Here is a 60,948-nt window from a genome sequence, read left to right on the forward strand (position 1 = left end):
AGTTTTTAGTTCAATTAGAATTTTTGTCAGTTATATGTACCTAATAATTCTGGGTTGTATAGAAAGGAAAAGGAACTTGAAAGAGTGGAAGTATTTAAGAACTTTCTTAGTGAAAGATAATTATGGACATTTGTCTAATAAACCTTTGTTTTTCTGCTAAAATGAAGTAAAAACGAAGTGGCTAACTAAATATTTATAAGCTTTTGAGATGGAAGTGACTCAGGGTATGTCTACATTGGAATATGTTTCTGAGTTGTGACTCATGTATTTGTGGGTGGATTTTATCTGAACCTTCCTTGACAGTATGTGATGCTGTACAGTACAAAGCCCATATTCTTTATATTCTGAGCCCATTCAGTGTTGAAGCTGACTGGATGAAAAGGGAGGTCACTCCAGAGCCTGCAGCATGCTACCATCTGTAGATAATCGAGGAAATGGCTCCTAACAGATTGCTGGGGAATTTCCTTCCTTCCTTCCTTTCCTTCCTTTCCTTCCTTTCCTTCCTTTCCTTCCCTTCCCTCCTTTCCAATGTGCATTCTCCCCTCCCTCCCCCAAATCCTTAAGGATTATCTGTGTGTTCAGAGGAGAAGCTTCATGCAAATTTGTTAGTTCAGAACTGACGCTTGTTTTGCCTTTGAATGTCTCTCCAGTCTGTTTTGCAGAAAGCCCTGTAATTAGTGACATGCTTACCAGTAATTCCATTGCCAGCACATGGCCTTGTCTTTCTGGTGTAGCTGTAGCTGTGGTAACCCCACATCATTTTCTGGATCCAGGATGATTGAACCCAAAGCAATCAGACATAGCACCAAGGCCAAAAAATTGAGAGAAGTCAATATAAGGGTATAAGAAAATATGTACCACAAAGATTAAAACACCACCTAACTCAGTGTCCTGCCCCAGGGGCCAAGAGAAGATACCTAAATCAGAGCACAGGAATAAAGCAATAATGAATTCAGGATAATTCCTTTATTTCCAGGGTTCTGTCTCTCAGACAAACAGAGGTGATCTCTATATTTAATGGTAGCTCATTAGGTATTTTTGTTCCATCAGTGTATCCAGCTGGTTTTTGAGCCAAGCCTCCAGCATCCATAGATGCTGTATTAGATCACACAGCTGGGGTAAAGAAGAGGGAAAAGAAATTAATGAAATTCTGTTGGTTTGGCTTCAGTTGAAAGAGGAAACCACTCCACTTGTATGCAACATCCTTCTCAACAGTAATTCTGAATCTATGACCATCACAATGGCAGTTGGCCTTTTATGGGCTGTGTCTTCACTGCCTAGTTCTGCAATGCTTCTTTTTGCATCCTGCCCCACAGCTGACAGACACACTAACCTTAAACACAAGCTGTATGAACTTCACTTCCACTCCATGGCTTTCTTGGAATTCAGCCACTTGCTGCTCTCCTGCTCTGCCATTCTGATGACTGAGAATAAACTTGTTCCACGTGTGACTCAGTCATGATCTGCTCTGTACTCCAGAGTGGTAAGAATTCACCATACAGAGCCTTACACATTGCCTTATTCCCTTGCCCGTTTTCCATCCCTCAGTCCTTTCTTAGAGATCTGCTTGAAGTGATGGATTTGCTCCCTGTGCTGCTCCATGCCCAGCTGCCCTGGGAAGATCTCCTGCAATTTAGTGTTTCACAAAGATGAATTAAAATTTCTATAGAAAAAAAAAAAAAAAAGAGACATTAACCAGATATCCAAGGTGCTTTTCTGGCAGCAAATAGCTTGATGTACTGCAGATAACATACCATGCCAAAAAAACCCCTGCAAAATGAAGAGCTGAGCATTAAAGGTGGGTTTGTGAATCAGCAATAGATTCAAAGAGACAGAGGGCATAGGGGAGTAAGACCTAAGACCTTAAAAGAGCCCAAGAGTAGAAGTATGAGGGATGATGACCCATCAGGTGATTGCACCCTTCAGGAGGAGGCCAGAGTGCATCTCCCACGGAGCAGGGAGAGTTTCACAGCTGAGGCTCTGCTTGTGCCTGTGCAGGGAGAGCAGAGGGGTCAGAGCTGTGCCATGCCAAAGCCCTTACTGCAGCCATCGTGTATTATTAGCATCTGTAAGTTACAGATGGCTGAAACTTCTTCTGCAAGAAAGCCTCCATGTCAGATGTGCTTTTATATTACTGTAAGTCAAGCACATGAAATCACTGTTAAAATTATTGCCAACTTAAAGCATGTATTTTTTAATAAATGCAGTCTGCCTGCTTTTTACGAGGCATTGTTTTATTGTAATCATAAAAACTTCAATTCCCTCTGCCTAGAAGTTCATCTTTTGAATTACACTTTTCTAGTTCACTTACTCTGCAGTCAGTCAGCTTAATTTGTAACTTGTATAGATTTTCTGCCCAGCAACAGCAAAAGGAAAACATTCAACAGAAAAAGATGTCGTACCAGAAAGAGCACAAAACCTGGCACTGAAACTGAGGGGCAAATATGCTGCTGGAAGCTTTTTTAGGTTCTTAGTTGCCCAGTTTCCAATCTGAGAGTTCCAAATCACAGAAACAGAAAGGGGCAACAAGATTTGAGGGGACTGGACAAGACAATGCAGCACTGCACATACTTTTCCATCCCAAAGTGCCAGGGTGTGGTTTGGAAACACAGAGCCAGGATAAATGATTATACGCTTTGCTAACTCCAGTGACCTCATAGCACAAGTATGTGGGACAACCTCTGGCAAAAGGCCCTTCTGCTTTATATAGGTTACTTTCTGAATCTAATTCTGTAAGTAGATGGGGTCTGAGTAATGAGTTTGTTTAAATAAGTACCAGTTAACAAAGGTGCTATATTGAGCCTTTTTAAGGCCTTACATCCTATTACAGTGTATCAAAACTTAAACAGACTTTTACAATCAGAGCTGGAGAAAGGTCAAGGGCTGAGGGGGAGAGGGGCTGAGGGGCTCTCAGTTGTGCCCTGTGACAGGACAAGGAGCAACGGACATAAAATAAAACACAAGAAGTTTCACCTCAACATGAGGATTAATTTCTTCACATTGAAGGTGGCAGAGCACTCGCACAGGCTGTCCGGGCAGTTTGTGGAATCTCCCTACGCAGAGACATTCCAAATTCACCTGGACACGTTCCTGTGTCACCTGCTCTGGGTGACCGTGCCTTGGCAGGGGAGTTGGACTGGATGATCTCAAGAGTCCCTTTCGGCTCTAACAATCCTGTGATTGTGGGAGGGGGTCGGTGAGGGGCTGAGGAACCGAGGCGAGGTGGTGAGGGCTGAGGGGCTGCGGCGCGCTGAGGGAGGTGGTGGAGGCTGAGGCGGCATGAAGAGAATGAGGGACCGAGGCGTGATGGAGGGGACTGAGGGACAGAGTCGAGGCGCTGCGGGGCGGAGATGGACCGAGGCGGAATGAGGCTTTGAGGGGACCGAGGGGAGCCAAGATGGGTCGGTGAGGGACCGACGCGGGTCGCTGAGGAGCTGAGGGACAGAGAGGGCATTATGAGGGACCGAGGCGGGTCTCTGAGGCACGCAGACGGTTCGGTGAGGGACTGAGGCAGGTCGCTGAGGGAAGGAGACGGGTCGGTGAGGGAGCGAGGCGGATCGCTGAGGCGCTGAGGGACGACGGAGAGGGCACTGTGAGGGACAGCGCGGCGAGGGACCGAGGCGGGTGGCCGAGGGGCGGGGGGCGGTGACGGGCGGAGGCGCTGCGGGCGCGCCCCCTTCCCGCCCCTCCGCTCGCTCCCGCCGCCTCTCGCGAGGCCGCCGCCCCCCGCGCGCGTCACCGGCGGAGCGGACGGGGACAACATGGCGGAGCGGCGGAGGCACAGGAAGCGCGTCCAGGTACCCGAGACTCCCCGTCCTCACTATCTCTCCCTCCCGCCCGGTGGCTCCCCCTCTCCGTGCTTAGAGCGGCTTCCCCTCCGGCCTTTCCGCCCGACGCTGTTGCGAGGTGGCGGCTGCGGGCGGCCCGCGGTGAGAGCGCCCCAGTCTCGGGGCGCCGGGAGCCCCTCAGGCCGGGGCCGGAGCCCGGGCGGGCAGGTTCTCCTAAGAATTTTCTAGCAGATGAGTAAACGCTGTGAAAACAGAATGGTGGAGCTCAAGTAGGAGCGTTTCGGGGCTGCGGGGCAGCCAGCGGGGGCCCCCGGCACATCAGAGGCGTCCCCGCTCCATCCCCATGGGCTCTGCGCCCTCAGAAGTTCTTCGTCTCTCCATGACCAAAAAATTACATATGGAGCTGTTCCCATTTTTTAATCGCCGTGTTATATTCAGGATCTTCCCGGTTATCAGTGTCGAACAATAGCTTAGTGCGGGTAACACCAAAACACCCGGGAGCTGCGCCTTCACCCAGCGTGTCCGGCCCAGGGATCGTAAGCAGAAGACGTGGGACAGATGGTAAAAGCATCTTAAAAGCAAACGTGCCCCAAGCAGGAAATTATGCAGGAAGGAAAGGAAATTTGTGTCTGGAAAACATAAACAAACAGGCACGCCTATAAATAGACCTAATCAGCTTTGAGATCGTGTTAAAATGTAGTGATAATTGTGTGGTGGCACTGAGAGACAAACTGAGGGCTGCTTTGGTGTTTTCACTTACCTGGGAGCCTGGTGTGTCGAGGTGTAATTTTTACATGGAGTTTTACAGAGTTTTTAATGCCTGTTTTGGGCGTACTTACAGTATCAGTGACCACAACGCCCGTTACTGTTATGTGTTATCAACACTGGGCTAAATAATGTTTGTTTGGGGTTTATTGCTCTGTTGTTAGAGCAGATAATATTCACGGGAGAGATCACAGAGCCATTCAACAATGCATGCTTCCTATGTCACGCTTCTGCTTGGCTTCCCCCTCTCCTTTCTCAGCCTTCCCTTTCCCAGCCCACTTTCCATTCCCCCAGGAAAATGGAGATCTGCCTATACCTGTAAAGGTTCCTTTTTTCCCTTCAATTCCAATTAGCAAGGCAGGGGGAGAAATGCAAGGAGTCATTAATCAAAATCTTGTTGAACGAGCCCTATCCATCACAGCGTTCAATGAATTATTGCAAAATATCACATAATTATTCTGCTTTTAAGATTTTTATAGGTTGTCCCTTTCCAAGAATGACAAAGCACCCATCAAACCAAATCTAAACGTAATTTAATGTTTGTATTAACACTCGAAGTTGTGATCTTGCAGGCAGTTAAGCGCATACTTAATTTCCAGCCTGTTAGCAGTAAAAGTATTTCCCAGATTGTTAGTAATTAAATCGATGTCTGGGTTTTAAAACTTAAGGTCATGGCCTAAATTTGTGATATAATTATGCAAATAAATGTGTATCATCACAAGTTCCTAGTCTAGGTCAACAACAATGAGAAGACAAGACAGTGGACAAAGAATACTGCTGAATGCCCAAGGGATGTTCTTAGTTGGTCAGTGAATAAAGGAACTCATATTTTTCTTGGTAGTGGGTTTTGGATTTCATTTTTCTTAAGCTTTTTGAACTTTACTGGCATATTTGCAGTATGATTATCACGTTTTTCAGGCTCATGCTGCAAGTGTCTTCTTTTAAAATCAAGTGTGGGATTTTTAGTCGTAGGTGCTTCAAGTGTTCTAGCAGTGTGTACTTAATTTAAGGTGATGTTGCCCCCTAAAGAGATTATTTATTGTACTGCACACAAGTCTGACATCAGAATACCCTGTATTTCTTGACAGGGGTGAGGCTCTTGGGAAAAATTGGTGGTTTTAGCTGTGGATGAAGCTGATGTAATGGAGTTCAGTTAGAAAAAAACATGGGCGCAGAACCTGGGTTCAGAACGAATTTTTGTAGGGTTTTATGCCTGCCATCAAGATTAGAATCATGGTAGTTATGTCAGATAGCTAGACTTGAAAAAAGGCTCAAAAATAGTTCAAAGTTCTGTCTAGCCTGCTCCACGTTTCCCATCGGAAGCAGTCACAGGAAGGATGTGTTTTATGGAATGCACTTTCATCAAAAGACACATTGCCCAATGTGTGCTGCATAGCTTAGACTCTTCCTCTGAAAGTTACAAAAGTTGCAAAACTTTTAACTTCAGAAGTTTGAACAAGGATATTTCGGAGGTAAAATTCTCCAAGTGTCATTCCTGATGGTAATTTAACAGAGATTAATTCAGACATGCACTAGTGAAGGGAGGCTGCTCTGTAGGATGCAGATTGCTTACCCAGTGGCTCCCACGTGATTCAGATGTCTGAAATCAAGAATGCTTGCTGTGTATAAAGGACTTACTGACAGAAAAACAACATATGTTGTCTAATGGCCAGTTTAATCTTTTTATTTGAGACATAATACATCTCAAAAGATGGGAGATGCTTTTGAGTGCCTGCTACTCCAGCAACCTGATCAAAGCTACTTCATGTCTTGCAACTATATTTTTTTCCAAATGTGTCCTGAAATATTCACTTAACCACAGAACGTTCAGTGTTGTTTCCTTTGGGCCAGGTAACACGTGGCACTGTGCTGGCAGCTCTGCAGTTTGACTGAGAAATAGGCATTAAGTTTTCATTACCTTGGCTGCGTTCCACGGGCACAGTTTTAGTCTGCCCGTGTCAGGTTTTGGGCTGATCTTTGCGTTGGGATTAACAGCGCTTGGCATCGCACCTTGTTGCTGTGTCCTGCGCTCCGGAAATGTTAATGCACATAAATACTGCTCCTGAAAAGAGAGAAAACAGCTCCTGGGCAGTTTGGGGGTCAATGTCTTGCTGCAAATTGATGGCTGAGGTGGCATCAGTGCCATTAATGACAGGTACTTTCCTTGTTGACTTTTTTCCTTTGATTCAAGTTCTGAGATTCCCCTGATGAAGGACATCTACTAATCATTAACTCTTGTAGCCTACAGCTGGGTCCTGTTATGATTTGGGTTCTGCTGGAAGGAAAATGCACAGCTGCAGAGCTGCACTGCTGCTCATGTGCTGCAGTGTTGTGTGAATGACTCTGAAAAGGATCTGCAGAGAGGACAGTGCAATGGTTTTCCAGTAACGTATATTTTACTCCAGCTTGGTCATTTGGCTTTATTTTCTTCATAAATTCTAGTAAAGATGAGCAGGATGATAACAAAGGAGACTGGTTAAATAGATCTCTGGAAGCTGAGTGGTATCAGCTAATAGAGGAGGAAGAAACAAAGATCAAAGGGGCAAAACAAAGTTTAAAAATGGGAATGAAAAGCAGCAGTCTGAGTTGTCATTAAAGAAAGAATCAGTCTTTTGGAAATCTTGAGTTACATTTTTGGAGGTAAGAAGGGAAAAAGTCAGAACAGCTGTCCTGGGGTTGGAAGGGGACTGAAGCTGGTGTGTTTTGGCTTCAAAATACTGTACATTGCTCCTTGGATCTGTTTTAGAACTCTGTATATTTACAGAGTTCCGTATGTTTTGCTCAAAAAAATTAGCACTGGTTAAAAAGAAAGAGGGAAGAAAGCAGATACTTCTGTTTTCATAGGATATGGACTGCAAAACATCTGCTAATCTTCTTCTGTAAAGAAAAGTTAATGTTTTGTGGCCAGCACATGGCCACGGTAATCCAGAAGAACTGGTTTCGCCACATGGCTCTGCCACAGTTTCTTTTAAGAGACCTGGGGCTGTCCTTGTACTGGTCATCAGTGCAGGAGTAGGACAAGTTTGTGTTTGTTAGTCACTGAAGAAAACTGGGATGTACTAAGAGCAAGTCCTAACACCCTGGTATGCTTGTTTCCCCCTCCCCACTCCAGTCATACCAATTTCTGTGCTTTTTCTTTGTCTATGGCACGTTGGTTTATTTTAGACAAAGTACAAATATCTCAGCAGCAACCAGTACCCTACCACAGAGCATCCGCTCTGAGATTCTGACAGTCAACAGGGAAGGGAAAAAGATAATCCTGCAGTTCAGCCCAAGCTGTGATGTGCTCAGCACTTCCAGAGAAGGGTAGAGTAGGCTGATGCAGCTGTAGAGTCTTTTTAATGAGGTGTGTGGAATGGAACCTGGGCTGACACAGTGTCATTTTTGATGTAGCCTCTCAACTTGAAAAACAGGCACCACATGATAAATGTGCTTAAATTTCTTCTTTTCCTTATCTGAAAACTGTATCAACTATTAGGCTTCAGCAGTCTGCTTTGAGGGATGGTGTTCTGAAAATCTAAGAGCAAAGAAATCAACTGGATATTGTTTCATTGAAATAAAAGAATTTTGATGACCCTTTTGAAACAAAGGAGCATAAATCCTTGTAATGCATTTGGCTGCATATGGAATAACTTGTCTTGCTAGAGACACTCATCATTTACTGTCTTCTGATTTTCCAGAAACTCTGTTTATGTTACGAGGTTGTGGAAGGAAATTGGCCTGTCTTGGGTCATACCTGTCTTCTTGTAGCTGTGATGCAAAGAGGGGATAAAATGAGTGCAGTTTTCAAACCAGAAATGTGCTCTGCCCTTTTGTCATCCACTGAGTGTTCCAGGAGTAGGAAAACCCAAATAAGTCATGCTTGGATAGAGCTGAGGGGGAGAATTCAGTGGCTCAGTTCAGATGTTATTTTGATGTGTTCAGGCCTCTCTGGTGCTGCAGTCCCAGCTGGGGGTTGAATTAACTGGGAACTGCATCCATGCATTGAAGTCCAGCAGGGACTGTGCTGTACTTTGATTTGGGAGATAATGGTAAGTTGGATTAGGACTTTCCCTTCGCTTCAGTGAGTCTGGAAGGTCCCTGGGTTTGATTGTCCTTTTATGAATTCATATAGGGCAGAATTGTGATTTATTCTTAAAAATTTAAGATGTCTTTGCCTTTCTAGCAAGTGACTAGGCTGAGCACTGCTTTTCCTGTCAGTAGGTGGAGTTCTGTCTAGACAAGTAAGAAATTTGGTTTGATTTTATTTTTAATGGCCAGAGTTTGTCACCAGGGATTGTAAATCTCTAAATCTTGCATGCTGTCTAGTGACAACACAGGCTACTTTTAAAAATGAACACAAAATTTGGTTGAACTGCAACTTTTAAAAGTTGTGCCTAGGGTAATGAACTTACCATTGCTTTGGTTGATTTAATTTATTGATGGAATATATTATTTTCTGTCAGTCATTTATTTTCACATTTTAACAGAAGCCTGGCTCTGCCAACAGAGGGATGAAAATAGGATGAAAAATGGGGATTAAATTGCAGGGGACACTTTCTCAGAATGAGCTCAGTTAAACTGTGGCAGTCTCTCTCACTGGGAAGGTTTTTTTGTTTGGGCTGTTATGAAACTATCCCTCACAAAGCAAGAGAGAGAAAGGAGCAATAAAAAAGTCTCCTGGTGCCAGCCCCTGCCTGTGTAGTGCATCACATGACCCAGCAGGATCATAAATATTTTAGGAAGAAGGAGAAAAACCACCTTAGCAGAGGAATTAACACTGATGAGAATATCTGCAGTTTCTCTGTCTCACTGTCCGTGCTGTGAAGAACATTTGCCCTGTGAATTGTTCCAAATTTCATTTGCTAACAGGAATTATTAGAAAAGCAGTGTTTCACACACAGTTGCTGCCTGCAGTCCCCAGCCTCCTGGGGCCTTATCCCATTGGCAATGATGGGACACAGTCACTTGTTTTATTTCAGTGCACTGGAGCCCCTTTTGTTGCTCTTCAATTACTCTGGTACCAAGTTTGGTGGCTTGGTTTGATTTACAGTTACTGGTATAACTGTACCATGTAAGAGGACCTGAAACCACAGAACATAAATTATGTGCATACATGGCACTGTCAGGGAATACTTTTCTTACCTGATGTTCAATGCAGATTTTTAAAATTTAAAAATTAAGAAAATGGATTGAACATGCAACAGGAGGTAACATCCATTTGAGGACTGTTAGGATCATCTAAACTTATTTGGGTACATTTTTGAAACTACCTGATGAGTGAGCATATTTCTTCTTCATATGGAGGATTTTTTTAAAAGTCTCAGAACTAAGGGCTGTGGAGTCTTTTGGTCATTTGGATACCTTGTGTCTGTATTATTCTCTTCAAAATTCTCCTCAGACAGGAAAAGCAACAGTCTCCTCTAGAAGGATACTCATTAACCAGTTGGTTTTGAAAGTTAGCTGTTGAAAATTAACAGCTCTTACTGTCTGAGGCATTTATTTGGGTGTAAACACAGCTATTTCACCTTGCATTTCCATTTAACATGCTGCTTGTGATATTATGATTATACGTCTTAAAAGCAGTAATGGAGGTTGTATATGTTTATTGGCCTTTAGGAATATAGGTCTTTAAATAGGCTCTGAAACTTTTATTCCTGTAAATGACCAGTCTGATTTGTGGTTGATACAATCTATTTCTTCAGGCAACACGAGAGGAACAGGTACAGAAAAGGCACTGCAGTGTGGAAAGCTGCCCCGTGTTTCTGTGCTACTGAGCCACAAGTCACAGGGGGGGTTGGAGAATTAAACCTTATGGAGTAAAAGAATTTACAGAAAAGTATTTTGAGGAAGTTAGAGTAAGTCAGTTTAATATCCCAACCTATGGGGTTTTTCAGATATGTTTTTGTGAAGCAGGAACATTAGAAAGTTCTCCCATTCCCTGCTTGCAAATATTAGATCTTAATTTTACATAACTGAAAATGCCCATCTCCATCCTTCTGCCTTATACATCTCAGGGTTCTCTTACCTCTCTGCAAGGTGGTAAAAGCACAGAATTTGTGAATGTGTGCAGATTAAGGACTCCCTTCTCACAAAACATTGGGTTTGATGTTTAAATTTCATCCTGCTGTTCTACTCTGTAGATTGGCAGAATCTCCTCAAGGGTACTCTAAAGTCTCATTCTGTAGTCAAAATGGGCAAAGAAATTTTCTAGCCAAATCTTTCAGTCTCTTTTCAACATGGTTTTCTCCTTCTCACATGAAATCTGAGCTGCTCTGTCAGAGTGCCTACATTGCTGTCATTTCATACACACTCATTCCTCACTCTGCTTTTTCTTTGCTCCCAGCTTCACAACTGTTTCCATCCCAGCTGTGTACCTTAAGCAGCTTCCCATGTGCTGCTTTCCTCTTAGGCCTTCCTTTAGTTTGCTCTTTCTACAGATCTGCTAAAGGAATTTGTCCTTCTTACCTTCAGTTCATCTAACTTGAGATTTGCTGCTTTTTGGCTGCCTGTAGACAAAAAGTTCTGAGGAAAAATGACTTGACCTATTTTCACATCCTTTATATTTTATTTGTTTAATGTGCCATTAAATAATGAAGACAAGACTTTGTAATATCTGATTTTTTAAGCCCAAATGGGTGATTTTCTTATGTGTTTAAAACTGTATTAATAACTTTTGACTTTTCCCACTGTAGGAAGTTGGTGAGCCATTCAAGGAGGAGAAGGCTGTTGCTAAATACCTGCGCTTCAACTGTCCAACAAAATCCACCAACATGATGGGCCACCGAGTTGATTATTTTATTGGTAGGGTTGCTTTTAACCAGAGAATTCTGGTTTCTTCTCACATTGCACTTGGAGGGTGGGAAAGGCTGTTTTATTTTTATTAATAGTACTGATCCTACAGTTTGGTTTTAAAAACTTATCTAGGTATTAGGAAGCCATAAAATGAATCTCACTAGCCTGGGGTAAATGCAATAAACTTTTCACTCTGTGGTTTAAAGGTGTGTGATGTCAAGGGGAATATATTTCAGAATAGTGCCAAGTCTTACTTGAAAGATTAAAAGTATGTGGAACATAACCAGAACAGACGGTCATTGTTGTTCAAGGAACATGGACTAAATGTTAAAAATAATGTTAATTTGAATGCATTTTTAATTCATTTTTTTCCCTCTAGCTTCAAAAGCTGTGGATTGCCTCCTGGATTCTAAGTGGGCAAAGGCAAAGAAAGGAGAGGAGGCTCTCTTTACAACCCGAGAGTCTGTAGTTGATTACTGCAACAGGTATGACCCAGGCTACTTCTTCAGTGCCATTCATGGCTGTGGCTGTCCAGATGTCACAGTTAGTTAGGAACCAGTGTAACTTGGGCTTTGTGCATCCTAAAATTTCAGGATGTATGCAAAAATAATGATTGTAATGATTTATATTGCTGTGTTTGAGGGTGGAAATGATACAGTTTCATTATATTTGTTCCCAGAACTCTCCCAGGCTTTCACTGCACTGCTTGGGGCAGCAAGGTGAACCAAAGGAGTTTCCTGAATTTTGCCAATATTTGAAGTCAGTAGGGTCAGAGCTCTCAAATCTTTCTGTCCCTGCTGTCTGAGGAGCAGGATTCTCTGCTGCTCTTCCTGTTGGGAATTTGGCTGTGCACCTTTCAAGGATGTTTCTAGTTGGTGACCACCTTAAGAATACCAAATATTACATCCTGGTGCCCCGCTTGCCATATATTTGTATCTTTATATCTCCGTACATAAATAGATAATACATGCACTTGCAATAAGGTCTGTTTGTAGCTGACAGGAAGGGAAGACTTGGCATAGGTACCACAATTTCAACAGAGTCATTCTGTTCATTGTGCATCACTTACAAGTGGTCTTGATGAGCTGTATGTTCACTTCCTTGTTTTTGCTATGAAATACATTGACATGAACTTGAAAATAAATAGTGCAGGAATTGCATTAATGGGAAAGATAATGAAATGGATCTGATGGATTGCTGTATCCTACATCTTGTGTGTTCATTTAAATCTGCAAAATGCTGCCTCAGAAAAGTACAGTTTTTACCCAGTTTTGAACAGATGAACCAAAAAAAGCAAAGCAACAGGCAAGACATGGGATAAGTAGGTCTGGTGTGTGTAGCTGTAAATAGAGCAGATGATTGTGACCTTGCCTTCAGTCATGCTGGTCATGATTATGTTAGAGAGATAATCTAGAATGGTGTCTGATAACATAATTGAGTGTAAATGTTGTTCTCCCAGCTGCACTTAAATGAATCATTTAACTTATTTCATTTGAAGACTCCTGAAAAAACAGTTCTTTCATCGAGCCTTGAAAGTGATGAAAATGAAACCTGACAAGGACACAAAGAAAGAAAAGGAAAAAGGAAAGGCTGAGAGTGGAAAAGAAGAGGAGAAAAAGAGCAAGAAGGAAAGTGGCAAAGATGAAAAAACAAAGAAGGAGAAAGAAAAGGAAAAGAAAAAGGATGGTGAAAAAGATGAGTGTAAGAAGGTAAGTACTGTGTGTAAGAGAAGAGACAAACCTGTAACAAATACATCAACAGATTTTTAACGTTGCACTGGCTCAGAAGTTGATTATTCTAAAATATGCCATGCTTTATTTTCCTGTTTTCATCTCTAAATTATGCTGCTTTTTTTGTTACCTTTTGAATTTGTCTTATTTTGGTCTAGATCAAAAAAGAGGCTTCAGTTGGCCTTTGTGTACCTTGTCATCTTTTAATGTGGGCTGAATTAATCAAAACCTGTTTCTCTCCAGTGGCAGCAGGCAGGGAGGCTGTGTACATCAGTTACCACAGAATGACACATGTGCATGTGACCAAACATCCAAACCAGTGCAGCTGCACCAGTGAAACAAAACAGTTTTGCAGTGTTTGGAAACAGGAATGTTTGGAATGTCACATTTGGTATGTGGGGCCTGTAACTGGCTGTGTAACAGCCTCCATGACTGCCTGCATCCTGCTTCCTTGCACTTGAGCTTCCAAGTTTAAACTACTACTGCTGTACAGGTTTTTATGTGGTTTGGGTTTGTTTTCACTCCTGATTGGTTTTATTACTTATTTATTATTAGCAGAACAGAATTTCTAAAATGTTGGAAAGCTGAGGAGAAACTTGATGAGTGAATATGGTGTTTCTTCTACATTCAGTGTTCTGAATCAGTGAGAGGTAGTAGGATAGTGAGCCAAAGTTATTCCCATTCAGACATTCCTAAGTGAAATAATGGCACATCTAGTGAGAGTTACAGTCTACAGAGGTTTGGCTGTCCAGAGAAACCTAAATGGTGAATAAAAGAATTATAAACAGGACAATCCCACTGCAGTCCCAGCCCAGTGTAAGATTACCCAACCCCTGAGGTACTGCAAAATACTGATTATGAAAGTAACGAACTCTTCCATTTCACTGTCATCAGGGGAGGTACATTATTAAATGTATGTTAATTTTTAAACTAATCATTATTTATTGAACAGATATTTAGTGGATTATATAAGCCAGTGGGTAGGAACTTGAATGAAACACAGGACCAAAACCACAAAGTTAATTTCTCACAATGAAGTAAGCAAAGAGAAGCAAACAGGAGATAGAGAAGAGGAAGCACAAGATCCAAAAAGAGATTGAGGAGGACAAAGAATAAATGGGCAGAAACTGATCTGCCAGGATGTCCATTTGGTAAATATGGCACTAAAATAGCAAATAATTCTAACAAAGTCAGGGATGGTGAAGTGTTGTTCCCTGTTCTTGATCCCTGTACAGACTTCCTGTATCAGCCCAGCTTTGCTAGGCTTTTGATGCCACAGTGTAATCCTGAAGTCATAGTCTAGTCCTTAGGCACTACAAATGAGATTTCTCTTTACTTACAATCTTCCTTGATTGTTGAGGTACCCACTTGATCATAAATAAGAACAGGAGGAAATAAAGTATCTTTACTTTAGAAAAAAACCAAAAAGTGTGAACATGATCTTAAGTTTGTGAAAAATTACCAGATTAAATATATTAACAGATACTAGAAATTAAATAAAAATATATTGTAAAGATCATATACAATATTAAATATAAAAATGAAAACATTAAACTTTTGTAATTTTTATATATAATGGTTTGTATATGTATTTTAAATATATAATAATTTTTATATATATACATATTAGATATAGATAAAATATTTATGTTTGTCCTCAGGATGACACCCCAGGAACACCTAAGAAAAAGGAAACTAAGAGGAAATTTAAACTTGAGCCACATGAAGACCAAGTTTTCTTGGATGGAAATGAGGTAAGATTTAGAGGTGCTTTTCAAGTTTGGGTGTCACCGTGCTATTGTCAGACAATACTGTAATTTACTGAATTTCTGCAAACTCCTTCTTGACATGTTGAAAGAAAAAATAATGGCAATGTGATGGCTGACCTTGAAAGCAGATTTTCAGATACTTCAAAGAGGTAAAAGACAGGTAAACAGAGGGCAGTAACTTCAAAAATTCCCAAAAAAACTTCTTACCAGTAGGTGAGGTGTGGGTGGCCATGAGGTGAAATGTTTGTCCTCAGGGTGGATTCAGGGGCTGGTAGAGCTGACCCTGCCTGGGACAGAAGAGTGAGACAAAGACTCCTGAAGTCCTTCCAGCCCAGCTTATCCCACAGCCACTGCCATGCCAAAATTGTTCTAAGCCAAACCAGCCTTCCAGGACACCATGTGCACTCACAGCAGGGGAAATAAAAAATACGTGCCTGGCTGTGTGATCTGAGCAGACAGGTGAGCCTTTGGCATTCCTGAATGCTCATCCTGGCTTTGCCACTGAAATTGTGGCCTTAAATACTTCTGTGTGCTTTGCTGTTCTGGAAGACAAAGAATTTAATTATTTACCAGCTCTGTAATGTACAGAGTCACATTTGTGCTTCTCAGGTTTGGGATAAGTGGTAAGTTTTACTGTGCTGTGTTGATGCTGTTTGTGGCTGTACTGGAATCTCCCCAGGATTTTTGTGTTCCTTTGGTTATAAAACACACATGGCAGCAAATTCTGTAAATAAATCACTTGTGCAGAAAATGTGTTTCTCCTTTGTATCTTGATTTTACCTTTCTCGGTTCTTCTACACTTGCCTTGCTCTGTTTCATCCCATCTCATGTGGAATCACACCCAGCTCTGATCCTCCCTGTTGTCTCTACATGGGGTGCCCATTCCAAATGAGGCTGCAGCACAGTGTCTGCAATACCACAATATTTACTGCTTGTTCTAACATCACTTACTTCTCTGTTTATTAATGAGCTGACATTTTTTAACAACTGTAATTCACAAAAGCTTTTTTTTAAGTAGTAGCTGATTTAGAGCGGATTCCTCTGTATTTGCATTAGAGCTGGGTTTTTCCCTTTCCCTTGTTATCTTGCACTTACAAACACTGGATATCACACACTGCCCAATCACCATCTTCAGCTTGCTTGGGCTGCCAGAACAGCTGACTGGCAGCAGCTGCACCTGAATACAGTTAACTTTGGCGCCCTGTGGGAAGCAGAATGTTAAATATTTATTGCATCACACAGCATCACCGCTGCCTCCCAGGTGCCCTTCAGGTAGTAGGTATTGACACATCTGCAATGAGGTTTGTTGGTTTCTAGTAACCAGCAGCTTCTTTTCATTGTTAGGAGCTTGGATTCAAACTCTAGTTTGCTAAGAAAAAAATCACAGATTTTTCTAGTTCAGAAAATCCTGCACTTTACCAAGAAGTTTTTCATTTATGGCTGAGCAGCTCAGATTCAAATGGATGCACAGTTCTCACATAAACATTTGGCTCTGAGAGTTGTAACTGTAGATGTAGAGCTAACAGTGCTGTGGGACAGAGGGTACAGGGCCACTGATCTGAGCCAGCACAGGGCCTGCAGTGAGCATTCCAGCTGCCTCCTTTGTTCCAGGTGTGCAGTCTCGGTGTTTCCTTTTCAAAGCTCACAGTGCTTCTTGTTTCCACTTAGTGGACTGGGGAAGCTTTTTATTTTTTTGCTTCATGCAACATTAACGAATAAAGAAAGATACAAGCAAACCTTGATTCAGTGATGTTGCAGAATCTTTCATTTTCCCTTCAGTTCTGCTGTCTTATTGTTTTCCTCAGAATTACATCACCTGTCAGGTACCCTTCCTAGGAATCACGACCCCTTGCCCTGCCTAGGTGCTGACCAGAAGGCCTTTTGCTCAGCACCAAGCATTGCAGCCTGGCAGTGAGTGTTTGGGTGAGGGAATACACGAGATGTTTATCAGAGAGCTTGTTCTGAGTGTAAACCATGTCATTTCTGTTGTAGGTCTACGTGTGGATCTATGACCCTGTTCACTTTAAAACTTTTGCCATGGGACTCGTACTTGGTAAGTCAGAGTACACTCAAGTTGTTTATTTCTGTTGCCTTAAGCTAACCAGTGAGTTGTCCAGTGGGCAAATGTGGGTTATGTAAAAATATGAAATATGTTATGAGTGATGCATTTTGGACCCTTGAAGTTGTGTAGAATAAGACAAATCAGCTATTTTTAAAAAAATTTAATTAATTAAATTTATTTTTTTAATCTAAAATACTGTAGATGTTAACTGAATCTAAGGCACTACTTTGAATGAGCAGTCAGCCTGGAACCTCTGTACATGTACCAGGAAAAACTAATGATGCTTCTCGTGCCTCTGTCCTGCCCTCCCTGCCCAGTGATTGCCGTTATAGCCGCGACCCTGTTCCCGCTGTGGCCAGCCGAGATGCGTGTCGGTGTTTATTACCTCAGCGTGGGCGCCGGCTGCTTTGTCGCCAGTATTCTGCTCCTCGCCGTCGGTGAGTGTGGGCGGGCGGGTCCGAGAGGCCGGAGGCGCGGCCCAGCTCCTGCCCGAGCTCGGGCTGGGCGGTGCCGCTTCCCGGGACGTTGTTCGGCCGCAGCCGGGCGGGTTCTGTGCGCGCTTCCCTGCGGCCAGCGGGTGTCACAGTTGTGCCGCGGGAAGAGAGAGCGCTCAGGCTCGTGTCACCTGTCGGTGTTTCCTGTGTAGTGCAGATTCGTTTACTGCCTGTGTGTAAACAAGTAAGTGCGGAACAAACCCAGAACTGCGCACAGAAACGTATTAAGAGGCGAGAATGGTGTCGCCAGGATTTTAAAGCTTTCTGTGGCAGAGGGGTTAAAAGTTAAATGAGAGATAAGATCCATGGTTAGTGGGGTGGAGGAGACATGGGAAGAACAAACTACTCCACAGAGCTATTGTGGAATGAGGGGTTCCCCCCAGCATCCCCCAGTCCCTGGCTGGGGATGGGCATTAGCAGTGAACATCTCTTACAGCATGGTTGTACACTGTGTGTGTCTGTGACAAAATCCAAACTTTCCCTTGTTTTCACACAGCTCGCTGCATCCTTTTCCTCATCATCTGGCTCATCACTGGAGGAAGGCATCACTTCTGGTTTCTGCCAAACCTTACAGCAGATGTGGGATTCATTGACTCCTTCAGGCCCCTGTACACACATGAATACAAAGGACCAAAAGCAGACTTAAAGAAAGAGGAAAAAGCAGAATCCAAAAAGCAGCAAAAATACGACAGCGAGGAGAAATCAGACAGTGAGAAGAAGGAAGAGGAGGATGGAAAGACAGAAGGCACAAGGAACTCGGGAACAGACGGCTCAGGAGGAGAGCGACATTCAGACACTGACAGTGACAGGCGCGAAGATGACAGGTCCCAGCACAGTAGTGGCAATGGAAACGACTTTGAAATGATCACAAAAGAGGAACTGGAACAGCAAACAGATGAAGGGGATTGTGAGGAGGAAGAGGAGGAAGATACCGAAAGTGGGCCTTCACATGGAAAATCATAACTCACTGTGGTTTGGGACTAAGTATGTGCAAATGGTTGGATTTTCTTTGTTGGCTGATCACCAAAACATAGACCATACAGTAGCATCTTTGTTTGCTGAAATATCCGTGTTACCAAACAGTTTTATATCTAGTTCCTTCATTTTTTTTAACCATTAACTTGATTACTCGGTACTATGTTAATCATTAATATCCATTTACAGAAGTTTTATCAATTTGACAGGTTTTTTATTGATTGATAGGTTGCCCAGATTGTCCTCAAACATCCTCAAACTGAAAAACATCATTTTCTGGTACTTGCATAACTGGTCAATTAGTTTAGCATCTCAAACTTGCTTTTGTAAACCAGGTAAAAGTTGAATGACCAAATCTCAGATTATTCCTAGTTATCCTCATCTGATAGTTAGGTAAAGCCCTTCTTAGCCCACAGCCTTCTTGATATTTTTCTTGATTTTGTTTTCAAAAGATTGTGAGAACTTTCCTGACAAAACTAGTTTTAGCAGAAGTATTTTGCTGACAGTAGAGGAGCTGGTAGTGCTGAATTTGGCTGCAGTGTTCTCTGTTTCTCCAGCCTGTGTGCCAGCAACTGAGGAAATCCAAACTGGTTTTGTGCGTCCGGTGCAGAGAGAGATGTCATCTCCAGCGGGTGAAGGAAGCAGCATGGTTTGGAAATGATGGCTGTTTTCTTTCTCCTGCTCCATCATAATTTAAAAACAAATGTATTCTGTACATAATTTACAAATAAAGCAAACCATTTACTTTAACTGCTACTTATTATTTAGAGATTTGATCCAGCATTCAGTTTGTATTATTGAAGCCATGTTGTGGTGTATCTATCAGAGAAATGCAAGTCGAGAGGACCTCACGGAGTATTTGTGTATGATTGGTAGCTGTTCCACAGAAGCTTTAGTTTTGTGCCAACATTCCATGTATTTGAGTAAATTGATCTTTATTAAATGAAAGCAAACACCAGAGCTGTATGGATGCCTTAATGTTAAACCTCTCTGTACTCTGGAACTGGAGTAGTTTTGAGCAGAAGAGGCAGGAGAGTGTTGCTCTGCTCGCAGAGCTGCTGTGAAATGACCATTAATGTTGTTTGTAAATCCCTCGGAGGCGCCGCTGCCTCTGGGCAGCATGGACTGGAGCTCTTGGCTGACTGAGCATGGAAGAAGTTATAACTCAGCCTCTTTCCTCTCAAGGACTTTATAGATTTGATTGTCTTCCCAGCCCACTCAGAGAAGATGAGGGTAAGAGAATTTTTTTTCCTATCCTAAATTGCTTCCCATCCTTCCAGCGTTGGCATTTTGGATGAAGATACCAATTTTTCAGATTGTGCAAATATATACATCATCACGGTTGCATTGACAAACAATTCATGGATATGGTGTATTTGCTTCTTAAATCCTGAATAGTTACTCCATAAAGAAACAGATAAATTGGATCACTTTTTTATTAATATAGCAAAAAAATTAAAGGACCCATTAACTAAACAGATTGACTCCTGGCCACTTGTGTGTTATCACTGATTAAAAGGGCTAACAAAGTCCTGTTGTACCTGAGTGGGGTGTGCACAATGTCATGGGGAGAGCAGAGCCTGCTCTGGGGCATCACAGGGCAGCCAAGCCCTCAGCAGGATTTTAAGAAGTTAATGCAGTGGTTTTCAGTTATTTCAAGTATGTTTCCTCCTCCAAGTGAAATAACAGGGCCATGCTGAGCAAATCAAGTGGAAATAGTCAAATAAAAACTCTAATATTGCCATTTGCTCCCTGTTCGTGGGGTGTGTGCCACGTGCCAGCACTGCCCACCTGGAGAGAGGTGTCTGGGTCTCAGAATTAACCATCAGACACTTGTGCTGTCACCTCGGCAGAGTTCCAGGCTCCTGCAGCCTACAAATTGAATTGGCTTTAACTCCTCACTTGATCTGCTGTGAGCAGCTCTGATCTCCGAGGTGTGGTAAGAAAGATCTGCTCAGTGGTTAAGGAAAGAACTTCATGACTCATTACTGTACTTGTTTTCCTAGAAATACCCCCCAAGTACTTCTGAAGCATTTTGGAAAAACTTAATGAAAGAACATTATAACAGAACAACATGCCAGTAATAGTAAAATTATGAGTGGACTCAAGGTATCATGACAAACACTTCCTGTCCAAAGAGGAAATCACAAAAGAACTTGGCCACCTTTAGATTTTTGTATCAGGCATTTTAAAGTTCTTCTTAATAATTTTGATTTTTAACTTTGAGAATCTATGGTGACCTCATGAGAACAAATTAACATATATTTAGTGAAAAATTACTCAAGTAACTACACTACTAAAATGTCCTTCCTGCAATAAAATTTTATAGTGGTCTTACTGATATTCCTCCCAGTATAATTTTCTAGGTTTTTTTCTTTGCAAGAGGGTATGATTACTCCTATATATTCCTTAAAACTAAATAATTACTGGTAAAACAAATGAATATTAATGCAGATCAGTATTTAGTAGAGATGTTACACTCAAGTGTGCTCTGCTCTGGTACAGATACAGTAACCTCAGCTCACCTGCTGGGTTCTGGGGTCCTTAAACAGCCAATCTTTCTCTAACAATTAAGAAACAAGTAAAAATTATTATTTGATGAACTTGCTTATTTCTCTATCTGTGGAAAAGTTACAGTAGTGGGGAGGTGATAAGCAATTCTCAAACAGTAAAGTTTGTTCATAGCAGCAGATCAGGGGAAGCATTTCTGTTCTACTGGATCATGCAGCAGATTTTTCTGGTGTATATAAAAATAGGAGATAGATAGATGATAGATAGATAGATAGATAGATAGATAGATAGATAGATATCATTTAGGCCTTTTTCTGTTTGGAATAACACTGGCTGAAGCTCTCTGAGCATCATGCTGCTGGAAGAAGGGCAGATAAAGAGAACTGGAGAATGTTTCAGTTCCTCAGTTTGCTCTCATTACACTTTCCCAGGACTCAGGAGGGGTGGCAGAAGCATCTGACCCATGTAAACACTAAATGTAGACAATGTAAAATGAACTGGAGAAATGGAAAACACCTGCCAGGTTTAGCTTTTATGTTCCTTCCTGCAACCCCTGGCAGTTCTCACTGTGGCACTGAGCCCTCAGAGCCTTGCCAGGGCTCTCTGCAGCTTCTCTGAGGATGTAATTCTCTCCTAATGGGGTCACAGGGACAGCAAAGCGATGTTCCAACCTCACAGCTGGCATAAAAAGCCCTGGGCAACAGAAAAACTTCCTCTTCCAGCTGCAGGTGATTGACTGGCAGCAGCTGGAAGTCCTGCCAGAATCCCTCCTGGACCTGTTGGCAGAATCAGTTCAAGTCAGCTCAGTTAAAAGAACAATCACATTTCTCTCCTGTGCCTCCCTCAGGCAGCTGCTGAGCTGGCCACCCCTTGCAGTCTCCTTGCCAAAATTTCTACATCCCACTCCAAACATAAGCAATTTACAAAATAAAATACACCTAAAAAACACCTGGAAAAAATAGAACTGTGGAAAAATGTCAGTATGTGCACACCTGCTTCCCTCCCTGGAGAGGCCATGGTGAGGACAAAGACACCTTTTGGGCTCTGGGACACCTCAGTGAGCTCTTGGTCCTGATAGGACAGACTGTAGATGACATAGCCCAGGTGTTTGAAACAGGGACTGATCCTTTCCCTCCCTCACATCCCCAAAATTTGCCTTATCCTGACTTAGCTCAAATCTTCCAACAGGGAAGTACTATCTGTATGATTTCCTTGAGTTCTAGAAACGTTGTGTTTGCCTTATATTTGAGTCTAGACTCTTCAAGGAGTTGTACTGGGATAAATTCAGAGTAGATCCACAGATCTGAGCCACCACAAAACCAGAGCAGGAGACAGATTCTGGAGATAATTTCCTGCTCACACTCAGTGCTCAGGACTTGCATGTCCTCCCTCTGCTCCTTCCACCCTTTCCCAGCTATTCCTTTCCCAGCTGCAGTGGGAAGGGAGGGCTGTATCCCTTACTCCTTGGCTGACATTTCATCCAGCCACTGCTGAACCATTTTTAAAACCAAACTTTGAATCATGCATGTTTGAACACCATTCTTTGTTACACTCTTTGTATAAGTCTGTATCAAACATTTCCCAAGATCCAAAGCAGTTGAAATGCAACTTTGCAGTGGTTTTCATGCAAGGCTTAGCACAGGCAATAGTGCTGGACTCACCTGTTAGCTCTTGTTAGGAATTACAGTGTGTCCTGGGAAAGAGTCTCCACCTACTCACCAGCACTGCTGTGATAGATGTGTTGACTTTTAAATACAGCAAAGACAGATCAATTCTCTTGGAGACCTTTAGTGGAGGAGTTGGTGACATTTAACTCTGCAGCCAGGCTGACCCCAGCTTGCTCCAGAGCGTTCCTCAGGCTGCTGAGGTATTTTGTCTAATGAGAAGGACTCACTGATTTGATTCCCAACCTTTCTGATCAACCCCTCTCTATAGAATCAGAATAAACCAGGAGATTTTTAGCTGGTTTATTATTGTCAGGACAAGCTGATGTTTGCAAAACACTCAGATGCAAGGCCTGGGACTCTGGTTTCTAACAAACTTCTACAAGTCCAAGGTACTTATTTGTGGAGCATCATTTATTACTGACTCTGACCAAATCCACCCAGGGAGTGAGAACAGGGTGGTGTGAGGTGGTCCAAGGCACTGGCCCTTCTCACTCAGAGCACAAGGAGAAGGGGGAAACAATCCTGTCAGTGTAAGTGAACTGAGACTGAAGCAGCTGCTGAATGTTTTCAATAGACTTCCTGGTAATGGCTGGTACAATTTCATTAGGGCTTCTCATTTTATTTAATAAAGCATTGGATTATTTTATTTGTAATTCAGCAACAGGTGCAGGAAAACAAAAGGCACATTTCCTGATAGTGTCCACAAAGAGTCCATTACTGCCTGGCTGGCACAGAGGCATTTGCTTTGCCATGTGGTTTTTTTTTTTTTTTGGTATGGAAAAATAATGATCACAGAATAAAAAATGTTTTGTGATAAAAGACTTCTGAGAGATAAATTACTTTAGAGTTAGCAACAGCACTGTGCAAATGGTTTCAGTGCAAGTTGAAGTAAAGAGGGAACAGTCCTGGGTAAACACTGATCCTGCTTCAGATAAAGATCAAAGATTTTCTGCAGGTGGTAACAACCATTAATCCTCATCATGTACAACAGGCAAACACAGAAAAGGCTCAGCTTGTGATCCCTGGAAGTCCCCTGGAGCCTGGATCTAGTGAGGGATGGAGCTGCTTAGGAGGGAGAAACTGGCGGTTTATCTTTGCTGATCAATAAAAACAGAGCAGAGCCCCAGGTGACTCTCCCTGGCCTTCACAGTAAATTCTTATTTTCTCTTTCTGACCTGTGAGTGTTCAACCAGTAATTAGGGAGTCAGAAGATGGAGTTTTGAATTCTTCACACTTAAGGTGAGATTGAAATTACATCTCCCCTCTTTTTAGCTTCCTTTTAAATGAAAGTGCCACAACAGAATTTGCTTAAAATTGAAGTCTACCAAGAAGTACTAATATACTAAAAGTTTACAAAAGATTTTTAGCTCTGCTTTGGTGTTTGTGAGCAACACAAAGAGAGTTTGATCAAGCCCTGCAGTCCACATTTGCTTCAGTCTTCATTTTAGTTTTGTGTTACAGTGACCAGCAAACCACAAACTGGGTTTTTTATATTACTGGTTCATGTAATGCAGTTGTTAGGGCCTTGCTTTTAGCACCTTTTTCCCAGTTCCTTGGAAAAAATATTTGTGTCAAAGACAAAAACCCAACACTGCAGTGACATCATGAGCAGCAGGAAAGGGGACACCTTGTGCAGTGAGAGCACACAGCAGGGACACAAACCAAGGAAACACCACTCCTGAAAATCCAGCAGGGCTGACACCAGCTCTGTACTGCATTTCCTGGATTTTCTCTGAATAAGCAGAATTAGAATTCTATTTATAAAAGCCTTCAAATTAAAATGACTATGGAAATGTGCTTCTTGTTCCTCAACAAGATCTTCCTAAGAACAAACTTGTTGCTCTTAAGATGAGCACCTCAAGTGATCAAAATGAAGATCCACCACATCCTGTCTGTTCTTTTAAAAGGTCCTTGAAAAATAAAACATCTTGCAAATGGGACATCAGTAAAGCATTTTTTCTTTCAAAGTAAAGTTTGTTAAAAATAACGTTGGTTAAACAGTTTACTCGTTACATATGCTATTAGTTAAACATTCTATTAAAATTATAAAATCTTCAGAAACTCTGTCTCTCTGAGCCACGCAGCCTTTCAGGAGCAGCAGCCCCACAACCACTGCAAAACTCGGGTTGCTAATCCAGTGCTGACAAGGCACAAACCCTACCAGGGCATTAAACAGGCTCAGCTGGGCTCCACCCAGTTAAAGGCACAGCCAGGGAAAAGGGGAGTGTGCAGGCAAGGCTGGCAGACTGGCACTCACCCCACAGAGCATTCCAAGGGGACATCCCAGTGCCCACTGCCCCTGGCTGTGGAGCCATCCTCCCCCAGAGTGAGTCACCCCCAGCCCCTCACTGAGAGTGGGAATGTTCATGTTCATCATCATCATCATCATCATCATCATCATCATCATCATCATCATTATCTCTGCAGGAGTTCAGTGTGCAGCTTCCCCCACACGTGACACCAACCTGCACAAAGATGCATTTATCTCCCTGTCTTTGCCCACGGGGCCTGAGGTGTCCAAGATGCCAACATAAATTGCTTGAAGTGCACAGAGGTGAGGTTTAAATTTCCTCCTCTGCTCAACACAATAAAGGGACTGGTGACAATGAACTTCTAAAGCCCAGCACATCTCAAACAGGAAGAGCAGGGGGAAAGTAAAGACTGAGCTCTAACTGCACAGGAAGCACAGCCCACACCTCCTTGTAAAGGGGTTGAATTCATTATTTGCACCTGCCCCTGGCTGAAGGAAACCTCCTGTTTCAGGCAGCAGCAACATGCAGGGACTCTGCTGGTCCCTGCTGCTCTTCCTCAGAGACTTCAGAGACCCATGGGGCTGCAGTGCTGAGCTCCAGCACAGCAGGGAGGACAGGGTAGAGCCCAACACCTGCTCAGTGAGGACAGTTTGTTCAGTCACTGCTTCTTTCAGAAAATTATTGTTAGATTTGAAATCAGAGGTGATCTTTTTTCTCGTTGCTTTCCCTAAGGAAAGGACCAGCAGGAAACAGGAAAGTTTCTTTCCATTGAGTTGAACAACAGAACCCAAAATATGAGCAACCAGCAGCAGGAAACAGCCTTGAAGAAGGAAGGAAGGAAGCCTCTATGCAAATATCTTAAACACGCAACACAGAACCACTGCATGAGCTTTTAACACACAAACAGCTTTTAGAAGAGATTCTCTGTATTATTTCAGGTCCCCCTCTCCTCGAGGAGGAATCTCCTGTCTTGTTTTTACACACAGCTGCCTCCATGCAAATGTAAACTAATTCCTTAAAGCTTTCTATTGCTGCTCATGGAGAGAAATGCAGCCTCTTTAACCAAGCAGGATGGCTCAAGACATTATTTAGCACATGGTGCTCATCAAGTACCTGCAAGTTTTCCTGGGAAGGAAGAGGCAGCCATTATCCAACATGGAGTGAGCAGCTCCTGATTTAGCAAGGACCTGCCAGCACCAAGCCCTGTATTTGATTTCCAGGATATCCCATCTCGTACCATCATTTCTCTGGGATGGAAGATGAGATACAGCACTCAGGAACAGAAAACAAGAGTAATCAGTGAGTTAAAAGCAAACTTTCTAGCAAGCACAAGGTGGTGGAGGAGAAAAGGGAAGCTGAGAAGTAGACACAACACAAAAAGGGGATGTAATGTGGGTAGAACTGTGCACTGTGGTCCCCACTGAGGAACTCCCCGCAAAGGTTCACTGAGCACAGAGCTGACAGTCTGGAGGTCACGCACTCATTAGAACTTTTGTCAGCAGAAAAAATGTCTAAACTGTCCCTGTCCCCTCCTGGTTCCCCCTTCCCAACTTCCAGGCGTCTCCTCACGCAGGCCTGTGCAGCAGTTTCTGCAGTCAGAAAGAGAGACATGAGCAGAAACAAACCCAGACATCCAAACAGTTCATTTGCTCCCACTGGGAAAATCACTTTCATTGCTTTGCCCTGGGTTAGAACTCAGAAGAAAACAACTATGAAAGCATCACTGTTCAGATACTTGTGGGTGGACTGGGTGCTCAGAAGTTGCAATACCTCTGTCAGATGTAAACATTTTCTTATTATACTCCAATTTGTGCAACAGTCCTAATAAACACTGTGTGGATAAATAACTATGGTCAGCATGAACGCTGCTGAAGATTACTTTAAGTTGTCAGGTTTTATAGAGTATTGGTCATCTTGTTTTTCCATAAAAAAACCCCAAACCTAACAAACTGCAGAACTTTTTTCCCCCTCAAGTTCTTTAAACCTTAAGATGGACCACGGAAGAGGAGAGGAGAGGGGTAAGAAAAAATATAGAGGGGGAAAATCACAGCTTACATCTGAATTTAATTCTAGAGAGTTAGTTGCTTTCAGAAGTCCTGCCAGCCACTTGATTCTTTTGTAGACACAGCTACAAACAATATCTACCATGTGGGCAAAGGGCTTCCCAGAGGGAGCATCCTGTGTTCCCTGCCATGCTGGGGGATCCGAGGGCTCCTGCTGAAGCACCCTCATGCCCCACCATCGCCTTTTCTCCCACACACATGGCACATTTAGAACCCAAAATATTTATCTGCCACTTTTATAAGGGTCTGGGCATCCCACCGTGCTGCTCTCAGCACTGGGGCACCACGAGGCTGCTTCAGCTCCCATTGCTGGGGGATCAAACACAACACACAGAACCTGCTCCCCAGGGCAGTTATTTTGTGTTAGATGTACTGCGTGTCATATGTGCTCTGTGTGTTCTATGTGTTATTTATGTGTGCTAAATGCTATATGTTACATGTGCTGTGTGTTATATGTGTTATGTTTATGTGTGCTATACATTGTGTTATATGTGTTATATGTGTATTATGTTTTCTTAATAGCTGTTACATGTTATATCAGCTCTGTTTTCTTCTCTAAGAAGAAAACAACTATGAAAGCATCAGTATTCAGATACTTGTGGGTGGACTGTGTGCTCAGAAGTTGCAATACCTCCGTCAGGTGTAAACACTTTCTTATTATACTCCAGTTTGTGCAACAGCGCTAACTGTACACAGCCAACTGTTACGTGTGCTGTATGTGTTATATATGTTACGTGTTACGTGTGTTGTGCCCTGTTTCCCTCCCCACGAGCCCCACCGCCGCTCCCCGCCCGCCGGTCCCGCCCGGTCCCCGCGCTGGGGCGGGCGGAGGTGGCGGCCCCGCCGGGCAGGAGCGCGGAGCGGCGGCCGCAGGTGGGTGCCGGGGCCGGGCGGGGACAGCCCGGGCGTCCCCTCGGGGCCCCCCGGGCCGCCTCCCTCCCTCCATCCGGCTCCGGAGAGGAGCAGGAACCCGCCGGGAGGGCCGGGGGCAGCGGCGGAGCCCCGCGGGGAGCGGCCGGGACGAGGAGCGGGAGGCGCCGGCAGCCGCGGGGTCCTCAGTGCGCAGGATGGGGGCTGTGCCCGCACGGCCCAGGACAGGTGATTCCGCCTTACTATTATTATTATTATTAGTAGTAGTAGTATTAATTATTATCTTACTGATCGGGACCCTGTTTGCGTGCAGGCTCCCTCCTCTCTGCGTGCCCGAGTGCAGCATCCAGCACATGAAGACAAAACACCGGAATTAAGCCGCACCGTAAAGACAGATCAGGTTTCAGAGGATGCACTTGTGCAGATGAAGAGAAGCGGCCAGCCCAGGTAGGCTTGTAAACAAACTCCATGCATGCTTCTCAGGTTGTGCTGCCAAGGACTTGTAGTTACTCTAACTCTGCTCTCAGGACACACGAACTCAAACGTGCACTAACACAAGGTGTCTGCTTAAATGCAAACAATTCGCTGTTAACACAGAGCCTAAGAGTCAGTTCCTTTTTACAGCTGCCTTGGCTCCTCAACTGCTCTTTGCTCTCACTGGGAGCACAGACACCACTCTGCTTCTTTAAGGAAAGAGAGAAGAAATCAGATAAACTGTCCATACTGTCTTGCTGACATACACAGAGCCACCCTATGTTCATTTTCCTTAGGAATTAATATTTCAAAAAGAGTTATAAAGAAACTTGTGCAAGTGTGAAGGGAAAGCCAGCTGTTCTGAGGTCTCTGTCATTGTAGTACTTAGAGATGAACAAAAAAGCCCAATTCACTAATGAAGCCCTTGTGCTTTGGATTGCCTCGGAGTTCCAGGATTTTTCCACCAAAACCAGAAGTGATTCTTGATGCTTTTTCTCCTTTCAAGATATTTCTGCAGTCTTGATCTCCTACAGATTCCATGAGCATAATGAACTGGGTGTCTGTGCTGCAGCATCTCCTGCAGTGTCTTGTACAATTTCTGTCCTGTAATTTTTTCGGGATATGCAGGAGCTCTGAAACCTCCATCCCTCTGGCCAGCTGGACAGAAAGACCTCTCCATGCCTTCGAAAGGAAAGGAACATCATCAACCTTTTTTCCTAAACCTTTCTGTGCTAGAAAGTAAATTATGTTTCAAAGAAAACAAAATTTAGGCAGTTGTTGATAATTTTATGAGTTAATGAGGCTCTTTGCTCTTAATTCAGGAGCCTGAAAAATTCAGACAAACTGGGTAGTTGCTATGATGGAACTAATTGGTAGAGCTACACAGAAATAAATTTCTACATTTTTTTTTCCTTTTCAGAGATGAAGCACTGTGCCCTGTGATATTTATTTTTGCTGTTTTTACCACCGGAGGATGGCTGCCAGCCTCTGTGAAAATCGTTCTGGTCAGTACCACTGCACCCACACCAGCCAACATCTTGAAATCAACTACATGCTGGTCCTGATTATGCTTGGAAAAGTCTTCCTTGATTTCTTCATGTTGCAAATTAGGCCAAAACCTGTGAAAGTCAGTTTTATGGGATACTTCTGCGTTTCAGTGGCACTTCTTGATTTCACACTGCTGCTGAGCCTGTGTTTCATTTTCTGTTTTGAGGACTTTGCGCTCTGGGGCGTGCGATTCACGGAGTACCACATCTGCCTGTTCACCCAGATCTGCTCCCTCACCTACGGCCTTGTGCCTTTCCCAGTGTACCTGCTGGCTGCTCTGGATTATTACAGCACCGTCTCCCAAACATCCCAGCTCCCTACAAGAGCTCGGAAGTTACTTTATGGATTTGCTGTGGTGGTTATATGGATTTCTGGGTTTTTTTGCACTCTCCAAGTTCCTGCTGTCTCTGAAGAGCTGGAGATGCAGAACAGTGTTTCCCCTTCCCAGTGCACTCTCTCTGGCAGCTGGCAGAGCTCCTCAGTGTCGTGGGCCATGGTGCTGCTGCTGGGCACGGCTCTCCTGGCTTGCTGGAAGGAGGTGACAACCATGCTGCTGTCTGCCAGGCTCCTCTCCTTTTCCAGCCAGCCTGTGCTGATGTTCCCCTACATGCCTAACAGCAACAACACTTGCTTTAAGTGGCAGCTCCTGAGCAGGCTCCTCCTGTGTTTCCTTGGCACCTGGGCACCATTTGTTGTTCTGCAGGTGGTGGTTCTGCTCCTGGGTGCGCAGATCCCAGTCTATGTGGAGATGAATGTGCCCTGGCTGTGCTTCATCAACAGCTTCCTCCTGGCAGCAGCCTACTGGTGCCGGTGCCACGATGTGGAGCTGACAGAGGAGGGGTGGTGCACAGACCCCTTTGTCAGCTGGAAATTCTGCTTTATGCCGTTCAACAATGAAAGCACAAAGCCAGCTGATCGGCCAGGCACAGTAATTGTCATCTGTTAATGAGCTGCTGGCTGAAAGGGCTGCAAAGAGGCAGAACTCTGATGTTGGGTGGCCGGGTCCTTACAGACAACACAAGGAAACATCTCCACAGCTTCACTCCATAGAAACAAGTCCAGTGTTCAGCAACACTCCGGTGAATATTGTACTGCAAGCACTGCCAGGTCAGGGAATTCAACTTCAAATTACATGTTTAAAAAAGCACTGCTTATATAGGACAAGTTTTCAGACATTTTTCTGACTAGAATTCTACACTTCCTTTAAATGGAATTATCTCAGGTTTTACAGTACAAAATGCAAAAACGTCTTGAAGGCTAGAGTTACATACAGATGCTGACCTAAGGTTCAAATGACTTTTTGAAGTGTATTTTGTTGTTAAAATGTGGATTTTTGTCAGCTGGATGGAAGGTAAGGGTTGCTGTCTGTTTAACAAGAAATAACTTGTTTTAGTTAAAGTTATGACTTCTACAGGAATAGAAATTTTTATAGTACAAAACCAGTGCAAGATGTGCAACTTCCACAACCTCAGAAGAGGTGCTGTTCCATTGTTTCTTTGCTGCTGCTCCTCTAAGATACATGAACATGTTAATAATTAAATAATTAAAGCAACAAGCATCAAGGCTAGCTGCTATACATAAATGCATGCCCAAGGTTAAAGAATGCTTCAAATTAAAATATAGCTTATTTTGAAGCCAAAATTACTTTAAAAGAGTTAAATATGAAGTGGGACTACTTCAGCAGGGAAAGAATTAGGCTTCTAGCAAAAATACTCTCAATTTTCAAATTCTTAAGAGTTTTACAGTGGACTTGATTTGATATTGTATTAGATAAATAAATGATACACAACCAAAGCAGACAAATGAAATTAGCATTTATTTCTGAAGCACTAAACTCACAATACAATGTTGTATTGAAAGAGAAAGCTAAGTAAATGATGCTGTAGGCTGGTTAACTGTCCCCCAGACCCACAGGGAACAATGATTTCACACAAGAATACTCATTAAGAAAACTCTGCAGATAACAAAAGGTGCAATTACAAGCAAGTTTAAGCAGCATAGTATAAGGTGCTTTGTTTCAGCATTTGTAGGATGGATTCACCCATTAACAGACAGATTGAAGAAATGTCACTTTTACAGATCATAAATGAGAGAATCTAAAATTCATTCACATGCTAGTTGGTAATAGGAAAGTGCTTCTTTAAAAATGATTCACAAAGTGAAGATCATACTTTGACATAGCTCATTGTGTGCTCTTCAACTGTAAAATTTAAATTTTGGGTAATAATTTATTTTATTATATATCAATTATAGAGATAGATTTAATTGAAGAATTTAATACTACATGGGTTAAATTTTCTTATAAAAGAATATTCCAGTCTTTCACTCCATAAGAATACACAATAACATCTCGATCATAAATTAATCTTTGATTTCTGAAACATACCAAATCTGATTATTTTGATTTATTACTTCACCACACATAGTGCTTCTTTCACCCACAATCTGTGGTAAATTTCTTTGAGGTTTCTGTGATGTAATCAAAAGGGGACAAGCATTTTTTCAGCAGTAGAAAACGGTTTTGGGGGAAATCCTGGTTAAAAGGCCATCAAAAGGACAGTAAATGATCAAAAACTGAATTTTAAAAGTAGTGCAATAAGAGGAGGCAATGCTTAGCAATATAGTTTGAAGTGTTTGGCACCACAAATTATTTCATTTTTTATGCTGGAAAATGTACTTGGAGGAAATTCTATTTCCATGTTAAAAGTAGGAAAACACATGCAATGTTAACTGGAAAAACAACCCTAAGCAGTCTCTCCCTGCTCCCTCAAACTGTAATTGCTGTTAGTTAGTGCTGGAGATGCTATAGGATAAACCATGGCTAAACACAGGGGTTTGACACAGTATTTCTTCAGGTTTTATAGAAACTGGACACCCACTGAAATGGGGGTGACAAAATATTTACAAAACCCAATTCCATTTAAAAATCAGCAAATACATCAACTATAGGAATGCACCAGGCATTTCAGAATCATGAAATAACTAATTCCTACAGACTCAGCAGGCAAGGGGAAATTCCTCTTTTAAAGTTCATTTAACACCAGATGAAGGAAAAACTATTTTCAAGTTCATTTCAGGTGTGTTTTGCATGGTAAGCCTCACCTTTCTGAATCACTAACATGCACAGAACTGGAACTGCAACCAGTTGGGTGAGGCTGCTGACATGTTTTATTTATCGATGTGGTTCAGCTTCCCAAGGCCTAATTAAAGTTTACACAACCCCATCTGCCCTAACGTGCCAGAATTCCTGTAGCTGCTCAGTGCTCCTAAAGCCACTTGAAGTTTTTAACATTTTTTACAGGGAACCCACAACATGCAGCCAAAGCAAATATTAATGGATTGATGTTACATCACTGTATTATTTGTCAAATTTATTCTTTCTTACTTTTTGTGGAAAAGTGCCAAAAAGCATCAACTTTTAGGCTGTCATCTCCATTGAGGAGGCAACAGTGGCACTGCAGGTCTCCAGCAACATCCAACTGTGGTGCCTGAGCCTGCCAAGGGACTATTTTAAAATATATTAATGGCAACCCTCTTTGCAAACCCACTTTTATCCTTGGCATTCATGGAGGGAGACACCAGCTGTGCAGTGATCTCCATCCTACTGCCTTCCTAGCCATTATGTCTTTTTCTCTGCATTTTTTTTTTAACCTGGTGCTTCTGGCCAGTCCCAACACTGGTACCTGGACCATCCCTCTCTTGAACAGGGTGGCAGTTTCACTGCCAGAGAGGACAGAAGCTGTGCCAGGAACATGGAAACATCTGAAACAAAAGAACTACAGATAACCACTGCTGCATCTCCTCTGTACATCACTTGTGCTGTGCCAGCAACTAATGGCTTTACACCATTCAAATACCTTACAGTATTGATATTAATGCTAACAGCAGCTAAAGTGTTAAACCTTTATGGGAGACTTCTGTACTTTTCTCATTTAAAGATCTCTTACAAGTCAACATTGATTTTAATGAGATACTCTACGTGTTTTCAACTCTTAACAGAGTATTTGGCACTCAATGATAAAACCCTTCACCTTTACACACATCTTTCCTGGTCAGTACTGGTTTGTTCATTCTATAACACAAAGACTACTTGGAAAGGAAACTGGGCGTGCAGAATCCCTCACTGTTCTTTCCAAAATTGAATTTGTAAAAAGCTGCCAGAGGATGGAAGCATGCTGGCTGGGTAGTGGAGGACACCACAAGCCTTCCACAGGCTGCCCAGGCTTCACTCACAAAGCAGATCTACCTCATGAATCAGAGACATTTATGCTTCAAGCCTAATCCCATAATCAGCACAGATACCCTGATTATTACCTAGCAACAACACCACAAGCCTGTCAACAACCCCATGTACCCAAGCAGTGCTTCATAAACACAATTAAATGCTCCTTCATGTTATGTATTGCACTTAAACAGTGTTTATGATCACAAGTCTATGAATGCACAATTGTGCTCAAGTTACAATTACTTCTAGATGGAAAAAAATCTTTTAAAATCTTGTTTTTCTAGCTCCTTACTCTACAGAGTCATTTGGATAATTTAACAGGAATACTTGCTGGAAATGTAAAAAAATTTAACTTGAAATCTGTTCATTACACTGGCTCCCAGAACTGTGCTTCAGAAAAGTTAAATCCATGGCTACAAAAGCTGGACTTCGAGCTTACTCCATATACCTGCAATGACCAGCATATTTATATCTCTGAACTTTGCTTTTTTGATTCCATTTTGCTGTAAGAGATTAGAAAATACTATGCAACCTTCAAGTGAATGAGCAGGTGTGTGTTTTAATGCAGAGGTTACACAAACATACACAGCAGCTTAGGATGGGGTCTGGAGCACACGAGGAAGTGCTGGCCTTGAGAGTCAGGGGTAAGGCAGGACACAAAACTCCCCAGCCCCCAGAGCTGACATCCAGGAAAGCAAAATGCCACTTTCAGAAGTGGGGAAGGAAATGTCAGATTTCCCAGGAGATGAAGATGGTAAAAACAAACCAGGCTGATTCTCATGGATTAGGGAACTGTATGCTCACTGCTTTGGTGCTCAGTCTGTGTCCCAGGCCCTGACTCCATCAGCTCAGGCCAGGGACAGCTTCCTGAAAAACCCACACAGCTGCAGTGGAGCATCACTACTGTCTCTTTTTCAAATGTCACCATTTGCAAAGCCATCCAGGTATGTAACTACATAGAACCTTTCAGGTCTAAATAACCTGTCATGACTAAATGCAAATTCTTTTAAAATTAATTTAATTTAGGCTCATGTTAAATGAATTAAGCATTAAATGAATTTAAAATTTCTTTCTCCTTACAGCATTTCCTGTCTGAAACTACAGCTTACTATGCAAGAGTGACTTGAAAATTCACTATGAGCAATTAACACCTTACAATGAAATTATTCATTGATAGCTCTGCTCATACCTGTTCAACTCAGCATTGAATAGGAACAGGGTATTTAAAACAAAATACTCTAAAATATTAGCTTCTCTCTGTCTCTAATAAACTAATTCAGGTGCATATTAAAAAACTACCCTAGACTGATTGTTTTGCAGAGTCATTATCTGCAGCCTAGAACAATCAATGAGCACATACCTGGTTAATGATGACAAATATATTTCTAAGTATATGCTAACAGGACATCTCTATACAATACTGGTGAGAAAATAACCCTGCAAGCTTTTATACATGCTGAGTTTTAATATGAGCAGTCTCAGTACAATCAGAACTACTCATGTTATAAATTATGGAGATGTCTAATTATTTGCAAAAGCAGGACTCAACACAGCTGTCACTGAATTCTTTGATCACTCAGAGCTGTAGATTTGTCACTGTGTAAGAAATCTGTTGAGCTCTTGAGGTGGAAGTTTCTGCATGGATATTCTGATATTATGATGACAATATCCACCTGAAGCTGGCATTAGTTGTAGCTGCCATGCCAGGCAGTGACACACCACACCCAGCCCAGTCTCACACTGAACTTCCATTCCAATTACACTTCAGTGGTTTTGTACCTGAATATTTCCTTCCACTTCAAGATACAGAAATTATGCAAAGGCTATCATAGATCTGCCCAAACAGTTGGTTTTACTCTTTTATCCTTTCCCTTTTCTGCCACATTTGCAGTTACAAAAGACTCCATCTGTTCTATCCAAAAGGCTGGATTCCTTTTTGGACACAGGTGGAAGTCAGGGGGTAAATACCTACTTTCACAGGAAAAAAAAATGAGGAAACAGATGCTTGCAGGACACAAATCTTCTATTTGAAATGTCTCATTGACAAAAATCTAGCAAAGGCTTTACCCTCCATCAAGGACTTCATTTCTGGAAAAAAAATGATGGGCTAATGGGTAAAGAATGGATTTACAATGCAGCTTGTTTAAAACCCCTTCAGACACTCTCTGGTGAGCCAAAACAACTGGCACTTTGAGTCAGTGGAGGCAGCCAAGCTTCCTCAGGGGAGTGCCCTGCTCCTGCTGCAAAGCAGGGATGCTGATAACAAGCCAGATGGATCAGGGAGGCTGCACACCCCTTCTGATCATTCATGTGCCATTCTTTAAAACCCCAAACAAACCCTGAAGCTGAGACAAGTGTCACAGTTTGATTCAATTGGATGTAATCTTGACAGACACCTTCAGCCCAGTGCTCTGCAAAAGGGCCTTGCCCTGAGCTAATGCTGCAGTTTGCATTAAGGAGTAGGGTAGGATAGAGAGAGATGGAGAAAAAGGAAGGGGAAAAGCCATGGAATGTATCTCCCTTCTGACCTATTCCTACAGAAGCTGAAATACTGCAAACATTACTGTGAGGGGTAGCCTGCAACACCAGAAGTCTGAATACAGAAAGCAAAATCCCAGGAAATAAAGAGAATAAAAAAGATTTCTTGTAGACATATCCTGTGGGAACAAGTGTTAAAATACAATTCAAATCTTTAATTCTTCTTCTTTTGCAAGAGGGTACAGGGTACCAACATGTGGGAAAGTCATGGGAAATGGCACCATAAGCCTGGGAAAACCTCACCTATCTGAACAGCAAGTGGCCAGTACATAAAATGGTTCTGGAGGACTGTTACTCTAAGTATTATATTGCTTTTTGGAGAAAATTCATAAGCTTCCCAAGTAGACTTCAGTTGCGCTTGCAAATTTTCCAGCCTACTTTCACATACAAGTGTGATTTAAAAAAAAAAAATTTATTGACACAGCTACACTGGCAAACACTCCTGTACAAGTGCACTTCTATCAGCAGAGGATGGTATAGCTATGTCTGCTTTTAAGTTCCAGTTAATTGCCAAAATCACTGAAGAAGAAAAAAAAACTTTCAATATGCATAAGGCCCACATTTTAAGCTGTTGCACTTATGAATATTCAAAGCATAACTCATTATCTGTGGCTCTCCCAAACCCACAGGGAATGTTACATACCAGATGAACAGGACCAGATGTGCCTTACTGGGGTCTGCTCTGAGCTCCTGGCACCTGGCAGTGATTCTGGCTGGGCTGGACACAAACACTAGCTGGAGAAGCTCTCCTGAAAGCTGTCTAATAAAGCAAAATTAAAGCAGCCATGAAATTCTCATGCATGTAACACTGATTAACTACAGGTCTGAACAAGACCCCTAAGTCCACATTTTCTAATACACCTTAAGCCATTATCAAACCACACTTATGTATCCCTACTTTTTACATTGCCTAAGAACAGTACAATCAGAAGACAGATTAAAAATTAGCCAGTGAGATTTCTGTATAAAAATAATAAAACTTTAAGACAAAAGCCAAAGGATAAATATCTAAGATATCTTTAGTCTTCAGTTAGCTCATCAAAACAGAACATATCCTTTAGAACATATGTTACAGATATGCTACACTGTGTATCTTACAGAAATGCTACAAATGGGAACCCACTGTCTCCATCATTTGAATGTCTTTCAAATGAACATTAGCAAACATTGGAACTTCAACTAAGAAGTTTATTTTACAACAGTAACCGAAAATAGAAAAAGAAAAAAAACCAAATTAGAAAGTGCTTAGCAACTTCCCTCCAAAATAAACCCAGGCATCAATTCATCCTCTAAAGCTTTGGTGCCATTTGGGTAGGGGTTCTCACCACATACCAGCGTGCAACTGCAACATGTTGTCCTAACTTGCAGCTTCAGTGGTTAATAAAAACATTAATAACATCTGCTATTAGCAAGCTCAAACAGCTGTAATTAAGAACAATGATTCTAATGTTGATCTCCAGAAGGTAATGGTAGAAAATCTGTTAGTGGAAACAAAGCAATAGTCTAATTAAAGGAAAATTAAGCACAGATTTTTCTGTAATTCAAATTTACTCTTTAAGGTCATGAGTTAAATAATATACATATTAATCTGTCTGTCACAAACCTGCCTTTTAGCCAGTGTATGTGCATTGACTCCTTTTGATCTAGGGCAGCAGTTCTCAAACTTTAGGTCAGTTCCTCTTCTCTTCAGGAATACTGTACAGCCCCCTGAATACCTCCCTACACAATCATATATTATGCATTAATTTGCATAAAATACAAAAAATACATTATTTGCAGACACATACACATATTTAATTCAAATATACACAATGACTATCAGCACACATACCCTTCTTTCCCTAAACAAGAGCTTAAGGATCCAGGTCTGTACATAAGGGGAGTGGAGCTGCAAAAGGGAGGGAACAGAAGGACAAAATACATCCATGAACATCTGTGCACAGGTGGTGGGGAAGCAAAGGCCAAGAAGGTGCTGCTGCCTCAGAGCCCAGGCAGCTTCAAAGAGTAACTGGGGAAATGTATTTGCTCCACAGAGTGTGAGAGAGGGAAGATGGAGGGGGACACTAAAATCCCACCCCCTGGGTCTGCAGCATCCAAGGCAAAATCTCCTGCCAGAGGGACAAAGCAGGGCCCCTGGATATCTCTCTGTCCTGGTCTTCCCAAATTTGCCCTAAACCAGGACATTCTCCCAGAGTTGCCAGCACTGGCATTCCTCCTGCTGACCTGCAGCTCCAGGCTCCCTCATGGCAGCAGCAGCTGCTCCTGCACAAGCTCTGAGGGGCCCTCACTGCTCCTTCCTCAGAATCCTGCAAGCACAGCTCACACTGGCCACTGGACAAGGAAAAGGTGCTTGGAAGCTTCCAGTGAGGCAATGGGAATGCACTACAGAAAAAATGTTAGAAGAGGTATCAAGAAAAAGAACATCTGAATTATGCTGTCCCTTCTCTACCCCCAGTCTCTAAAGCAACTTGTCTCAACATGAGCTGGTCCTGGCTGCAGTTTTCAGCCCCTCACACCCAGGCATTTGGGAACCTGAACCCCAAGAGCTCACACTCTTCCTCAGTTCCACTCTGAACCCCCATTTGAGAACTGCTGGTCTAGCTTAACTAGCAGCATGTGAAACTACAAATCTAACACTTAATGCCCCCTTAGTGCATAGCAGCATTCAAAGAGTAAAGTAACATGTGCTTCAGTTACCTCTGGCAGGAGTGTCAGTAGCCTGATCATGAGGATTCTGATGAGACATCTACATGGTTTATAGTATTTTACAGACTTCAAGAAAATACTATAGTGGCAGAGATGAGGGTAAGCCTACATGAGGAAAACCAGCTGCCAACCTACCCCTTACAAACAATTTGCTCAAGACTAAAACAAACTCAGAGAGCACAACTAAATGCATAGCATTTTACTGGTACTAGTGCTTCCACAGGGCCTGTGGACACTTCTGTTAGTTCAGTCCAAACACTGCTGTATGTGGGAAAAATCTTTCAAAATACAGCAACACGATTTAAATGGTGTCTAGATTGGGGTGGGGACTGGGGTGGTAATTGTAACTCATAAAATGAAGTACATGTTGGGGAATATCTAACCTACCACATCATATTTCACTTCATGTTCTTCCATGAAAAATTTCAACTCAAAGCATTACTCAGGCTTTACTATAAACTTATTAGTTGTTGAAAACTACAGAGGACTCCTGGTATAATCAAAGGAACATTTTAAAGTCTTTATGTGGGGAGAGTCCCACCTACTTAACAAAACATCACAGTAACACCCATGCCACAGTGAAGATGTTGGCATATTACTGTTGGTTCTGTCACTGAGAAACTGTTGTTTAAACCTTCATGTTCACCTCCTAGGATTCTTTCAAGGAATTGATACGTGCACAGATTTTCAATGCAGGTCCAAGCTTAATATTCATTGCACTCATAAGGTGATCCTCCTTCAACAAAAGGAGAGCTTGTCCATCAATTTCTTGTGCTCTAAATTCATCTGCAATATCTTGACAACCTAAAGGCAATAAAAAATATGATTACTGATTTAGAAATGTCCATTCTTAGATCCAATGCCCACACCAGAGCTTTTCAGCAACACATTTTCCAATGCTCATCCCTTTAGCTTGCTGAACTTAAATTACATGCAAGAGTTCAGTATTACGATGGGAATTCTGAAATAATATGAAAATAATTTTACTACAGCCTCTAATTACACTGTATTTACTGGAGAACTACTCATTGGGAATTTCAAGTCCCAGCAAAGACAGAATTTTCATTTCATTAAGAGGAACAACCTCTCATCATTGGAAGAGATTGGGAAAACAGCACTGAAATAGCAATCAGGAACATAATTCAAGTGGGTTCTTTCCACCAATAAAAAGATACTATTATCTAATTCTATAAATGGTAACTATATTATACTGCTCTGTGCAGTGAGAACATCCAAATAGCTACAATTTCCAAAAGGAGTTAATTCCATCTGTGTGTTACACCACTGAGCTAAGGAAACAAAGTTTTGATGTATGGGATTTGGCACAACCATCTCACAAAGATATTTATCATTAGTTGTCAGAGTGAATATTCTACACACAGCAGTAACTCACTTCACAAGTGCAACTTGAAACTGGTTGGATCTTTTTTCCCAAGTTAAACTCATTTTCTCAATATGAAATACCAGTTTCAGGTTACTGAAGATCACAACATTAAAAAAAAGACTCTACATAGGTTGGACTGTCCCAAGTAACTGAGGGCCCCTTTCTACTGAAGAACACTGTGCAAATAAAGGTTCCTCCAAAGATGTTCTGGATATGTGCTGAGCAGGATCAGCCAGTTATGCCTGGCTCTATGGCAGCTCTGTTAGATGGATAAATGTCTTCCTAACAACATCCATGAGACCACTCATTGTCAGTTGTTTATTTGAAGCTTCTTTCCCCTAGCCATGTTTTTAATGGGGTTTTTTAATACATTTGTGTTCTCAACCCAGCAGTCTCTCCATCTGTCTCAGAGCCTTTCAGACACATTTGAATTTGTGCTCCACCTTCCATTCCTGATGTCAATTATTCCTCAAGGAAGCTTATTTTTTGGCATTTTTACATTTCCCCTTTTAAAAAGTACACTATTATAGAGATATGAAATTATTGTGAAGAACTTTTCTACCTAGATGACAGCAACTAATTTAATATTCTCTTGTGTGTTCAGATCTAAATTCCACAAAGAATAGACAGCCTAATTTCCTGATGGATTTACAAATGTGTACAAGGCAAATGGAAAGGAAACGTGGAAGGAAGTATCAACATCCAAAAATTAATTCATTTGGATCATTACTGTGTGAAGGTTATAACATTCAAGGTTGGAAAAAATTAGCTTTTCACAAAGAATAAAGCACATTTTTTTCCTTAATGATTTGTTAAACAGACCTCATGCAACAATCAGCTCTGGCATCATCATAAAGGTTTTCTTATTGAAGTGCTGACAACAGATAAAAGAACTGTAAGTCAAGTATTGAGTATTTCTGGGAAAGGTATCATGGCATGTCTGATTTGAGACCTGAACATTGTGATTGTCAGACCACACCATTTACAAAGAGTCTGAGAGATCAGGAGAAGTTCTTACATTTAGGAACAAAACTGGTCCTATTGAAATAGGAAACTAGATGTTTGTTGTTGCCAGCCTTTTTCCTTCAAGCAATTTCCGTGCAACTTCTTAAATACTTTTTATCAAAGTCATTTTTGGAAAAGCAGAGCATGGAAGTTGAAGGTATTGCAGTTCCCACATCCAAGCACATCTGGGTATATTCTTAAGCACTTTTGCAATTGCTTGTTGTGCAATAACTTGGCCAAAAGAAAAGGGTGGAGAGCGGGTGAAAGGACGTGTATCTTGCAACTGAAGACAGAAAGGAGAACAATTCTGCTCAGCTTAAGCTGTTCTGTCTCTTCCCCCCAGAAGAAGCAGCTAACAGGGCAAAAAACTATCCTGGACATTGACTTCTCCAAAAGGCTCCAGAGGAACTCAGAAAAGCCTGACAAGGACACAAGTTCATTTCAGCTACAGACTGTGCAGAAAGCTGTAAATGAAAACAGATGTTCCTAATGTCTATGGAAAAGTGACAAATCACCATCTCCTACAGCATGGCAGATGGTCTGCACAGACTGCACCAAGTAGATACAGAATATAAAATGCCATAATGGAAATCATCTGTATTATTTCCTGCATTAATCAATCTTGGAAGTATATGATAAAATATTTTTTCAAGAGGGTGACTTGAAAATATACTGAAAAGAATAAACCCCAAAATCATCCAAAAACCCAAATGCAGCAACATAGCAACAAAAATTCTGGCAGGTTGTGAATATAACTTTAAATATCTATTGAACTTCTTTTTTAAAAAAGTATTTGAGACACTAGGCCTTCATATGGAGAGGAATGAGTAATTATAATAAACTTTCATTACATACAAATAAATATAAGTTTGTTTAAAATCAAAGATCACCTTGATTATAGAATCCAAAAAATGAAACCAGATCCAGCAGCTGGTGAAATATTGTAAAAGTAATGGTTTCAAAACAGAAACCACATTTTAAGAATAAAATTTTTGGTTTCATACTTGAAAGTGAACTGTGTTTATGTGGCACTTCAGTTATTCTAGCACAGGAACTACCATTTATTGAGAGCCTAGGATTAGTTATTGAATTAACTAGAGTCTTGAATCCATAAAAACAGTAACTGAAAACAGCAGTGACAGAACTACACTCCATAACACAGCTCAAGTACAGAAACAGGAATGACCACATCCCAAACCTAAGGAGCTTTGCTTGTTTCTACAGCCATCACTGCAGGTTCCCAGAAGCAGTGTTACTGAATTGCAATAAACTATCAGAAGAAAGGTACTTCAAGGATGACTTTTGCCAGTTTGAAATATCTCTTACACAATTCTTTGCCTGACCTACCACAAAAGACTGTGTCATAATGCATGTGTGTGACTTAGCAGTGAAGCTATATTGCTTACAGGTTAATAGTCTAATGGGATTCACAAAAAATGGTATAGCATTCCAGAAAAAGTAGAAAACTAGAAACAAACATAGCCTGGGTTTTAATGTGTAAGCAACAAAAATTCTGGTATGACTGCTACTGTGGAGATCTGCCTTGTTAACTGCAGGGGTTACAGTGTCTGATTAGATAAAATGGCATCCTTGGGAAAAGGTGGGGAGTGAAGCTTTAAAGGTTATGATAGCTAGGAAATTATAGATGTCAAATAACCTGAAGATGACATAAAGGTAACAGTGAATATTGATCTAAAGGAAAGGTTTGTGAACAAGGAAAAAAACGTATTTTTTCTGAGAACAAACTGAGACTAGCAGTATGCTGAGTTTCTAAGCAGAAGACCTCTGAGCAAAGCTGCAAAACAAATTTTAACTTTATAGCAGAAACTTGTTTATTCTTTTTTAATGACTTGTATCATGACAGGTGTTTCAAACCTTTCAGTTGTATCAAGGGAAGGAACACTGCTCTTGCTTTTTCTACTGAATAAGCAGCATGGAAGGAAGAAAAAGAAGGAAGTGAGAAAGGAAGAGAAGAAAGCAGTGTAACAGGGAGGGAGTGTGTCTGATCTCTCTACTGACCTCTTGAGAGAAGTCAGACTGAAGGAAGGAACAGCTCTAATCTCCATCAGCTGGGATGCAACAGCAGAAGTGGGACTAGCTCTATCAACATGGGATTTGTGCTGAAGGAACAAGCAAGAGGAAACAAGTCACATTCCAGTCTCTATCACCAGCTAACACTGCTGCTGTTACCACACCACCTCCTCATCACAGTGCTGCTATAAAGCAAAGAACTTCATTGTTAAAACCAAGAAAACAAGTTATTGCCCCTTCCATACCAGGCAGAGAATGTATAAAGGCCCAAACTTCATCGACAGTCCATACTGAGGGGTCAGTTTGCACCACTGGTAAGAGGTCGATGCTCTCTGGCATTTTCCTCATCCTCAGCTCCCGAAGCTCCCGCTCCCTCTCACTCTGCCTCCGCAGGCGCGTGGTCATGGCCGTTGGAACAGCATCTTCATGAGGAGCCAGATCTTCTTCTGCAGATGGATAAGTAATTGGAAGCTGGAAAATGTAGCAACTCCAGTATTAGGCTTTATTTGCAATTCCCAAAGCAGTGCCATAGTTTTAAGCAAATATTCCACAGACCTGTCTAAGAAAATGATCTCGTGATGCCCCCTCAGGGCCGCTCGGCCGACGCCCGCGTCGCCCAAGACTTTGGCTATCTGACTTCCGATTCCAACGACTGGTCTTGTCTGATGGAAACAGCCCAAATTTCTTAGTGCAACTAAGGCTGTGCCTAAAGAAGTAAGATATATTCAATAATGCACTAGTAGTTTTTTGGACTGAATTCAATCAAGTAACCATAAAATCACAGTGTTGTAGAAATGCTGCTTAATTACAACAACAGCTGTCACAGAAATATAAGAGAAAGGTATCTCAAAGGCCATTTCATCGAAACCCTCATCTCCTTGTGGGATCAAGTAGATCCAGATTACCCCTGGAAGATGTCTGTTCTTCCCATTCTTAGAAATACCTTTGCATTTTATTGCATAGTACAGTTCTGCTCTGAAATGTCCACTAAAAACCTAAAATCACATTGTATTTTCTGGTTCCATTTTCTCTACCTAGCTGATACCCAGTCAAAGGAGGATAGAGGCAAAAATCCATGTTAAGATTAAAGGACTAAATCTCTTTAAGATTATTTTGCTGGTGGTGTCCCAAGAAGTACCAAATCAAACATATATATCCTCACTACCTACTATGTAGCAGACATATGAGAAAGGTCACGTCCAGACACACTGATGCCAAAGAAGAGCTAAGTGGTGGCTAGAAATGGGAAACTATTCCCCATTTCTAAAACTTATGGTATTAAACATCAACTTTCCAGTTTTTATAATGGAAGATTTTGCATTCAGATGTTGACTGTGAATTCTTGCTCTCTTAACCAGGAGAGATTAATCCATTAGCCAGATAATGATAAACAATAACTACATAAAGTTACCTTTTGGCACAGGATGTGGAGCAGAATCTTTTTGACCGCAGAAACTTATTGGGATATCCCATTTTTCCACAAAATTCACACTTCAGAAGATCATTTTCAATTTCATCTAGTCCCTCTAAAGAAGGAATGAGGAATAAAGTCAGCTTCAATGACACAAAAATCATGTTCACATCTCTCACCTCAAGCAGCCAAAAGATCTTCAAATATTTAACACATTCAATTAAATACTTTGATGAACAGACAATTATGCAAAGCTATGCAAGCCATAGATTTCATTCTGTCTAGAAAAGATCTTGAGCAAACCAAACCGTAATGAACCTTCAATTAAGTTATTCAATGAACTTAATCAGTTTTTTGTTGAATTTCAAGCCACCCATGAGCAGGTCTGCCCTCAAACATAGCAAGCAATTTAAAAAGAAGGGTAACACTCCTCATGAATTGCTTCATAAAATGTTCATTAAGAGAATCAGGCCTTCCACAGTATAAATGCAAACTCTCTGTAATAGCATAATGAATTAACCTTTTAAAGCACTTTCTTTGAAGAAGCAGCTGCTACAACCAAAGGGATTTGTGAAAGCAAAGAAAACATTGAATCTTGTGTATATGTAACATTCAATCTATGAAAAAGATAAACTGCATGCAACAAAGAAAAGGATTATTGCATCTGCGAATTTACAGCTTATTGTTACAGAGTATTTTTCACTTATTGATGAGATGAGATGGCCCTTTTCCTGCTCTACAAAAGCACTAGTGCAGCAAAGAGCTGGAAATACTGAGAAGGGTATTTCTGCCACATACACAATCATATCCTGATTTACTATCAGCAAATCTCCTCTACTCACTTGATGCGTACGTGGATGTGTCTCGATGCTGGATGTTACCTACCAGCTCATCTAATGAGTAGTTACAAATTCTCTACATAAACCTAACACCAGCTGTAAGGAGCTAAACCCAAACTAAACCCAAAACTATGAGTGTCTGGATAATTCTACAAACAGACAAGCTGTCTGAAATATGAGACTCAGCATAGTGTTCATACCAAAAAGAAAACTGAATTAACATCTAATGAAACAAATTATGGACAAAATGACTGCTGCAAAGAGTTCTGATATGGAAGAAGGAATAGAAATCTTTTAAGAGAATGAAAGAAAGACTTGCATTGAGACTAAATTTAAGCAGATCACCAAAACCATCTCTCATGCTATAAGGACACAAGCTGTGGGAAGGAAAACCCAGGGGTGGCTAAAAAATTCTCAACTTTCAAATCTTAGATGAATTTATACAAAAACGTGTGTTTGCAGAATAACTTGGTTTTTCTGGGCCAGGCCACAGTTTGATTCCCATTTCATAGCACACAGAACGGAGGGGGGAAATGGGCATTTAAACAAAAACTACAAACCTTCTGCAATCATATCCTCTATCTCTGTGTCTGATGAGTTGTCTGCATGTTTTGTGTTCTGCAAGTCTGATTCAACACACACCACACTCATGATCTGACCCTCCACCAGCAATCTCTTCTCTGCAGGCTGTTCCACCAGCAAAGATGAACGACTGACCTAGTGCAATAAAAGCAAAGTAACAGTGGGCAATTAACATAATTCACAAGAGTAAATTATTAAAAACAAGATTTGTTTTCAATCTTCTCAGTAGAAGATGATCAGTTGCTACCTCATATCAATGAAGTGTAATTATATCGTGACAAAGCTCATTTCTCAAACAAATTAAGACTCGCTCCTGCTCCGCAGAGTTTGCAATTATATTAACAAAGGGAGAAACACATTATATCTACAGAAATGAAGGAATGGGAAAATGAGACACACATTAAATTAGAAAGACAGGCTTTAAACTGCCAGTTTGTGATTTTAAATTTTCAACAGTACTTCTTACCAGACACCACACTAATTACACCTAGCCTAGTTAAGAGCTTGCCAGCACTTGAAACAACAAATTGTAGCATTTTAAAATTTTAACAGACTCAGCTCTGAGGTTCAAATTAAGGTGTCACTTAAATACAGGGATCTAGGAGGCAGACAAATGTAAAAAAGTTATTCCAAATGGTAGCCTAAACCCACTCTCTGTAGTTATCTCCAGATATATCCTACTACTCAAGTCACCAATCAGTGGAGAGAAGGTCAAAACCAACATATGAAACATAATCCCAGATCTAAATATCAACTAGCCACAAATAACATCATTCTTACAAAGAGTTAATTTCAAAGGTTAGTAGTAAAAAATTCCTAGCAAATTTAGACTTACAGGGAATGGCTCCAACCCCTCCTGAATCACAAAGCCTTCGATGACGTGGGTCAGGATCTGGGGTTTAACAATAGCCTGTGGAGGTTTGTTTTCTAGGCTGGGAATGCTATTGGGCATGGATGTGCTGTTGCTCCTTGTTGTTGCTGCTGGAAGCAAAAGAGGGGGTGGTGGAATAGAGGCATGGGAAGGATCAGATGAAGATTTAATTACTGAGGCACTGACTGATGATGTCACTGAAGGCAGTCCCCCATGTTCTGCAAAAAATAACAAAATATGTTATGTTTTATCACTTATGTCCAACCATCGGCTCAGAATCAGGAAGTAAGAGGTGATAAATCCCCAAGACCCATCTCTGCACCCATCAACCCCTAACACAGACTCTTCCCTGGGCTTTATAGATTCCACTTTTAAAACAAGATGGTTTATCTCAACAGACTATTCCACAAACACACCCTCCTCATGCAAACATTTTCCTTTACTCAGTACCTGCTAGCTACAAACATAGTTGGCCATTAATTACTCACACAAATCACAAAACCAAAAGCTATCTTAGTCTGGCATTTGTCCTCACCTGACAAAGGATCTTCTGAATTAAGTGCCTCTCCATTGCCCAAGGTTATGGCTGGTGGGGACAAGGTGGGTGGTGTAGGTGTTCTTGCCATGTGGACACAATCTGAGTCCTCGGGCATCTCCTCTTCACACACATTCTCCACTTGGTAAATCTGCATCCAACAAACTATTGCTTTAGAGAGATTTCCATTCTATCTTAACACCTTAAAAGAGTTGCATAAATACAGTTTTAAAAATAAATTACCTGGTCAAATATATTAATCTTCTAATAACATACTAGTTCCCAAAATGCATACCAAACAATGAACTCTGAGGACATCACAATATCTATGACAGTAAAATTAAAGTATTTTTTTACAAAAAGCAATACACAAAGAAGCACAATTCTCCAATCAAACAGAGCAGAGAACCTGACTGTTTAAATATCTTATGTGCATAGTTTACTGTTCTTTTTATTTACACATACTTCTGATGTTATTTAAATACATCTGCAAAATGCAAGTTTAATGACAAGTCTGCAATTTGTTCTATCTTATACAGCAGTGTGATCAAGCTGAGTATTTCAGAAGAGTACACCAAGACTATCAAGCATTAGTGGTTATAAGAGGTTTTAAGGTCTTTCCCTCAAAAGTATTGAAATAAATTTACATAAATTCCTGACAGCAGATTAAAATGTAAACCACCACCCTGTCAAAAGCAAACCTGGCTCCTACTCTTTTGTCCAATTTCTCCATGAAATACCAGAGTTGAGATTATTACCCTCTTAAAATAAATTCAAAATGAACAGCACAACTCCTTCCTTAACCTGTTGTTAGCCTCAAAAAAGCCTACAAGAGCTGCTGATTCTTTTGCTCATCTTAATCTCATTAGCAATTTACCACTAAAGCTCAGCAACACCATCTTAAATGTCAGCCTTATTTGCATAACATTTTATTTTCCTGTACGTCATTTTAATCTAGTGATTGAAGGCAAAACCCTCAATTACACACTGCAGACATCTGAGACAAACACTGGACCAAATTAAATGGTGGTGATGGGAATTGCCAAAACAGCATCAAAATTCCCCTATTCTTTTATGAAGAGGATATTTTTTATGTTAGTACAAAATAAATAATCCAGAGACCTATCATCTTTATAACCTTCCACCTAGTATAGATTGTTCTCCTAATCAAAATCTATTTGTATTGAGGTAAAAGTTTACAGTCCTCATGTCACATTTACCAAAATTCTTTATGTAAGTATTGTCATAGGTTTACCTAGCTTTTTTAAACTTCAAATACATTGTCATTTCATTAAGAGACAAGATTTTAGATCTTAAATTTACATTTTCATGATTCCTGGTTGATATTCTTGACTGATGATCCAGTACAAAAAAGCCAACAAAAAAAAACCAAACCAAAATATGAAACAGAAGGAAAATGTCTATGATTTTTTTAAAACTCAGTTCTGTAATCAATAGGTTTCTTGTCCCTTGTCTAGCACCTGATTTAGGTCGCTTTGAAGTCAATGGGCCTGACTCAGGGAAAGAATAAAGGATGCAATGTTATCACTCACCACTGGAGTTTCAATCGGAACTGACGGCTGCACCTGCAGATTTACTGCGACGGTCTGTGGCGGTGGAAGAGTTTGAAATGGCAGCTGGACCAAAGCCTCTGCAGCAGGAAGTTCCTCCTCAGAAACCAAAGTGTTTTGAACCAAAACCTGACCCTGGGACAGAATTTCAGGCTGCACTTGTAAAGACTGCACAGACTGCAGGGGCAGCGGTTGAATCTGGGTCGAGGATGCCGAGAGCTGAGACGGAGCTGCCAGAGGGATGGGAGCAGATTGTAGGGCTGGATACTGCTGGTGTGGCGTGGAGGACACGAGCTGCTGGCCCGAGGAAACCAAGCTGGGCGGCTCCACGGCCCCGATGTGCACGGCGGGCGAGGGCGGGAGCGGCAGGTGCTGCGGAAGGCTGAGCGGCTGCGATGGCCGCGCGGGGTTGGCAGCGGCCGCCTGGGAAGCGGCCGGCTCGGGCTGCAGAGCTGCCGGCACCAGGGAGCTGGCCTGGGACTGGATAAGGGCTTGAGGGTGAATAATTATGGTGGGTGACTGACTCGGGGAGTGGGATGGCGGAGGGGACACCACCACTGACTGCTGAGCTGACTGGGACGGGGTAGGGGAGAGCGTGAGAGGCGGAGGATGGATGTGGATAGGGGAGCAGTGGGACTGGGCGCTGCTGGGGGCCGGAGGCAGCGCATGGCTGGGCAGGGGCAGACAGTGCTGGGATGGAGGCGGCTCCTGGCCCGGAGGAGTCTGAAGTGCAATCGGCTGGACTTGCTGCTGCTGCTGCAGGATCAGCTGATGATGGGAAATCTTTGGAGGTGGTGAATGAAGTGGGATCTGCTGATGTTTTACTAGAGAATGAGGTTGCAATGGAGAATATGAAGCTGTGAGGGAAGGGAAAAAAAATATTTATTAAAATTAGTATTTATTTCTTAAAGTTCTGAAAATATTGTAAAATACCTCAAAAATTCTCCCTTCAAAGATCAGCACAATATTTTTAATACTTCCAATATTTGTTTAAAAATATCTTTTTTGACAGCATACAGAACACAAGAACAATTTATTAGGGCAGTATATCAATTTCTGAAGCAAAATGCAGCAATGAACAAATGAATATGGCCACGCTTTTTACATATAGAAAGACACTTTCTATAAAGAAGTATCTAAATTTATCTTTTTGCTGCTAGGTCTAAGATTATTGCTGATCCAGCCTTATTTAAGAATTTCATGCAACTTTAAATGGATTTAACCTTTGCTTTGAAACAGACTGGAAGAGAAATGATAAGCACATCAGGATTTCCTGATAACTGTTAAGTGAAACCTCAAATAATACCATGCTAAGAGACTAAATAAATTTCCAAGAGTTTAGTATAAATTTAAACCATTGAAAGCATTTGCCTGAACTTGAGCACAGCAACTGAGAGGCACAAACCTAAAAATAGTGCAGCTTCCAGAGAAATCATCACCTTTAAGCGAACCAGTGACTCACCAGCCATTTCTTACAGCACACACACATTTTCCTCCACATGCAAACCTCTTCTTGCTTTGTTTTGTCCACTTGAGAAACAACTCATTTATGCAGGTTTTTTGATTTGTTCTGCTATTAACTATGACACTTTTTCAAAATAAGAAAGCTAAGATGCAAATATGCTGCATGCAGTGTAAATGCCTCTCTAACCAAGTACAGGTTATTTTGAGTTATCGTGATACAAAATACCAAAATTTTAGCATTGTTACCCATGGGTTTATAAAAATACTTGATTTAAGAACGTTCTCATGCCACAGACAACACAGAAAAAAGAAACAAACCACTAATAAAATGGATTTAGATGGGAGCAAGAGGCTTGAGGTGGCTTCAGCCCACATTTTGCTTCCCAGAGATGGGATGGCATGTCCTGACAATGAACATAGAGAGAGAGAGAGCAGGAATGATAATCATGTTTGTGCTGTGACTCAACAGGGTATTGCAGTTGCTATATTGTGCTTGTATTGTGATTTAAGAACGTGTCTGCTGCTGCTTAATCAAAATCCTGTGCAACTTCCAATACCAACAAATAAGTGAATTTACTAATAAAATTTGAACTCTGTTCATGTGGAATATCTACAAGAACACGGTCAGAGAACACTGAACTCTGACAGAACCATGGTTTCCCAGAGCTCCACACTGATCCCACCTGGTGTAATGAGGTGGTGGATGCTGGATGTCCGTGTGACGGGTGTGCTGCGGCACTCTGGAGCAGGGGCTCTCTCCTTTCCTATTGCTTTCTGAGGGATCTGAGCTGCCCTTGGAGCTGCTGCCAGCCTTACTGGGGCACAGCGACTGAGTTTGGCTGCTGCTCTTTGGTGGGCCATTCTGTGAACTTGACAACACACCCAGCTTCTGACTGCGCAACGTCAAGTTCTGAACCTGGGAAAGGAGCAAAACATGAAAAGACCCAAACTCTATAAATAGCTATGATAAATATCAGGCAAAAACAGCAAAAAAAAATTACATTTTGTAATGCTTCTCATCCCATGTGATCACAAGAAGCTAAAAATCTGCATATCAAAGTATCTTTAAAGCCTCTAAAATTTAGAGGATAGGGATCTTTATTACTTTAGCGATAAATACAGAAGTATTTTTTCCCTTATTGGATTTTTAAAAGAAATGGAAATTGTTAATTAATTTGAATTAAAACTTTCATTTTTCTCTTTTATTGTGCCTTCAAAGTAAGTGACACAAGGCATCTTAAGCAAAGGCAGTTTTATTTTTACCGACACTGCAGAAGTGCAGTGGTTTGTGAGCTTCCAGACACCACCATCAACCAGAGCCTTGGGTGGTCAGTGGGACCAGAGTCTTTTCTGCTATCTGTATGCTAACAAAACTGAGACCTTTGTTTCTATATTAACCTCCAAATCAACCAATATTAACCTCCCTTCTCATCATGACACCTCCAATGTAACAAGAAACAAAAGATTTGCTTTCTGGAATGTACATCAGTCAGGGATCATTTTCACCGAAGTCTGTGAAAATGCCCACACCCAGATTTGGCACATAATGATCCCAGATTTCCAATCCTATGTGCTAAGCTAAAATTTCATTTTCAAGGATAATGCCTACCCCTGTAGCACTAATTTACCTAATTTTTCACATGAAAAAGAGGACTAATTATTATCACCATTCCCTATTTTGATTACATAATCTCTTCTGCACTCAACAGTTGGTACCTGTATAATGAGCAGCCAGTTTACATTTCACTTCTCACTGCTCTGTGTGTCACCACAGGGCACATTCAAACCCAAGACAACTGTGCTTGCTTCCTCACTGGCATTCAGGAGGCATTTACTGCCATGCTGTCCCAGTGAGGACAAATCCTTCAGCACACCTTCATAGGTAAGGTCACTCAGCTGGAGTTTGGCAGAGCTACCCCAGCAGCTCATCTGCTCTCTGGTCTGGGGTGAAAGCAAAGCAAGAAAAACTAAAGCACAACATTTCCTTACTTTTCAGTTTGGTCCCACTTGATAGGGCAGGCCTTTAATAAGTTTAGACAAGCTCACCTGAGTAGCTGCAGACTGACAGGAAGATGAAGAGGATGAGGAGACAACAGGAATGTCAGACTGGACAGCAGCCACAGTGGTCGCAGGAGTAAAAATAAGCTGGTAAGCAAGAAAAAAATACACGGTAACAGATTGAAATTTTAAAAATCTATGAAAGAAATGCTGTATCTTAAAGATATCATACTTCCACAAACTTCCACATACTAATGTACAGCTTCTAAGATTTACTTTTTTACTTTTAGATTAATTTATTTAAAGAACTACTTATCGTGGTAATTTTAGTAAACCAAGAAAATTATAGAGAATAGAAATAAAGAAAACAAAGGAGAATAATGTAAACCAAATACAATAATATATTTGTTCTGCATGTTGAGAAAAATCTTTGAGATAAATAAACACATCTATGAACTTTCATACAAGAACTTAAGAGGACTTTCCCTTTAATACTACAAATTAGTGGGGAAAAAAAGACAAAAGAGCAGCCCAATATCTACTATATTTAAGAAAGAGAGCTTAAATCTTCCAATAGGGACAGACCAAAGGCAAACTTTGCAAGGACTGTAATCAAAACTTACCATCTGAGCTCGTAGATACATTTGAGCCTGGCTCGCACTCAGGGTGGGAGAGGTGCTGCCCAGCAACATCGTCTGTTGGGTGATGCTGCTGCTGGTGGTGTTGGAGGTCTGAGAACGGCTTATTATCTGTGCAGGTGTAGGAGAGGTGGAGAGGTTAATCTAAGGAAACAAAAATATTGCTTCTGTCATGGAAATTCCATCACCCTAGGGGCTAAAGCCAGAAAGCCCTTGATAAAAATGGCAGGGGCAGTTGGAGTCTCTGAACTGTGAAGATACCAAAAATATATTGAGCTAATCATCACAAAATTGGATTCTGGCAAGACTGTATGTTTTTATTCTTAAACTGCAAGCAACCACTTTGCAGTAACTAATAATAAGCAGTTATGAGTATAAACAATGATAGGAAGTCTGAAAAATATGTCTCATAGAAATACACATTTACTGAATATGTAGAATGAGATTTCAATATTTTAAGAAAAACACCTGAACTTAAATATTTAAGATCTTTAAATGTTTATATTAACTGCCTGGACTGTTATCTTCTATTATGCAACCTAACCAGGACACTTCTTTGTGCCACCACTTAAGGACTTTCAATCCTCATTTCACATATGCACACTGAAAAATGACTGAAGACTAAAACCTTCTCCAATTTCATATTAAATGCTCAAGAACCACTCCTTAGCATCTTCTTAAAAAAAGAAGCTGTTGTGTCTTTGTTTTTTCTTTTATTCTCTAACCAGTCTAACAGAGTTAAGTGCCCAGCTCTTTTTCATCACTTACTTAAAAGATTTCCTTGAAAAACCCCAGCCCAATTATTTTGTTAGTTTAACATCAGACATCTTAATAGAATTTACCTCTGAAATTTAATGAATAAATGGTTTTACTTTTAACAACTGTAAGCCAAGCCAAGCTATGAGAGCTTAAAAAAATACACAGTTAAATCACTGAAGCTATGCACTGGAGTCATGAACAGCTTGAGGGTGTGATTAATAAGCAGGATGTCTGTAGGACTAACAAATCCTACTTCAGACAGCTGTAAAACTGTACAGAAGATACTGTGCATGTCTGACAATGGAACTTAAAGAAATAAAGCATGACCTGAACACAGAGCTACTCACAACTGAAACCTGAGCACATGCCTAGAATATGGGAAGTGAAACTGCAAAAAAGATGAATGATAAAAGATGATAATCAATAAAAGAATGAATACTATAAACATTTAATCAGAATCATAAATATATGTGAGCATTGACTTGGATTCTTTAGATTTAGTGCTATTTAATCCCTGATACATAGTTATGATTTTCACCTACAGTAGTGCCCTGAATAAAAAAACTAATGTAGAAAATCCAGTAAGGAATCATGTAAGAGATGACAGCTCAGGGAGTGATTTCTGCAGGAGTTTGAACAGCCACTGATGCTTGTGGAGTGAGCAGCTCCCCCTCAGAACATCAAGAGGGGTCTGGGACTTGGGAAGCCAACACTGGTCGCCAACAATCACACACAGCACCCAGCACTTACTACAGAGTCATCATCCTGCTCACTGTGTCTGTAGTATTAACTTTAACAGTACAAACTGAAATACTATTCATATTTTCTGGTTTTCCCTGTAGCCATATAACAACCAAGCAGGGTTGGGAATGGAGGGAGGGCTTGGTGCAGTTACGTACCGAGGTCTGCGACATGCTTGACTGCTGAGTGACACTCCCAGTGGGGGAAGTACATTGCCTCCCACCTGACAGGCTTGCCTAAATAGCAAGAATATGTGTCAAATAGTGAAATCAGAAAGTGCTTAAGTGATGTTCATTTTATTGCATAAACCATCAGAAACAGCCCTCTCTGCCTTTACCTTTCTCTGAGTTAACAGTAAGATGCTTTACTCAGTGTGAATAGAGTGCACTCTGCACTGTGGAATGCTACCTGCAAGGTGCTAAGCTCCTTGAAGTCCTACCAAATTCCAGACATATAATTCTTTCAGATCAAGACTTGAAGAAAAATGATCAGAGGTAAAGTCTGCCAAACTGCTAATGATGGAGCTAAGTGATCACCTCACTACCTATGGTGCTCAGAACTTAAAATGCAATATCATAAAAAACTGTCATTATTAAAACTCACATCATAGTTTTACTGTGATTAGAATCTTCTAAAATATACAAATGCTGTACAGAACATCCTCATATTCTGGAATGGTAACTTATGTATGCACATCAAGTGTCTGTCACAGGATGCTATTCCAGCCCTTCAGATGAGTAGCAGGGACAGTGATTTAGGTTTCTGTATGAACAGAACCAAAACTTCTCAGCCTTTCCCAACCTGCTTTTCTTTGCTCTGTCTCAGTAACTGTATATCCACACAGAAATCCATCACAACAAAAAAAGACAAATCAACAGATTACCACAATTAAATGAAAAGGGTATAGAAGAAAAAGCCAGGAGCAAAAATGAGTCAGTCCAGCTCTGACACCAAACAGCCATATACCTGAGATCCTTAACTCCATTTAGCATTTCCCTCTGTGAAATCATTAACAATCACCTCTCTGCAAGATCATACTCTCAATCCAAGACAAACTTAGGTCAAAGGACATCTTGCCACTGCTTTAATTCAAAATGGGTGTCCTCCAGTGATCACTGATGTTAAAAGCTGTGTTTCAGATATGAAATGTCATTTACCTCCTACATTTTCACACTCAGGGTTAAAATTTAATTTTGCCATTACTTATCATGCAGCCAGATGTGAGGCAAAACACACTAAGATGCCAGATGTTCATTATTTTTTATTGCACTAAGATATAATGCCATTCATTGCTTTCCCCACCAACTTTTAGAGAAAATCATGGGATGAAGATTGAATTAGTCTATTTTTAATATTTATTTTATTACTGCTCGATGAATTACATGATGCATTATAATGTATGCAATAAAGCATGGAATGATTGCCTACTGGAGCACCTATACCACTGGACAAAATCCTCCAAACAGTTTGAAGGATGATACAATTTAAAATAATAATATCTTTAAAATATAACAGTGAATTATCACAAGGCATTAAGCTCAGGCACTTAAGCTGTTATAACGTTTGACAATGACTGTAGCCCTGCTCTAGACAATTCACGATTCTTTTTCAGCAATCTTCACTCTCACCTGTGGAACAGTTGCCAGACTCTGAAATTGGGTACTGCTTAAGTGCTGCTGCTGCAGAGCAGCAGTCTGCAGCATTAGATGCTGCTGCTGGGCTGCATACATCTGCTGGAGGTACTGAGCAGCTGAGCTAGGAGGACGATGCAAGGCCTGCTGAATAACCTGTGATGAATCAGTAGGTAATTAATTACAATTACAAAGCACTCACCATGCTGACATGATATTTAAATTTATCCTTACAAGGAAATAAAGCCAAATAATTTTTTTCCACACCAATTATGTCATACTGATCTTGCTCCCTCACTGTTCTTGACCAAGTCACAGAGTATTGTCAACATATTCACATTCTCAAGGACAGCCTGACAAAACAGCATCATCCCCAACACATTATCCCAGCCTCTCAGCTGCTTGTCAACACATCCTACATCATGTTCTGGTTTTTGAGAGATCAGAGTAGTGTGAGAAACCCAATTATCAAACACAACAGAATGGACTGCACAGAGTTCAAGGAGACCTAATTTAAAGAACAGCAAGAGGGAGCTGGATCCCAAGCAGGACTTACCCACACAAATACCTTGAATCCCTCTAATCAAAGTCAGTCAAACAAACAGCTTTATTTTGCAAAGGGTTATGTTAATAATCTGCCCCTCAGCAAATGGTGAACAAACCAAACTTTCTATCACAGCATTTCCCCTTCCCTTATTTGGGAGACAGGCCTACCCTGAACTATCCCTAAGTGGTCTGAGACCCTCCAGTAAACATCTCCTGAAAACCAGCAAGCCAGCTATGGAGAAGGACAACAGCAATAAGGAATGACAGGGCCTGTGCTCAGAGCTCTGTGCAGGACAGGCAGGCAGCCCCAAGGCCCAGTACCTGGACAGCATGTCTGTCAGAGCCGCTGTAGACGGAGATCTGCGGCAGCGGCGTGCGGGACGTGGAGCTGGTGGTGACCGTCGTGGTGGATGCAGAACATGTCGTTGTGTTGGGTTCATTCTCCATAGCTGTGCAGCGTTTGTCCAGCCTGCCGGGAGTGACACAGAAGTGGTTCACAAGCAAGGCCACAACGTGCTGATTTTAATGCAAAAAATGTTTTGCCGAGACAGAAACATGGACTATTTCCAAAAGGTAAGTTTCACAGAATCACAGTGTGGTTTGGGTTGCAGGGACCTTAAAGACCATCTTGTCCCACCCCCTGCCATGGCAGGGTCACCTTTCAATACACCAGGTTGCTTCAAGCCCCATCCAACCTGGCCTTGAACACTTGCAGAGATGGGGCAGCCACAACTACCATAGGGCCTCGCCAACCCTATAGTAAAGAATTTCTTCTTAATAACTAATCTTAGTTTGTAGCATTTGCTATTACTTGATGCAACCTCTTGAGAGATGTAGTTATAATCTAAGATCCATCAAAAGTAGCAATAAAGAACCAATTTAGGAATACATCCAAGATTTCCAGCCAGCTGCACAGAACCAGTAGCATCTCCCTCACTCCCACAGCCCAGGAATGAATATGCTGGCTGACCCTGGACACTGAGAAAAACCTGCTCTTGGCAAAAAGCACCAGTGAAACGCTCTGTTTGGGGAGAGAGGGAAAGGATACAGGAAAAAATCCTTTAAACAGCAATACCTCACACAACACAGCAAGAACCAAGGAAGAAACTACCTATTTAAGCACCTCAAATGATCCTCCCCAGCCTTATGCGGCTTCCCTCTGTTGCAGAGCACAAAATGTCATCTTTATAACTGAAATGAATCACAAACCTCAATATATGTTATGGGGGTGTTTACCGCAGTTTCTTTTTCAGTCTTTGTATTACAATTAACAGGAAATCACAGAGTAGCTGTTTATTGCTTTCCAAAGGATGCCAAAAAAAGGAAGGGTTGAGAAGATGTTTCCTTCTTACCATAAAGAGGGGCTCAGAGAAATAATCAGAGAAAGCTGCAATGTACTAGAAAAAAAGCAGCTTTGCCAAGTTCTTAACAAACCACCCATTGGACGCTGCATCAAATGGGAATATAATCAGGAGTTTCAACTCACACAGCTGGAAGCAGAACAGGACACTGCCAGGCTGCCACCCTCAGCTCCCAAAACACAACTGCTCTGCAAGCAGAGGGCTGCAAACGATGCTGCAGTTCCTGGGGACCTGCAACAACTAAACTGTAACACACACACGGCCACCTAAAGACTTGCTGTCTACCCCTGTGTTGGACACTCGCATGGATTTTGCCATGAAAGAAAATTTGTGGCAATCAAGGATGCTTTAAACACAGAGATCCCTGCTATTAGAACTGAAGAAAAAATATGATTTGTTGTTAAAAATGCAGGCCTGTTGTGCATTACTGATGCCACTTGTGCACCTACAACAGGGCACAAGTTAACACACTTGGGTTCCCACTCCAACTGCAATAAACCCAGCATCATTTCTAAAACCACTTTACATTAATTGCACATAATGAAAAGTATCTTTTAAAAAAATCCTGTCTCCTTCAGTGGACATTAAAAGCACCTCAAAATACTTACAACCTACAACTTGTCTAGCTAGTTTTTGCAGAGTTATACAACCAGTTAAATTAGCTTAAAACAACATTAGATGTCTCATTTCCCTCATTCTCAGCCACGTTTCTGGTGTCTTATAAGCAAGACGTGTAACGTATCCCACTTATAACTATTCCACCACAAGTTTACTCCATGAGAGCTGTTAATCCTTTCACTCAAAATTATTTCAAAAATAGTATTGTCATTGCTCAGGTTGTTCTCACAAAGGATGTACAATGAAAAAAGGATGTATAGTAAGGAGCTCCTAAATTTTTGCTCAGCATCTCCACCTCTCCTCTGACACCTCACCTCGTGCAGGCATCAGATGCTAACTTGTAAGAAAATGAATTTTGTTTAATGACGAAGATCTTGCAATGATGCTTCCTGAGCAATGTTAACTCAAAACAATCTCCATAATGCAAAGTAAGTTTTAGAAAACACACTGACTTGAAACAATCACTACACATTTAAGTGAGTCCAAAATAGAAAGCACAACAGAAAACTCTATTGAAAATACGTATTTATTCAAGCAGTAACAGTACAAGATAGCACATAACTTCAAGTTACATTGTGCATAAGGTAGATATTCCAAAGTTTTGTTTCTTAATATTTTTCTTGGTCAAAGCAACCACCTGAAGTAAAAAAAACCACCTGCTGTCCTATACCAATTAACAAACTACCCTCACAGTGGACACACGAATGTCATTACTCATGTTTTGGAAAGTTTTGGTAAATGCCATGGTAATAACAAACCCTGCTGACAACCCACATCCACAACCATTCACAACCACATGGTTTATTCCTTTTTTTTCCCCAATTCACAATCTCTCCCTGCAACTCCAAGAGAACAACCCACGAAAAAACCCAAATTAAATAAAAATTTCCACCAAGCCTAACCCCTGCAAGTATTCCGGTATTTGACAGAGAGCTCCGAAATAATAATAAAATAATAATAACAACGAAGGTATGCTCTGTGGGAATACACCCCACGGCATGCGGAGCACCGGCCCCGCGCTGAGGGGCCCCGGTGCCCCCCGGCCGGCCGCCCCCCGCCCAGGCCGGGCTGACCCACCCTCAGCCCCCGCCTCGCCCAGCCCGGCCCCGCCACCGCCCCCTCAGGAGAGCAAAGGCAGGCAGGCAGGCGGGCGGGAGGGGCCGGCCCGGCCCGGCGCGCCGGGGCGCGGTCAGGGCGCAGGTTCCCCGCCCCCGCGGCCCGGCCGGGGCCCCGCGGCTGCCGCTGCCCGCGTTCCGCGCGCCCCGCCGGGACACTCGCCTGGGACGCGCCGCTCAAGGCGCCGCCGCCGCCGCCGCCATTTTCTCGCCTCCCTCACGGGGGAGGTGCCGCGCGCGCGCGGGGCGCGGCCGCCGCCGCGCACGTGACGGGACCCGCCGCCATGTTGGCAGCGTCCGTGAGGGGCCGGGGCTGAGGGAGACGGGCGGCGGGGCCGGGGAATTGAAATATGCGGTGTTTTCAGCCCAAATAACCTATCGACCTCCCTGCGTAACAAAACAGGGAACCTCTTTCAAGTGCCTCCTACACTTAGCAGCTGTTGCTCAGACAGTGTTAGCAGTGCATCCATCCTAATCACGGTGTGAGCATCTCTTTCCTTTCTGCGGCTTTGCTTGCTTCCTTCCACCCTTCCTGCCTCTCACCAGCTCAATGCACTGGGTGAATATGAGTTAATTACCTCTCGTCTCTCTTGCATCATGCCTCGTTTTTTTTAGCACCTGATACATACACACCTACAAATCTTAACTGTACTCTTAAGTACAGGAAGCCTGTATTTGGATGACTTTGGGAGGTGCCTTCAGGCTAAATCCTCTGTGCCTGCCATGCCTGAGAGAGTGTCTGGACAATGTACTCAGGCACATGGTGTGGCTCTTGGAAATGTTCTGTGGAGGGCTAAAAGTTGGACTTGATGATCCTGATATTTCGTAGGCCATCACCACAGAAACCAGGCTGGAGAATACCCATGGAAGGGTCAGGGATGTGGGGGCCACGCTGGGGGACCCCAGAATGGATTTTAGGAATTCCATTTGGAATGGAAGTCCATTTGATGGAGACTACACAGAGAGGTGGTGGAGTCCCCATCCCTGAAGGTGTTCAAGGAACAACTGGACATGACATTCAGTGCTCTGTTCTGGTTGACAAGGTGGGGATTGATCAAAAGTTGGAACTCAGTGATCTTGGAGGTCTTTTCCAGCCTAAATGATTCTTTGGTTCTAAGAATGGAGGGGGGAAATTGAC

General features: G+C 41.8%; 3 protein-coding genes across 4 annotated transcripts; 2 read left to right on the forward strand and 1 right to left on the reverse strand.

The window, feature by feature from the left end:
• Positions 1–3,728: 3,728 nt before the first annotated feature.
• On the forward strand, positions 3,729–19,833 carry SEC62 (SEC62 homolog, preprotein translocation factor). The gene is made up of 8 exons (XM_030954638.1): positions 3,729–3,797; positions 11,228–11,336; positions 11,707–11,812; positions 12,826–13,036; positions 14,719–14,811; positions 16,819–16,879; positions 17,206–17,325; positions 17,879–19,833. The coding sequence occupies exons 1-8, from the start codon at positions 3,762–3,764 to the stop codon at positions 18,343–18,345; spliced, it is 1,203 nt and encodes a 400-aa protein (XP_030810498.1). The 5' UTR covers positions 3,729–3,761; the 3' UTR covers positions 18,346–19,833.
• A 7,809-nt stretch (positions 19,834–27,642) lies between these two features.
• GPR160 (G protein-coupled receptor 160) lies at positions 27,643–30,349 on the forward strand. Of its 2 annotated transcripts, none has more exons than XM_030954643.1 (3): positions 27,643–27,723; positions 28,034–28,167; positions 29,114–30,349. In XM_030954643.1, the coding sequence occupies exon 3, from the start codon at positions 29,168–29,170 to the stop codon at positions 30,185–30,187; it is 1,020 nt and encodes a 339-aa protein (XP_030810503.1). In that variant the 5' UTR covers positions 27,643–27,723; positions 28,034–28,167; positions 29,114–29,167; the 3' UTR covers positions 30,188–30,349. The 2 variants fall into 2 exon arrangements, with proteins under 2 accessions (XP_030810503.1, XP_030810502.1); XM_030954642.1 differs by lacking the exon at positions 27,643–27,723 and adding an exon at positions 27,821–27,948.
• A 692-nt stretch (positions 30,350–31,041) lies between these two features.
• Positions 31,042–60,023, reverse strand: PHC3 (polyhomeotic homolog 3). The gene is given in 16 exon segments (XM_030954455.1): positions 31,042–39,514; positions 43,376–43,601; positions 43,686–43,836; positions 44,542–44,656; positions 45,941–46,097; positions 46,798–47,051; positions 47,369–47,519; positions 48,922–49,796; positions 51,087–51,153; positions 51,155–51,319; positions 52,450–52,548; positions 53,025–53,183; positions 54,698–54,775; positions 56,168–56,326; positions 57,038–57,185; positions 59,974–60,023. Coding segments are annotated over 15 exon segments (2,937 nt in total). The 5' UTR covers positions 57,164–57,185; positions 59,974–60,023; the 3' UTR covers positions 31,042–39,359.
• Positions 60,024–60,948: the final 925 nt, after the last annotated feature.

Source organism: Camarhynchus parvulus, chromosome 9, assembly GCF_901933205.1.
Source record: "Camarhynchus parvulus chromosome 9, STF_HiC, whole genome shotgun sequence".
NCBI lineage: Eukaryota > Metazoa > Chordata > Aves > Passeriformes > Thraupidae > Camarhynchus > Camarhynchus parvulus.

Coding starts and splice junctions, on each gene's coding strand:
- SEC62 (XM_030954638.1), top strand. CDS start 3,762: ATGGCGGAGCGGCGGAGGCACAGGAAGCGCGTCCAG. Junction 3,798..11,227: donor GGCACAGGAAGCGCGTCCAG/GTACCCGAGACT, acceptor TTCCCACTGTAG/GAAGTTGGTGAGCCATTCAA. Junction 11,813..12,825: donor GTAGTTGATTACTGCAACAG/GTATGACCCAGG, acceptor TTTCATTTGAAG/ACTCCTGAAAAAACAGTTCT.
- GPR160 (XM_030954643.1), top strand. CDS start 29,168: ATGGCTGCCAGCCTCTGTGAAAATCGTTCTGGTCAGTACCACTGCACC.